We start from the raw sequence: 72,089 nt of genomic DNA, 5'->3' as shown, positions 1-72,089 counted from the left end.
ACCAGGAACTCCCCACACCTCTGAAATATACTTCCACTGCAAGATGCCTAAAGTCCAGTCCTTACAAGGATTCCTTTGGGTTAAGCATTGGATCTTCCTGCCTCTCCTAAAATAAATAATCTTAGCAGGTATCAAATTAGTTCACTAATGCCTAAGTTTAGTTTAAGAAGCACACACTTGCATCTGCCCTGTACTAGGTCTGAAGGGATGAAATGGATATGAAACGTGCATCTCCTTGAGAAGCTTACCGTCTAGTGGGGAGGCAGGCATATACACCAGTTGTTACTGAGCAGTGTAATCGGCGCAAGCAGTCACAGTGTGAAATAGTACAGAGTGGGCAGCGACTAGCTCTGTTGATGGGGGTAGGGAGGAGATTCAAGGTAGAATGAAAGTCAACCAGGATATTTTTTATTTTTATTTTATTTTATTAAATTTATTGGGGTGACAATTGTTAGTAAAATTACATAGATTTCAGGTGTACAATTCTGTATTACATCATCTATAGATCACATTGTGTGTTCACCACCCAGAGTCAGTTCTCCTTCCATCACCATATATTCGATCTCCCTTACCCTCATCTCCCACCCCCAACCAGGATATTTTTTGAAGGCAGAAGTCCAACAGGCAGACAAGGTGAGAAATGCCCTTCAGAGAGAGGGAGCAGCAGATGTTCCCACTCAGATGTGAAAATCTGCATCAGTATTAACAAACTGCAATTCATTTGAATTTGTCTGGGACTTAAATAGGGTAGGTTTGCTAGAGTTGTTTTTTCCTCTGCCTGGGTGGGATGTAGCAACATAGGATGTGAGCTGGGTGTGGGAGAAACTGCTGACAGAGGGTGACTAATCCCGAACAGGGGGTGGGACACCCACAGAGGAATGTCACACTGATTCCCCAACTTCACTGACAACTGACCCTCATGGTGGGGGTGGAGGGGTGGAGAGAGAGAGAGAATCACAAAAGCATAATAAAGTCAAGGTCAGAGGTGAATCCAACCCTCTTCCAGCAACATCACATGCCCACTTCTTAGCTGAGGGCTCGCCACCCAGGGACACACAGCCGCAGCCACACCGGAAGCTGAACCCCAGCTCTGAGTTGCCCTCGCCCTGGCCGCAGGTCTCTGTGGCTCAGTCCACCTGGTGCTCCCTCGCCATACACCCAGAGATCCACTGAAGCAAAGGATATCACACAAGTCCTGTCCTCCAGGCTGGGATGACAGAGCATGTCCCAGAACCTGAGGCTGATAAGATAAAGGGACAGAGACCGCCCTGAGAAGGACTTCCAGAAGCAGGACCTGGCAAGACTGGGAAATGAATAGTTTGCTTCTGGCCCTCCTGAGTGTCTGGCACAGCCCTGAGACTGAGGATTGAACCATAGCAGCCATCACCCAGAGGAGGTGAGCCCAGAAGCTGAGCAGGGCCTGGATGCCTGCGTCTCCAGCCTCTCTGACGTCACCAGTGCTGATGTTTGATGCCTGCTGGAATATGTCCCATCATCATCCCTGGCTTTTCCTGTTCCAGGCCACTGAAGGCCACTCCTCCCCTGGGCCAATCCCTGATCTCAGGGACCCCTAACAGGCTTGCCATGGTCCCCAGATGAGACAGAATATCCCTTCTACACCAGCCTTAACCCTGGGTTTTCTCCACAACTGTGATGTCTCAAACACGGTCCAATATGGTAGCCACTGGCCACATGTGGCTAGTCAGCATTTGATGTGCGACTGGTCCAAACAAGCATAAGATACATACCGGATTCAAGACTTAGTGAAAAAAAATGCAAAATACCTCATTAATAATTTTATATTAAGTCCATGTTGAAAACAATATTAGATTAAATTAAACTAGAAATTATAGTTAATTCTGACTGTTCCTTTTTAATCTTTTTAATTTGGCTAATAGACGCTTTCAGATTGCACACATGCCTCCCACTGTGTTTCTACTGGATGACACTGCTATGGGGCAACCAGTTCTCATTCCCCACCTCCTTATGCTTCTCTCCCAAAAATCTACGAGCACTTGCCCAGTGTGTGCTTCATGTTTGGCGGGGTATGAACACAGACGCCAACGTGCACAGATAACCTGATCACACCAGGGGCAGCAGGACGACACTGTCCCTCCTCCCAGCTCTCTGAGAAAGGAGGCAGCCTGCCTTTCTCTCCCCCTCACGGCTCTCTCCATGGAGTCCTCCTCCCCTAAGACCTGCTGAGGAGCAGAAGTCGATGTCCCAGCTCCTCCTTTCCTTGTCGCCCTGCAAACATCCAAATCTGAAGGAGGCCAAACTGTAGGTCTGAAGAACAGAGCTTTGGCCTCAGAGGCCAAGAAAGTGGGCTTTGGATAGAGCTCCCACCTTGTTAGCCGAGGGTCTTGGGCGAATGACAGCATCTCTGAGCTCCAGTCTCCGACACCATCAGAACTGGGGCTCTAATGAGAGGGTCCTGAAGACCTGGCATGACGCCTGCTTCTCAAGAAGCCCTGCGTTCTGGACCTCCTCCCTCCTCTCTGAAAGAGACATTTCAGACCTTTGCAGCCGAGAAATCACAGGAATACAGAGGAGCTGACTAGGTGAGAAATGTGTGAAGGATGGAGGGCTGCTGAGTTCAGTGAGGAAATGGAGAGCCCCACAATCTGCACTTGCTTATGAGACCCAGACACACTGCTTTGCTCAGTCAGCCTCATTGTCACCAGTTAGCTCAAACCAACACATGGGTTATCTCAATGGTAGAAGTGGAATTTTAAGGAGACACAGGGAAGATTCTTGTAAAGAGGGAAGGAGAGAGGAGAGCAGAGACTGGAGAGGCCAGGAGAGGCAAGGAGGCAAGGAATGAAAGAGCGTTTTTTTGCCTAAGGCTGGCCCCTGATGTCACAACTGTAACAACAACCTCACTGACATGAGGCCAGGAGCACTGATGTGTCCCAGCTCCTGATCCAAGTTTTATATGGAAAATATGGGGATGGGGGTCATACGTAAAGCCAACACACTGTTCATCCAGGACTCATGGGATACTATCAGATATCGAATGTTAATTTTGTCTCCGCCTGCCTCCTGTCAAATTCATGAACTGGGAGGAGTCCTTTCCCTGACCCTGGGCAAAAGTGTAGGCTATTTAAAGAATTTTCTGATCTCTCTTTGGTAATAAAACATTCTAGGACAGTGAAGTCTCAAATACAGTCACAGTGCAGAGAGTCAAATATAATAAGCAAAATGTGGAGCCTGGGTGAACCTTAATTCTTCCCCTGTCCCAGAGAGAATGTGCGGGGGGGGGGGGGGAGGGAGGAGCTGGGCTTTCTTTTCTGTCCCTCCTTTAAAGTCCACCTGCTATGCTCTCGGAGGCCAGGTTGGGAGCCCCATTCCTGCCCTCTGAGTGTAGAGCAAAGAGAAGTAAAGTGAACAGGAAGGATTTTCTGAGGCCATATTGTCATCGGATGGCTTTGTGTTCTCCGGCCTGCCAAGGTTTAGAGCTGTCTCCTCTGTCATGGGTGCTTTCCTGACTTCTTTGCTGGTAGTTCTTGTGGCCTTGCCAATGCCTTATCCTCCACCTGGGTGAGCCCACCTGGCTTCTGGATGTTCGTGGACCCCCACACTGACTCTGCCTGGTGGGATCCATCACTCCCCCACATGGTCCTTTTGGGCAGGTTATAAAATGGCTCTGGTCCAGCCTTGTCTTCAGGGGGCCCACCTTCTCCTAGTTCATGAGAAACAATCTCACTGTCTGTGTACTGAATATTCTGGAAGGCAAGATTGCCTAATGGCAGCCACATTCTTTAGACCCCATGTAGCAGCTGACCAGTTGACCAGCGGCCATATCTAGAGGGGTGGGAACGGAGTTACTATGCCCCTTGCTGCAGAGGACACAGGTCATACTTGCCAAATATCCCATTGAGCCCCTCTCTTGACTTGAAGTGAAGTGGGAAAGTAAAGCTCCCTGCCAATGAGGACAGAGATGTAGAGCCATCGCCAGAGAAATCCCTCTCCCCAGTCTTCTCACTGCCTCTGCTCTCTGGACACTTACATCTTTAACTTGGGTGCAGAGTTCAAGAATCAGGTAACCAGCTCTTCACCACCTACTTTAAAATTTTTTCAAATTGTTCTTTGTAGAATATGTCATCTATTGCTTTCAAGGCTCGAAAAGAAACTGAGATCACAAGAGATCCAGCTTCATAACCTGCTATTTATACTTATATTTCTCCCACCATCTCCATCAAGGATTTGTAGCACTTACTATATATACAAATTCAGTAAACTAGCATAGAAATACAATTTTTAAAAATCAGAATCAGAAAAATTGATAGACTAGTATAACAATACCAAGGGAAAGATAGTTTGTTGCCCTACTGTCTGCATATTAGTCTGCAAATTTGGTGCAGAGCTTCCTGGCAGTCAAAACAAAAATGCATAGTATATTCATTATTCAGTTTAAATTTCCATGTGAGAAAATTTTAGTGGTTGTTTGAGGATAAAATAAAGCAAATGTATATATATATATATATATTTTTTTTTTCTTTTTCAGATTCTTGGTTCTAAAGGAATGCCTCCCCCAGATCTTCTTAGAGTGGGCATCAAGAAATGCAAAGAATCTGTGAAAACATCTCTACAGTTAACACAAACCATCTCAGTGACAGCAACTCTTAGGAGGCCACAAAAATGTGGTCTGGCACTATGGCTCAGTATTGAGAATATTATATGAATGATTTCAAACAAGCATGCCAAAAAGGCAGAGTTCCTGCTATTGAGGAAAATAACTGCTTTGGCCCAAAATGAACCTACTTCATCCATCAATTATGATAGAATTCATTTCAGGATGCGTGTCTGAGAAAGGTCCTGGCAAGAGTTGGGGGTGGGAGAGATTTCTCACTGGTGAGAGAATGAAAATGGATTGCTGGATAACACAAAACTGGGCTCACGATTCCTCAGTCATGAAGGGAACAGCAAATGATTTACCAGTGTTTGGTCCTGGCAGCCCCCTCAAGATAAGAGTCTTCACATCTAACCTTTTCTCGATGAACAAAGAGACCACAGACAAACCCAACCACCAAATGTCACCAGGAGCCAGAAGCAGCCGCTGTCTGGGGAGATTTGATGGAAGGGGTGGGTACAGGAGGGGCTTGGTCTTGGGGGCTGTGCTGATGCTCTGTGGCAAGTGTCCGGACCCTACTCCTCACATCGCCATAGCACACACCCTTTGGTGCCCCCTGCTGCCTGGTATGCTGAGCAGATAGGCTCCAGCACTTGGTCCTGTCAGTTGCATTTAGACTTAATAGAAAGAGACAGACTGTACAGCCCCTGCCATGCAAACTAATTGCTCCAGTGCCCAGCACCTAGCTGAACCTCGTGGCAAAGAAGCTGGGCATCCTGAGGAAACTCAGCCACCTTCCCGAGCATTAGGAAAAAAGCTACAAAATCGCACATTCCAATTCCAGAGACTTCCAGAGACGGTCCCGCGTTCCGTTTTTGGGGGTGATGGCATCCCACAGCACAGCTGCACTTAAAGGTTGGGGCAAACATAGCCTTATAATTTGGTCAAGGCCCAGGGCCTTGCATGAGAGATGCCAGTGACTACGGGTTGATTGACTGTATCTGCCTCACAGGTCTGTTGTGAGGATGATTGAGAGGAGGCTTGTGAAGCACTCGGCATGTTTCTTGGCACACGGTAGGGGCTGAACCCCGTTCCTCTGACCAGTTTGCCTAACAAACAGGATTCTGGGTGTAATCAGAACCTTGCTTCCCTGTTTCTGCTTGTTCAAACCCCCTCAAAAAGTCAGTGCCCACACATGCTACCAGACACCCTCAGGTACACAGTCCCAAATACACTCTCAGTTCAGTAATAAATAGGTCCCGTTCCCTGAAATATCAAAACTCCATTCTTAATTAAAGTGGATCCTCCCCCTCTACCAGCTCAGGTATGTTGCAGGCCAGTGGCTGGAGGTGGTAAGGAGGGTGAGGAGTTGGATGGGCTTCCCTGGGTCTCCATCTTTCCCTTTCATAAGCCTATCTGCCATGCTAATTAAGGTATGTAACCAGTATGGGAGCTGGGGAAGGACAGAGAGGTAAAGGGGCAGGAAAATTCCCATTTCCACTAGTGTTCTTTTGATGGCCTAGATCAGAGCTCCCTACATTTGGCAGAGGTTTGGAGACAACTCACGGGGATTGTGTATGAATTCTTCAGAGATCCCTGTCCCATAGTGTAATCTTGTACCTCAAGTTCCCGTGATGGGAAAATGCATCTCTTTTCAGCACCTCCTCAGCCTTAGGCACCTGGAGGTTCCTGCAGCATCTTTCCCCACTGCCCCGTCCTAGGAAACTTCTTGGGCGTCTCGCCACAGTTCTTCTGCATGTGTGGCCAACACTTTAACCCATTAGAAACACCAAGTATCCCAACTGTCTCAACATACAAAGTGCAGGATGTCCCCGTGCAGCCACCCCACTCTACTCTTCCTTCAGAATGTTTTCTTCTTTCTCATTATGAAAGCATCTGTCCATCATATTAAGTTGAGAGTTTGCAAATGCATAATCTGCAGTGTGTTAAATCCTCCCAGGTACAATCATTTAAATGTTTGTGAATGTGAATTCCAGCCAAGCACGACATTCATTTCTCCACACAGCCAGTGGGAATGCGAAAACCCGGTGACAGCCTTTGGACAATGGCCATAACAGGTAAAAGAAAACAGCTTGCTTTATGGAGTTAAATTGGTTCAAGTTTTATAGCTGTTTGATTGCTTATGTTACTGAGTTTGTTCACACCAATTTGCATGTAAACGCAACTATTATGAAGAACAAGAGGCAAAAGAGTTTCAGCCAGGTGTCCCCGATGAAGAAAAACTTTTCAATGGACAAATTCCTAGTAAGAATAGACAAGCCTCTGGCAGAACTGTGGAGAAGGAACAGCATGACGGCAGACAAAACCAGCTACATAATTTGTGGGGACCCTTGTTCAGATTCTGGAGACAGTGACAGCAGAGCACTGCACCAGTGGACTGCAGGTCAGGACACTGGCTTGTCTGTAGGAGAGGGAGGAAAGTGACATTGGATGACCACTGGACTTGAAGAGCTCTTCCAGAGCTGGTAAATGTGACACTCACGAGAACCCCGGGAGGTCCTGATGTTTCAGTGAGGAAAGTCAAAGCTGTGAGAGGCTGGTGCTTATCTGGAGCACCCAGCCACCAAGTGGTGGGTCCGAAATCCAAATCCTGCTTTTCCACTGTAACTCACTGCTTCCTTTCCTGTCCTCTTCTCCATGCCTCCCCACCCTGGCCACTCTGAACCCTGCCAGCAGAAAAACAGGAACCAACCTGCTAGAAGTCATTGATAGAGCCGCCCACACACTCTGAAGAAATCGCCTTTTAAGCTGTATCTCATGGGAAAATGAAATGTTTGGTTCCCTGTGACAGAAAGTTCCCTCAGCTGTGAAGATACAGGAGCAAAGTTTGAGAGGCTGGCCCTTGGAGTGACTGCTCCCTTGGCCTGTGGTGGCCTGAACTTGCAGTTGGACGCTTTACTCCCACTGCCTCCTGACACCCCTGGCTGTCCCAGCCCCAAATGGCCACGTTCTGCTGTCCCTACTGGCAGCTCCAAAACCCCACTGAAATGCCAAAAAAAAAAAAAAAAAAAAAAAAAGTCCCGCACTCTTAAAAATAATCCCAGCTTTAACTTCAGTGGAAACATTAACTTGTCTCTTATAGTTCTTCAAATATAAACCTAATTGGAAAGCAATGTACTGCTCAACACTGGACTGAGGGCTTCGCTTTAGTATCTTCCCAGCCTCAGATTATATTAACTGCTAATTATTACTTTTCTGCTTCTTATTCATGCAGAAAAAATCGATACTTTAATTACAGACTGCTTAGTAATATTTCTTTATCTGTCCTTCAATGGCACTGCAGTTTGTTTAGATGGAAACATCTAAAGATTTTTATATCCCCTGGAGCAGTTTCTCTTTTAAATACTTTCAGTGCTACACAGTCACTTTAAAGCAATAAGCACACCAAGGAGATGTAGCATGAAATTACATTCTGTCTCCAGAGCTTTTGTAATTAAATAAAAATGTGTCACTTACAAGGTTATAATTTTTGATCAGTTCATTTTCTGGAAGAGATTGGTGACTTTATTAATTAATTACTATTGATACAGTGTTCTTTAAGAATCACCAGGTTGGAGAGATTGGGAATTCTTCTTTGCTAAAAGCATCGGTCATTCCATGTGATGATGTCAGGCAGTATAATGGCAGGAACTCATGACCTTGGAACCAGGTGAACCTGAGCTTGATGTCAGCTGACATTTCCCACCAGGGTGACCTTGAGCACTTTACTCAATTTCATTGAACCTCAATGATCTCTTCTGAGAAACAAGGATAGTAACATCTCATAAGGTGTTGTAGGGATTAAACAGGTTTACACAATGTCTAGCACGTTGATATTTTTATATTATTATTATCAGTGACACCAGAGAAATACGGAATGCTGACTTCTCTCTTGAATATGGTTCCTAACATGTTTCTCTTGGGGGAAATTATAGCAACTACCATGACTATAGACTACAAAAGTACCAGTGAATCACTAATCACAGGTGTTTGCATTTTTCCAGGATACGATATATATTTCTTCTTGTTTTTCAGCCTAAGCCACTTTTGGCAATAGAAAGAAATGCATCTGAGAGCAAAATTTTTTTTGCCAAAATGAGAGGGGGGATAAGAAATGGAGGTAAAGGAGCCCAGTCTGGACACTCTCTCCTCTCACATTCCCCAACCCTATGTAACGCAAGGTCCTACTGTGAGTGAGGCAATGCCTCTTGTTTTCTCTCCCTTCTGTGAGTTTTTTTGGGGGTACTCTAACCCAATGAGGCAAAGATGTTGTTGTTTTTAATCTCAACAACTGAATGTGACCTTCTCCCTCTAGACAGCAATAAGTGAGTTCAGTAAGGGAGGGCTGGAGAAGGCCCCATGCAGATGGCATGGTTCTCTGACTGTCTTCTTTGTCCTGCGATTGGTGCCGTGCTGCCGTGACAGCTTCATCCTCTTGAAGAAATAGGATCTGGAAAGGAGTGTAGCACTGTGACTGAAGCCTCCCTGATGGGTCTGTGTCGTGCGGGAGACCCTGCTCGCTGCGCCATTTGTCATGCGGGGCAGCCTGCGGGGTCTCTGCTCCCGCTCCCCATACAAGAACGCAGGATATGGTGAGGCCGAAAAGGAACACCCACGGAGCCATAGATGGGGGAGTCATACCACTATATTCTCTCTGGCGGCACTATACTCTCACTGGAGGCTGGATCCACACTGTCCGCAAACCGCCATCCGCGCCTGCCAGCCCAGCCGCCATCTTCTTGCTAGCCCCCATTCTTTCTCTCTTCTCTCCCCCTCTCTGCTAGCGTAGCCACAGCAGTTATATTAGTGGCCAATGGCTCACTGGTTACAGCTGACGGCCAACTAGCCACAGCTGATGGCCATGCAATCACAGTTGGCCATTTACTACCTGAGCCAACACCTGTCTATGTGAGGCCGAGAGCCTGGAAACTGCTTTCTGGGGCTCTGCCCCCACACTCCACCCCTACAGGCTCTCACCTCACAATCTATGCGACAAGCGTCTTCCGCGAGGGAACCTGTGCGAGGAGCCTGGGGGTGAATGCAATATCCTGGACATAGCCAGGCTCTCTGGGCACAGCCAGGGTTTCTCAGGGAACCACCAGTACTTCTGGGCACGGCCAGACTTCCTGGACTTCTTAGGGTACCACTAGTTTTCCCGGGCACAGCCAGGGTTTCTCAGGGCACCACCAGTACTTCTGGGCACGGCCAGACTTCCTGGACTTCTTAGGGTACCACTAGTTTTCCCGGGCACAGCCAGGGTTTCTCAGGGCACCACCAGTACTTCTGGGCACGGCCAGACTTCCTGGACTTCTTAGGGTACCACCACTCTCTCTCTGGGAACAGCCCGACTTCCTGGACTCAGCCAGGTCTCTCAGGGCACTGCCACTCTCTCTGGGATACAGCCCGACTTCCTGGGCACAGCCAGGGCATCTTCAGGGCACAGCCAGACTTCCTGGACTCAGCCAGGGCTCTCAGGGCACTGCCACTCTCTCTGGGATACAGCCCGACTTCCTGGGCACAGCCAGGGCATCTTCAGGGCACAGCCAGACTTCCTGGACTCAGCCAGGGCTCTCAGGGCACTGCCACTCTCTCTGGGAACAGCCCGACTTCCTTGGCACAGCCAGGGTATCTTCAGGGCTCAGCCAGACTTCCTGGACTCAGCCAGGGCTCTCAGGGCACTGCCACTCTCTCTGTGCCTCTCAGGGTACCCTGCTGGAACAACAGCGACTCACAATCAAGGTGCTTACATATTCTCAATGGCGGCCAGTCAAGAGACAAAAGCAAATATCCCCCAGTTCCACTAACAACAGTTCCCAAACAAACAGTCAAGTGGTCCATTAAATTAGGGATGGAAGGCAATTCCCCATAGTCCATAGTCATTCACCAGGGCTGTCCTGGGGGTGAAGGATGACCGTGACCTCACCCTCATCTCCCAAGGAGGACTCAGCAAGCGTTTCCTCCTGGGACAAGTCCCGCATCCGGGCTGCCTGACCAGGAACTTCCCGGCCCACAGGGCTGCAACGACCTTTGCTTTCTCTGGCCTGTGCTGGTTGGGGAACCGTCCACATCTTTCCACCTCTCCACGGGGCTCCATCTGTCCAGCAGCTGCATGGCTTTTCCTGTGCTGGTGGGAGAACCGTCCACGTCCTCCCACCCCTCCACGGGGGTCCAGCTCTCCGGCAGCTGCTCCTCCTGGTCTTCCAGAGACTGAGTGTTCATACACACAAACCGCTCCACCATCCTTTGGAGAGCTTTGGCTGGCACCATATCCTGCCGACTACGCCATGTGTCGGGAGGGAGACCCTGCTCGCTGCGCCATTTGTCGTGCGGGAGACCCTGCTCGCTGCCCCATTTGTCATGCGGGGCAGCCTGCGGGGTCTCTGCTCCCGCTCCCCATACAAGAACGCAGGATATGGTGAGGCCGAAAAGGAACACCCACGGAGCCATAGATGGGGGAGTCATACCACTATATTCTCTCTGGCGGCACTATAGTATACTCTCACTGGAGGCTGGATCCACACTGTCCGCAAACCGCCATCTACACTTGCCAGCCCAGCCGCCATCTTCTTGCTAGCCCCCATTCTTTCTCTCTTCTCTCCCCCTCTCTGCTAGCGTAGCCACAGCAGTTATATTAGTGGCCAATGGCTCACTGGTTACAGCTGACGGCCAACTAGCCACAGCTGATGGCCATGCAATCACAGTTGGCCATTTACTACCTGAGCCAATACCTTTCTATGTGAGGCCGAGAGCCTGGAAACTACTTTCTGGGGCTTTGCCCCCATAGTCTGTGTCATGGAGTCTCCATCCAGATACCACTCTTGTATTGGATGTGTGGTTATCTCTTCAGACCCTTCTCACCAGCCAGTCTGGGGTTATATGTCCTGTGGTGCCAAGAAGGGCTCAGAGGCAAGCTGGAGGTAAGGGACCAAGTCACCTAGGAACCTGCACAAGGGCCCCAAATGTGAATTCACAGCCCTATTTTCTCTGAGTCATACCTCTGCCTGCTGACTAGCACTTACGGTGGTTAAACTGAACTGCTCAGCACTACCACTGCCAGCTGTGTGATCTTTGGTTACTAAGTTCCAGTCCTGTCCCAATCTACCTTTTTAAACAGATCTACACGTTCATTGCAAACCCACTGCTCTCTCCACCATTCCGTCATCCATCACCAGACCATGCTTACATCTGCTTTACCAAGGCACATGGTTGCCATAGCTGAGACAATCTCATCCTCCTCTCCAAACAGTGAAATTCCACCCATTCTTTGAAATCTGTTAGTCCACCTCCTGCAGGAAGCCTACAGTTGCCCCTGCAACTTACAGAGCTCTGTCTCTGGGTGCCAGGTTCTGTTCAATGGTTTCATCTGTTTCCGTGGATGCCCTGCTGGCATGGTCACATGCAATCAGAAACCACTTCCTAAGATTCTCGGGGACCTGCTGTTTCAAAGGTTTCTGTTAGAAGCAATGTGCAGATAAATGACAGCTGCTAGGCTAGGGACCTCCTTGATTCCAGAATATTCCATCCTTGGCAAAGAAAGCAGGAATAGCACAGTGTCCTAACCGAAGAATTAGACATGGTCATGTTGACCCTCAATGACATTGCAGCAATATCCTGTTCTTGTCATAGCAATTGGGACAAAGTCCATTCCCACAAAAATGGATTTCCGCTTGAAAGGAAATTGATGGCCTAACCTAGAATCCTACTGAAGAAGCAAGATAGACCTTATTTGAAAACCAATTGGGGTAAAACCTGCCAATTCCCCCTTTAGAATTTGCCTCCTAACAAAAAAAAACAAAAACAACAACAACAACAAAATTACTCCCTGGCCTCAAAAGCATCCATCCACCTTTATCTTTCACTTCTATTTCACAAGCTTGGCATTCTCATTAAAATGTTCTTTCATTAAAATCCATTTTCACAGCAGATGGACAAGAGAGACACTGCTGATAGATGGTGCCATCCTCTGCAGCTGGAGCCATTTCTGGTGCTACTGCTACTATCGTCAACCATAGGAGGGCCCCATAATGTCACCCATCTCCCCTGTGCCTCATTCAGGCCACACACCTCGGGTTATAATCCCGTCCCTGACATCTGTTGACAGGGGTTGGCCCTGTGTATAATTCAGTCAACCAGCTAACAGACCAGAAAGCACGTGCTCAGACCTGGCTGGGAGTGGTCCAGTGTTGGAGGTGTAGCCATCCATTCCCAAATATCTACAGGAGACCCGTGATTTCTCCAGCACCAATTTTCTAGATACCAGGGCATAGGGTAGTAAATGTAACCAAAAGGTATAATCTAGTGGGAGAGACAGGTGATTCATAAATAACAATGAAGAGCCCACTTCAGGTAGCGATTAAGAGCTACGGAAAAAAATGCAAGCAGGTGACTAGGCGTGTGTGACAGAGAAAGTGGTATAAAAGTTAGTCGGTCCTCTCCCACATGGAATTAACATTCTAGTTGTGGAAAGCATTTGACTCAACAATAGTGACCCAAAGCATTCTGAGTGTGGTTGAGACAACCAGGGCTTTAAACTTCAGAGCAAGGGATGGGAGACAAAGAAGATCGCATTGTTAGAGATGGATCATGGAGGAGGAACACCTGGAACCAATCTTGAAATATGAGTAGCACGGAGAGTTACCAAACCAAGCACATTCCATGAGCCAGGCTATACCCATTTTATAGACAAGGAAACTGAGACTCACAGAAATTGACTTGTCCAAGGTTTTGTTGCTCATAAATATTGGTGCCAAGTCTTTATTCCCCAATAGTCATGTTTCACCATGTGAAAATATGGTGTCCTTGGGCCTCAGATGAGCAGTCAGCATCCACATGTGTGTTTCAGATGGCAGGTAAACAGGAGGTATTCTCCTAGAAAAGGGGAGTCTCTCTGGAAAATCTGTAGTCCAGTTCTGGAAGCCCCACTGTCTTCTGTCAGGCTCAGATGGCTGCAGCCTTCCCATGAGCTCACCTGAGTGACAGCTCTGTGGCTTTTCAGCTGGCAGCAGCAGTAGCAGCAGAGGCAGCTTTAGGTGATTAAACAGCCTAGGGCAGAGCTTGTCAAAGAACTCCCAGCTCTACTGTCACTAAACATATATAACTGTCACCCAGCCATCATACACCAACTCCCAAGGGAAGATGGTGGGCCAGAGACCACCATCGGCTGATGGAGGGAAAGAGGGCACTGAGACAGGTGGGGCTGCTGACTCGAGCAACGCAGGTATGGAATTCTAGGTGTTTAGGGCTTGGGGTATGTTTTTACTTCTTTTAAAATCAACTTTATTAAGTTATAATTTACACACAATAAATACAACTATTTTCAATAGTATTCAATGAATTTTGGCAAATGTACACACACACACAAACACACACACACACACACACACACACACACACGCACTCAAAGATGCTAGTGCTTCTGTCAGGCCCATCTGTAAAATGCACAGCGCTATCAACTAGAATCTCACCACTTGCGTAGTGGCCCAGGGAACTATCTCCGATGGCTTTATGAACAGTTTTCGGGATCTACACCTGATAGACACTATAAGGACTGGGCCATCAAAGGTCCCCAGAAACCACACAGCCAAAGGTCTCTATTCATCTACCAGTGGACAGAGAAGGTGCTCCGAGCCCGGCTGTCTGACACGCAGCAGAGTGTAGTGGGGAAGAGCACTGAGTCTGGAACCAGGCTATAAATCTCAGCCCACCTCTTACCCCCTGTAGTGGAGGTAATGTTCCCCCTCCCCCTATAATGGAGGTAATGATAGCGCTTATCTCATAAGGATATCGTGAGATCGCATAAGGATATCGTGAGGTCTCATGAGGTGTGTGAGGTGCTTGTAAGTGTGGCGATAGTAAGTTGTGAGTGTTACATAAGCACTACCATCATCTGTGGTCCCAAGGATGAACAGAGGAGGACTCAGTCATTGCACAGGCCTAAGGAGAGAAAAAAAAATGGGGGCAAGAAAGAATCATTACCTTAGTGTGTTGGGTCCTTAGCTTTCAATTTAATCTTCTTCAGAGAAGAAAATATGGGATGTTCTTTTTGGCCGTTGGTGTCCAAGATATTCAAAGTGTGTAGGTAGGAGGGGTGGGATCTCACCAGAAGCTGAATTTGCCAGTACCTTGGCCTTGGAAATCCCAGCCTCCAGAACTGTGAGAAAATTAATTTATATTGTTTAAGCCACCTAGTCTGTGGTATGCTGTTACAGCAGCCCGAGAAGACTGGTACTAGCTCCAGCACTTCTCCCTCTTCCATCTTGTTCCTCCCCAGGATCTCCTCTCCTCATCTTCTTCCTTATTTTTTCTTGTCACTTCAGCCACTGCATTTTGGTAGTTGAGAGTGAGGTTTCGCTGTCTATCCCAAGAGACTTTTCAAAGTCATTGTCCAATTGGATACGGCGCTCCCCCTGTAGGGAGTTCTGCTGCATACACTTGTGTCTGCTTCTTGACATCTCATTAGATAAACCGTGTTACTTCCTGTTGGACAAGAGTCCCAACTGGGAAGCCCAGCAAGCTCTCATTCCAGTCCGCAACTGGGCCACAGGTCTGAGTAAATCCACAGCATTTGACGTGTGTGAAGTCATGTGTGTGAGTTAGAACAGACTAACTAACGTGCAAAGATTGCTTAAAAACTGTTTTGACCCCAGCATCTACTTGTTGCTCTAAGAGCAGTGTGAACATATCACTTCATAGGATACAAAGTGATGGGACTATGTGGAAAGGGTGGACTACCAACAACAGATCATCCTTGGACAATGGGGCACACTTGGCACTGTGTGCAGGGAATTGCTCTTATTTTCCCACAGATTAGTGAAGAAATAAACATAATTAGTCTTTTATCCAACCTATGGCAAGTAATAGTGGTGGTAATAACCAATTCAAAATAAAAAGCCATGGCTAACTATTCACATGGGAAAATTTGACCCAGAATATTGGACTTTGTGGCTTTGTGGAATGACCACAAAAGGAAACTGACAATGTAACATTGGCAGAGGCCATAATCAGTAAGGTTTTTTTATTAATAATAAAGCTGTCCAACAAATTAAATCTCCAAAGCAAAATATGTGTGTGTGTGTGTGTGTGTGTGTGTGTGTGTGTGTGTATATATATGAAAAGAACTGATTTAGATAAACAGAATTTTAGAAAAATAAAAGTGGAAACAATTTGATGCAGTTTAACCGCACTTCATAAAATAATTGACAAAAAAAATTAAATTGGATAATAGAGTTTAATCTAAAAAATACATTTTCAATGAATATTCCTCAAAGCGGGTATAATTCTTACTCAAATATTTGTATTCAAAACACTCAGTGTAGGGACAGGAGGGTGGGGAATGGGGTTCCTGGAACCAGGTACAGACAAAGTAAACATTTTACATTAAGACCAAGCTGAAGCAACACAGCATATTCAATTAATAGTTGTAGGATGGACTATTAATTAGCTAAAAGCAGGTAGCTCTGCCTCTCTGGCCTGCCTAGTCAAAAGACTTCCCTTCAGAACACACTTTCAGTACATATGTGGCCACCACTACCAACATCAAGACTCCACACCCACCAAGCTCAACATCTCTGCCACACTCGGTAGCCCCACTCAGAACACGACATAGCCCAATTTTGTCAGCTAGGATTCTCTTGAACATAATCTAAATATCTTGATTTTGAAACTGTGGGGAGGGGACAACAGCTGATTTTGAGGCACCTGAGAATCACTTCATTGTTTCAAAATGTTTTACAGTTTTGCTGTAGTAAAAATGTGTTCAAAGGGGAGAAAAGACAAGTATTTCTCCTGTGCTCTTCATGTAGGCCTCACAAAAACCTCCCCCACGATAATCGGTATTATTCCTTGTTGAGATGTCTGTCTCCTCTGACTGTCAGCCTTTTGAAAAGTTGGGTAGGTCACCAGCCATGAGCCATGTCTGACACACAGTAAAATTTGACTATTTTTCTTGAGTGAACGGGTAAGTTCAAGGACTCCCCCCCAAAAAAAAAAAATTGACAGAAAAGTAAATAGATTAAAATTTCCTTTCAAAATAGAAAACGTACAGTTCTGGATGGTTTGATTACCGTGTTTCCCTGAAAATAAGACCTAGCCAGACAATCAGCTCCAATGCGTCTTTTGAAGCAAAAATTAATATAAGAACTGGTCTTATTTTACTAAAACATAAGACTGGGTCTTATATAATATAACAAAATATAATATAATATAATATAATATAATATAATATAATATAATATAATACAATATAATATTGGGTCTTATATTAATTTTTTGCTCCAAAAGACGCATTAGAGCTGACTGTCTGGCTAGGTATTATTTTCAGGGAAACACGGTAGCAGCAAGATGAGAGATCCATTAAGAGCCCATGTATAGAACAAGAAGAAAATATTCAGGTGAATTAAATCCACCAGCCAGAATCAGCTGGCCATTGAAGGCCGAAAATACCAGTAAGAGGACAGTTTGTTGAACACCCCCATTCATGAAGGTGTGCCAAGGACATAATGTGCATTATCAAGGTGAATGCCTGCAGCCCCACTCTGGGGCAGCCCATGTCACAGAAAAGGGACTGAATTTCAGAAAGGAAACTTTCCTGAGAAAGGTACAAAAATAAATCCAACTCATGGTTGTCGATCAGAGCTTTGCATAAGAACAACAGTGGAGCTTTCTATAAACACAGGTGCTGAAGTCCCATCCCACTAAAGGCTGTGACTTGTGGGTCTGCAGTGAGTCTGTGGCATCTGTGATGATTAGAAAGCTCCCAGAGTAACACTGATGCTCATAAGGTGGGCATCAGAATCACCTCGAGAGCATTAAAATGCTCGACCAGTCCAACCAGAATCTCCAGTTACATTTTAGTATCTTTCATCTGACCATCCATATCAAATGTCCCCATTCAAACAGTACCCAAAATCGTGATATATGATCAGAAACTCTGGTCTTTATGTCTAGTGGCTCTTTGAATCTCTTATGCTATAGTATTGTAGCAGTATTAACAGGATTTTATGTAAAATTGGGATAGACTCCATGACCACAGCTAAATATATAAAGCATAAGCAACCTACCTTCTGGGTTTTGAAATGGTTACTCTTTTTTTTTTAATTAAAGTTTATTGAGGTGACAATTGTTAGTAAAGTTGCATCGATTTCAGGTGTACAATTCTGTAATACACCATCTATATATCACATTGTGTGTTCACCACCCAGAGTCAGTTCTCTTTCCATCACCATATATTGGATCCACTTTACCTTCATCTACCACCCCCTTCCCCCCTACCCTCTGGTAACCACTAAACTATTGTCTGTGTCTATAAGTTTTTGTTTTTTCATTTGTTTTCTTGTTGTTTTGTTGTTTTTAGTTTTATATACCACATATCAATGAAATCATACGGTTTTTTACTTTTTCTGTCTGACTTACTTTGCTCAGCATAATAATCTTAAGATCCATGCGTGTTGTTGCAAATGGTACTATTTCATCTTTTCTTATGGCAGAATAGTATTCCATTGTGTATATATACCACAGCTTCTTTATCCAATCATCTATCAAAGGACACTTTTGTTGTTTCCATGTTTTGGCCACCATGAATAAAGCTGCAATGAACATTGGAGCACATATATCTTTATGAATAAATATATTCAAATTTTTGGGGTAGATATCCAGGAGAGGGATTGCTGGGTCATATGGTAATTCTATTCTTAATTTTTTGAGGAATCTCCACATTGCCTTCTACAGCGGCTGCACCAGTCTGCATTCCCACCAACAGTGTATGAGGGTTCCTTTTTCTCCACAGCCTCTCCAACACTTGTTACTATTTGTCTTGTTGATGATAGCCATTCTGACTGGGGTGAGGTGCTATCTCATTGTGGTTTTTATTTGTATTTCTCTGATGATTAGTGATGTTAAGCATTTTTTCATATGTCTATTTGCAATTTGTATGTCCTCTTTGGAGAAATGTCTATTCAGGTCCTCTGCCCACTTTTTTAATTGCATTCTTTGTTTTTGTTGTTGTTGAGTTGTATGAGTTCCTTATATATTTTGGATGTTATCCCCTTATCAGAGGCATTGTTCGCAAAAAATCTTCTCCCATTCTGTTGGTTGCCTCTTTCTTTTGTCGATGGTTTCTTTCACTGTGCAGAAGCTTTTTAGTTTGATATAGTCCCATTCATTTATTTTAGCTTTTACTTCCCTTGCCTTTGGGGTCAAATTCATAAAATGCTCTTTGAATCCAAGGTCTATAAGTTTAGTACCTATGTTTTCTTCTACGCGTTTTATTTTTTTAGGTCTTATGTTTAGGTGTTTGATCCATGTTGCATTAATTTTGGTACATGGTGATAGACGCAGTCCAGTTTCATTCTTTTGCATGTGGCTTTCCAATTTTCCTAGCACCATTTGTTGAAGAGGATGTCTTTTCTCCATTGTATGTTTTTGGGTTGTTGTTTTTTTTTTTTTGTAGTCAAAAATGATCTGTCCATATTTATGTGGGTTTATTTCTGGGTTTTCAGTTCTATTCCATTGGTCTGTGTGTTTATTTTTCTGCCAATATCATACTGTTTTGATTATTGTAGCCCTATAGTGCAAGCTGAAGTCAGGAAATGTGTTACCTCCAGTATTGTTCTTTTTTCTTAGGATTGCTTTGGCTATTCAACATATTTTGCGGTTGCATACAAATCTGATGATTTTTTGTTCTATTTCTTTAAAACATGCCATTGGGATTTTGATGGGGATTGCATTAAATCTATATATTGCTTTGGGAAATAAGGCCAATTTAACTATGTTGATTCTTCCGATCCATGAACACGGAATATCTTTCCATTTCTTTGTGTCTTCCTCAATTTCTTTTAAATATGTCATAGTTTTCAGTATATAGGTCTTTCACATCTTTGGTTTAGTTTATTCCTAGGTATTTTGTTCTTTTTGTTGCAATTGCAAAAGGAATTGTTTTGTGTGTGTTTTTTTCTTTTTATGAGATTTCATTGTTAGTGTATAGGAATGCAATGGACTTTTGTACATTGATTTTGTAGCTGGCAACTTTACTGTATTCGTTTATTGTTTCTAATAGCTTTTTGGTGGAGTCTTTAGGGTTTTCTATATACAACATCATGTCATCTGCAAAGAGTGACAATTTAACTTCTTCATTCCCAGTTTGGATGCCTTTTATTTCTATCTTTTGCCTGATTGCTTTGCTAGGACTTTCAATATAATGTTGAAAAGAAGAGGTGACAGAGCCCTGTGGAGTTCCTGAACCTAGAGCAAAGGGCTTCAGTTTTTTACCATTAATTATGATAGTAGCTGAGGGTTTGTAATATATGACCTTTATTATGTTGAGGTATTTTCCTTCTATAACTATTTTATTAAGTGTTTTAATTATAAATGGATGTTGTATCTTGTCAAATGCTTTTTCTGCATTTATTGATATAATCATATGATTTTTGTCCTTTATTTTGTTTATGTGACATATCACATTGATCGATTTGCATATGTTTACTCATCCTTGTGCCCCGGGGATGAACCCCACTTGGTCGTGATGAATAATCTTTTTAATGCATTGTTGCATTTGATTTGCTAAATTTTTGTTAAGGATTTTTGCATCTGTATTCATCACAGATATTGGTCTGTAATTTTTTTTGTTTGTTTTGTTTTGTTTTGTTATCCTTACCAGGTTTTGGTATCAGGGTAATGTTGGCCTCCTAAAATGAGTTAGGGAGTATTGTTTCTTCTTCAATTTTTTGAAGAGTTTGAGTAGGACAGGTATTAGATACTCTCTGAATGTTTGGTAGAATTCACTAGTGAAGCCATCTGGTCCCAGACTTGTGCTTTGGGGAAGGTTTCAACTGACTGATTCTATTTCCTTACTGTTGATCGGTCTATTAGATTTTCACGTTCTTCTTGATTCAGCCTAGGAAGCCTATATGTTTCTAAGAACACATCTATTTCTTCTATGTTACTGAATTTGGTGACATATGATTCTGCATAGTACTTTTGGCTGATCCTTTGTATTCCTGTGGCATCTGTGGTAATTTCCCCTCTTTCATTTCTGATTCTTTTTGTTTGTGTCTTTTCTCTTTTTATCTTAGTGAGTCTAGCCAAGGGTTTATCAATTTTAATAATCTTTTCAAAGAACCAGCTCTTTGTTGCATTATTTTTTTCTATTGTCTTTTTGTTCTCTATTTCATTTAGTTCTTCTCCGATTTTTATTATTTCCTTTCTTCTGCTGAACTTGTGTTTCATTTGTTCTTCTTTTTCTAGTTCTTTAAGGTTTAATGTGAGGTTATTTACCTGGGATTTTTCTTGTTTCTTGAAAACTGCTTTCACTGCATCCCAAAATTTTGGTAGGATGTATTTTCATTGTCATTTGTTTCTATGTATCTTTTGATCTCTCCTCTAATTTTTTCTTTGACCCAGTCATTCTTTAAAATTATGCTGTTTAATCTCCACATATTTCTGGGTTTTCCTGCTTTATTTTTTTTTATTTTTTTTTTTATTAAATTTATTGGGGTGACAATTGTTAGTAAAATTACATAGATTTCAGGTGTACAATTCTGTATTACATCATCTATAAATCCCATTGTGTGTTCATCACCCAGAATCAGTTCTTCCATCACCATATATTCGATCCCCCTTACCCTCATCTCCCACCCCCCACCCCCCGCCCCCCTTACCCTCTGGCAACCACTAAACTATTGTCTGTGTCTATGAGTTTCTGTTTCTCATTTGTTTGTCTTGTTCTTTTGTTGTTTTTGGTTTATATACCACATATCAGTGAAATCACATGGTTCTCTGCTTTTTCTGTCTGACTTGTTTCGCTCAGCATTACTCTTTGCAGTTGATATCCAATTTCAAAGACTTGTGATCAGAGAATATGGTTGGTATGATTACAATCTTAAATTTGGTGAGGCTAGTTTTATGTCCCAATATATGGTCTATCCTTGAGAATGTTCCATGTACACTAGAAAAAAATGTATAGTCCGATACTCTAGGATGAAGTGCTCTATAAATGTCAATTATATCTATTGCATCTAATGTGTCCTTTAGGGCTGGTATTTCATTATTTATTTTCTGTTTGGATGATCTATCTATAGCTGTCAATGATATATTTAGGTCCCCTACTATAATTGTGCTTTGGTCAATTTCTCCCTTTAGTTCTGTTAGTATTTGTTTAGTATATTTTGGTGCTCCCTGATTGGGGGCATAAATATTGATGACTGTTATGTCTTCTTGTTGTATAGTCCCCTTTATCATTATGAAATGTCCATCTTTGTCTCTTGTCACCTTTTTATCCTGAAATCTGTTTCATCTGATATTAGTATGACTACATCTCTTTTTCTCTGAATACCATTTGCATAGAGTGTCAGTTTCAACCCTTTCACTTTGAGTCTATATTTGTCATTGTAGCTGAGATGTGTCTCTTGGAGACAGCATATGATTGGGTTTCGTTTTTTGATCCAAACTGCTACTTTGTGACTTTTTATTGGTGAATGCAGTCCATTTACGTTTAGAGTGATTGTTGATATGTGAGAATTTCCTATCATTCTATCCATGGTTTTCTGGTAAGATGGTGTCTCCCTTGTTTCTTTTCCTTTTTGTTGCTCTCTATTATTTCAGTGTGGTTGTATTCCATGATTTTTCCCTCTATTTCTTCATTTTTTATGTTATGTATTTCAGTTCTGGATTTTTTTTTTTTTTTTTTTTTTTGGAGTGGTTACCATTAAGTCAATGTAAAAGAAAGTTTCATATTCAGAGTATTCCATTTTCTTCAGCATGCTTGCTTTCTCCATTCCCTTGTGTGGGTTCAGACTTTTAGTCTCTCCCCTTTTATGTTTTTATTGTCACATATTATCCCTATTTATGCTGTGAGTATATTTCTGCACTACAGTAGCAAGTTGCCTTTTTCTTCTTTTTTTAAGAGTTTGTTTCTTCTTCTTCTTCTTTACCTTGTATGTTATGTTTAAGTGTATTGTGTCCCATTGGGTATAGGAGTTGCCATTTCCTGCTTCTGTCTGTTCAAAATAGTTCACATGGATTTGTATTCTTTTGCTTTTTTATTTCAAGTAGAATAGCTTCCTTCAGTATTTCTTGTAGTGCAAGTCATGTGTTAGAAAATTCCTTCATCTTCTATATGTCTGGAAATGTCTTTATTCCTCCTTCATATCTAAAGGATATCTTTCCTGGATATATTATTCTTGGCTCATAATTTCTCTCTTTAATAGTTTGAATATTTTATTCTACTCCCTCCTGGCTTATAGAGTTTCTGGTGAAAAATATGATGATAATCTAATGGGCTTTCCTTTGTAGATTACCATCTTCTTTCCCCTGGCCGCTTTAAGGATTGTTTCTTTGTCATTAATTTTTGAGAGCTTCAGTACAATGCACCTTGGAGAAGGCCTGTTGGGATTGAGGTAATTAGATGTTCTATTTACTTCTTGGTTTCAAGGACCCGGTTCTGTCCACAAGTTTGGAAGCTCTTGTCGACTATTTTTTTGAATATATTATCCGTTCCCTTCTCTGTTTCTTCTCCTTCTGGTATGCCTATTATTCTTATATTACTCTTTCTGATGGAGTCAGAAAGTTCTTGTAGAGTTCTTTCATTTCTTTTAACTCTCAAGTCTCCCTCTTCTTCCATCTGTGTCATTTCCAGGTTTCTATCTTTGATGTCACTGATTCTTTCCTCCATCTGGTCAACTCTGTTACCTAAGCTGGCTATTTCATTCTTCATTTCTTTTATTGAGTTCTTAATCTCCAGAAATTCTATTTGGTTCTTTTTAAAATCTTCAATCTCTTTGGCAAAATGTTCATATTGTTCTTTGATTGTGTTTCTGAGTTCATTAAACTACCTGTCTGTGTTTTCTTACATCTCGTTGAGTTTTTCTAGAACTGCAATCTTGAATTCTGTCATTTAACTCACATATTTCCATGTCTTTAAGTTCATTTTCTGGAGACTTTTCACTTTCTTTCTGAGCTGTCTTGTTACCTTGGTTACTCATGGCAATTATTGAACTATTATTTCTCTTCCTAGGCATCTACAGGAGTGGGCTCTGCAACAGGTTAATAGGAATAGGTCTTTCTATTGTTTTCCAATAGGTGTTGGTGGAATGTTGTATTTTCTCTCTGACTGCAGCCTTTTATTCTCTCTCACGTTGTAGTGTTATATTTTTTCTGTACTATTCCAGCTTCTCACACAATGGGAGCATTCCCTGGAAGTTGCACTTTTCCTCTGTGAGCAGGTTGCCTGGGTCTCAGGGCACCACCTCCATTCAGGAATGTGGAAAGCTTCTGAAGTTCCAAAGCTCTTCATGCACCAGATTCAGAGCCCGTATGTTTCAGCAGCTCTCTTTACCCCTGCAGGAATCCACCCAGATAAGTGGGGATAGGGGAGGGGTGGGGTGTGAGAGGTGGCCCAGAGCAATGGCGGTGACCACCAGCACAGCCAGTCCTGCACCCAAGGCTCCTTCCCCTTCACTGGAACTAGTTGAACTGTGAGTCTGGGGATGCCGGCCACCGTTCTCAGAACTGCAAATATTCTGTTCTTCTGATCTGACACTGCTACCTTTCTGCTTCTAGCACTGGGAGGGTTGGCATGGGGTGAGCTCTGGGAGGGTGGGGAGGGGACGGCTGGGCTGAGGGCCTACTCCTTCTGTCCTCTGCTTGGCAGTGAGGGTTTAACCCCCTCCATTTTCACCTTTCTTCCTTCAGTCTTTGCTCCGAGGTCTCTGCTGTGAGCGTTGGGTTCAATTGTGTTATATGCTGATCCCTCAGGCAGGACTGTGGGCCATAAGCAGAGCACTAGAAGTCTGACTTCTTCCCTCTCCCACAGCTGCAGTAGTTCCAGAATGCAGCGAGCTCAGAGCACCAAGCTAGGTCTGCATCCTGCACTCTCCCAGCCTGGATCTCCACACTTCCACCTTCCCTCCTCCCAGCTCACCCAATTTGCCTATCTTTAGATGATTTCAGTTGCATGACTCTTAGTCTTACCTGTCTGCTGCACAGGGAGTCCTTTGTGGAATTATAGTTGTTCAATTTGTTGTAAATTCTAGGGGAGATTTCAAGAGGCTCACCTCACGCTGCCATTTTTATGATGTAATCCTGAAGAGGTTATTCTTGATCTCTCTTTTTTTTTCTTTTTTTTTTTTTTTCTGCCCAGGGACTTTCTGGCAGTATCACTGTTACCTCACTTGTAAAAGCAATACTCAAATGCTCTATATTAAATAGATTCACATTAACAACATAAAGTTTTAGATTCTTTAGGGTTAGTGTAAGTTTCTAAGTTTCTAAGTCAGCTTTCTGTTGTGTTTCATCTCCTTCACTTGCATTTTATTTGGTGTTTATCTAAAGAAAGGAAAGGGGAAAGCAAATATGAATTGTACTATTTGTACTAAATTTTGGGGATTTACTGGTAAATTTATTTCAAGGTAGGGTGTTAGGAAAAGGAAAACTTTGTATCTTAGGCTGAAAGTCTGAATGATTAACACATTTGTCTTAATGATGGTAGTTTGTTCACTCCTCCAAATGGATTTGCTTTGAAAACAAATGAAGGGCAGCTCTCCTCCTTTCCTCCACTATGGCTCAGGTGTGGCATGCTCGGTTGACCCTGTTGGATCCCAGCTGGAGCAGTATGCTACCCTCATGTTCCAGAACTTGGTTCATTCCTTTCTTGTATCCACCAAAGTTGACGCAAAAAACTACATGATCCCAAAGAGATACCTAGTTAATTCCAGCTGATGGGAAACCAGAAACTGTAAATCAATGGCTTGATATTACAGCAAATAAAAAAGGGGCTTGTGAATTTTGATTAAAAAGAAAAAAAAAAAAAGAAAAAAGAAAAAGCATCTCCAGGAGGAGACCAAGTGCTGAGAGCTTAGGGATTTCTAACAGCTAGGGTCAGAACCCCTGCAAACCAAAGTCTGCCATCCTTCCTTTTCACCACAGGAACAATCATTGGCAATGATTGAACCACAGCTCTATTAAAAATGCGGTATTTAGTAATAAATGCTATTGTCAGTGTCTCCGAAGAGAAACCTGCAGACTCTGACCAATAAGGACCTAGAAGGCAGGAACTACATTGCATGCATCTCTGTGACCCATCACTTAATACTGAGCTGATGCTAATTGTTGTTAAACACTACCATCCACTGAGGACATCCCATCACAAGCCTAATAGTGGCATTGCCACAAAGCAAAGTCTGCTACCCTAGAGGGATGGGAGAACACTAGGCCCTGCTCCTCCTCCAGGCAGCCCCATCTGGCTCTAAGGGTCCTGGAAGAACTCGGCTTCTGAAAACATCGTGATGCCTTGAACCAACGTGGAGCCATGCCTGAAGGTGGTGCTGACCCATCCTCACAGCCAGCATTTGCCAAGCACACTGCAAGGCAACAGCCTGGTGCCAAATGCCTGGCCCACCACCTGCCAGGAGGAGACAGGAAAATATCGGGTCTGCCCAACCTCACAGAGGAGGGTTAATGTGGTACAGATGGCTAATGGCCCTGCTGGGCCCTGGAACATGGGAGCCTCACGCTGACAGTGTGCTCAGGTTTCTCAACTCTCTGGAAATTCAGCACTCTCTCTTCTAAGCCTCTTTTGGAGAGGCACGGAAGTTTGTGAGTGATGATGGAGAACTGATGAGCCAGGCGGGCTTTCCTCACAGTCATCCCATCGTCATGAGGGAGGAGTCATTCAGTGCTAGCACCATCAGGAGTGCTTGGGGCCTGGTCATTGCCAGCTGCTGACAGGTGCAGGTCAAGAGGAGCAGGCCCCAGGCGTGGTTCTGTCCCTGGCACACTGAGAGGTGAGACGTGCATGGAGCACGTGAAAGGTTACATTAGGGACACAAAAAGAGCAGCAGATCGCAGGCTTGGTTCAGACCCCAGCACTGCTGTCTACTAGCCATGACTTTGGGCAAATTACCTTCTCAGCAACTCTGCTTCTTCCTTTATACAAGGGAGATTAGAATACCTACCTCATTTCTGGAATAATTAGGGGGAGGTGGCAAAGGGCCTAGTACATAACAGGTGCTCAACAAGCAATAGCTGTTATCATCACCCAGCTATGCTCTCTGCTGAGCACCGACTTACTAAATATTTGCGACTTAAGTGAATGAATAGATGGGTGAATCGATAAAAAGAAACTTTATAGGGAGACAACTATTCTAGGAAAGAGCAAATGCCTTCACACAATTTGTAAGCAGAGGTCAACATCCAGAATTTCAAAATAACTGCAGCTGCCACAAAGCACTAACTGTCTGTGAGGCACGGAGCTGAACAGCGCCCCCTGCAACCGCTGGATAGAGCACTTGGTATATAGTGTTTATTGATTCCTCAGACAGAGAAAACAAAGCTCAGAGAGGTTTTTGTTTTTCATCTTACATGCTTCATCAAGCATGGTCTACAGAGCTCAGCAGGAGTGACAGTGCCCACAGGACCCCATCAGTGCCCTAAGAGGCATGGCTTACCTCCTATATATATGCGTGCTTTATGGGACACAAGGTTGGTTATTTAGGTCCTGTTAGGTGCCTAGTGCACAGTCAACACTCAAACACCATCCAACAGCTAATTGGTTGGGTTGCAGATAACTCAATCATTTATTCACAATCACAAATACTTTTTACATTTATGCTATATGCCAGGTTTTATTATCTATGCTGCAAATTTAGCATTTAACAAAACAAATCAATTGCCTATCTTCATGGAGTTACACTGTAATGAGAGGAGGCAGATAATAAGCAAATAAACAAATAAGTCTAAAATGTGTCAGGTACTGACAAGTGCCATTTTTTAAAAATGTAGGTTAAGGAGGCAGAGAGTGACAAATTGGCAGAGCTAGTTTCTGCAGAGTGGTTAACAAAGGCCTCTCTGATGAATAGTGTTGGAGCAGAGATTTCCTCACAGTGGGGGAGTGAGCCAGGTGGATATAGCTAAGAAAAATGTCTAGGAGAGGATCTGGACTGGAATTGTCCTGTGGAGAGAAAGGAGTCAAGTGGAATTAGAAAGAAGACAGCAAGGGGCTGGAAGTAGAAATGAGGATAGCAGAGGCACCCAAGGGGACAGCATGCAGGCCCAGTGAGGACTTGAGATTTCCTCCTCAGTTCAGGGGAGACCCTGTAGGGCTTGACCAGAGGAATGGACCAACCTGACTCGAAGATTTGATCAGACTCCTCTGTCTGCTATTTTGAGGACAGACTGTGAGGGTGCAAGAAGGCAAATTAGTAAGCTATTACCAAGAACTGTTTATCAGGATTTGAACATATTAATTTATTTAATCCTTGCAACAAGACGATGAGGGGCTATTGTTATCTTCATTTTATAAATGAGAAAACTTAGGCACAGAGAGGTTAAGTAGCTTGTTCAGAATCACACAGCCAGTAAGCAGTTGACCCAGGATTTAAAACATGCAACATGGCTCCTGAGTCCATGCTGCTAAATATTGTGCTGTACGGACCCATTCAGTGTAACCCTCTGGGGAGCAGGAAACAGAGAGCTGTCTTCCTAACACAGGCAAGGGAACTCACTCATTTAGAAATCCTGGGGTGAACATGTAAACCAAAAGGAGTCTATTACTTATTTATCTCTTAAAATATATTTTGAAAAGACTCAACTAAGAAAAGAGTACATTAACAGTACTTAAGCTTATGATATCTTATTCCTATCACATCCCTAGGAAACAGATATTATCATCTCCATTTCACGGATGAAGAAACTGAGGCTCAGCAAGATGAACTAACATGCACAGGGTCCTACAGCAGGGATTCAGCTCTCACCCTTATTCTAAAGACACTCTCTTACCATCCATCTTCCAAACAGTCCTTGAAGGAAAACACACACTGTGCTGTCAGCATCAGGGGTGGAGGGGGGGAATGCTTTGTCCACACTAGACAACCAGACTAGTGGCTTGAGACACAAGAATAAAAGGGAAAATTTTTGTAATCTATTCTGGAAGCTAGAGCATTGGCAAAACCTTCCAAGACTGGGAAACTGATATTGCCCCTATGGAACCAAGCTGACAGCTGCCACCAAGCTCTTCCTGGTAGTGAAATCCACTGGGAGGACGAATGGTGGCACTCTCAATGCTAAGTGAGAGGGTGAGAGGGTTCCAATGAGGAAACATCATCCTCGCTGGTTTGCCAGAGAGGAGACATCATCCCTCCTGCCTGTAAAACTGCAATGGATTTGCACCTGGAGGAGCATATGTAATTCCAACCTTAATTGCAATAGAACAAAGCTACAGAAGGGCTACTGCCCTGAGCAGAGAAACCCAAATCTGGTTCAATCACAGTCAGCATGTACTGAGCCCCGAAAATGAGCCAAGAACAACCTAAGAGCTTTTCATGTCATTCAATCTTAAACTAGATTAAGTATGTTTTCTCTCCATCTGACGTATGCTGAATCTGAGGCAAAAGAAAGCTAACGATGTCCCCCAGAGCCACATACTGTGTTTCCCCGAAAATAAGACCTAACCGGAAAATAAGCCGTAGCATGATTTTTCAGAATGCTCGTAATATAAAATAAGCCCTAATGCGTCTTTTGGAGCAAAAATTAATATAAGACCCAGTCTTATTTTCAGGAAAATATGGTAGGGCTAATTTCATATTACGAGCATCCTGAAAAATCATGCTGGGGCATATTTTCCAGTTAGGTCTTATTTTCGGGGAAACACGGTAGCTGGTAAGTGGCCTATTTGAGATCTGAAGTCCAGCTTCTTAGAAAGCCATACTCAATTCACTTTGCCAGAGGTCAGACCAAACCCACAGATCAGCCTTTCCCACACATCCTGTTCATATGGGCACATTTACCTGCCTATGGGGGCTCCTCACCACTCCCCAGCAGGCCCAGCAGTGCGGGCAGATGGTGCAGTGACTGCCTCTTTCCCAAACCCTCTAGGCTCCCTTCCACATTCCAGACCTTGCTCTTCCTGTTGCTGACCATCCCACTCATTACCATGCCTCCCTCAGGCCCCATAAGCTGCCATTCCCGGAGCATTAATCCCAGTTATTTGTCCACAAGTTTCTGACAGCTAAACCTTGAGCAACAATTGACTGCAACAATCAATAACACAGTTAATAATTTTCTTCCTTGTACTGTCTTCCCATAATTTTGCTTCCCCAATTAGGTTATGACATCTCTGACCTCTGCCAGCAAATGGTGGGAAGGGAGAGGAAGAAGTGAAAGTGTCAGCTGACAACTATCACACGTGCCCAGACTCCGGTACTTCTAGGAGGTGAGCAAACCAAGAGGAAATACAATACGTAAGTATAGAGTGTTGGTGGTTTACAGCCAACAGTTGGGACTGGGCAAGCCTATAATGCAACAAGAAAGGGAGCTGTGGGGCATATATGGCACCTATGGCCTCAGAAGGATGAGTTAGCCATGATGTTGTACCCTCGGACTCATCCACCAACCAGGTCAAGTTGTAAATAAAACCTACCAGATATATCTGAAAATATTTCACATTTGTGTTACTCCAGTGACCCCATGGAAGGTACAACCACTTGAAGAGGTAATCCTTGGGCTAACAGAATTACAGAGTAAACTGGAAAGAGACTAACACGATGGCAGGGTGGACAGGAGCCCAAGCTGCTGCCTCTGACTCCTGACTGTCATGTCCACTAACTGTGAAAATGAGGGCACCTGCTCTGTGCTTCACTTTCCTCATCTCGAAAGTGAGTTTAATAAGTTATAGGTTAACACTTATTAACCTTTTCTAAAAATTCCTTTCATATAGTTAGGGCTCAATAAATACTCTCTATTGCCATTTTTTTCTGTATTTTCTATGCATGGAAAAGAAAAGGATGACTGTGATTATTTAAAATCATTATTACCAAAGTTGAAGAAAATTATTCATAAGTTTGACCTGATTTCTTATATTTCAAAACTGTTTACTCACTTTTAACTGGTGCAAATGTATGATTAATCAATCCCAAAATTCCTGTACAAATAGACATCTACCCATATTGTTGTTCCCATCTCATCTATGGGGAGCCAAATGTAAATTTGCTAACAATTTCCACCTCAATGTCTGAGCAATCGCTGTCATCTCCCACACACATTCATTGTATACATTCCCATGTGCAAGTGTTTGTCAGCAGAATGGAAAATAAGAAAAATAAAAGCATGTTTGTTCACATTACTCGAGTCCATTAAAAACACAAGAATATTCTGCAAAATTTTCAATGGATAATAATATTAGCGTTGGCCCCATGATTTGCTGCTAATGCCAAAGTTGCCATTCAGGAAGGGGACATTAATTTATTTCTGGGAACATGTTACAGTGACAATCTAAGAACAAAGTACCAAAGAGCTGTATCAGTGAGAACTGTCCCCTTTATAAAAACTAAAGCACTAGTTTTTATAAAATAATAAGAAAAACTAAGGCTCAGAGAAATCTACGCTCAGAAAGATTAACTAATCTGCATAAAGTCACACAGTGAATTTCTGTTTCCAACAAGAGCAAGCTAGATATCTCAGACAAATCTTTCAATTAAAGACAATTTTGGGAGACGTCATCAAAATGGCAGCATGAGGTGAGACTCTCTAAAGCTACCCTGGAATTTACAACAAATCAAACAACAATAACTCCACAAAGGACTCCCTGCACAGTAGACAGGCAAGACGAACAGGCCCACTACTGAATTCACCTAAAGGTGGGTGAATCGAGCGAGCAGGGAAGAAAGGAAGGGAGAAGGAGAAGTATGAAGACAGAGACTCGCAGGCGCAGGACGCAGACCTAGCTCAGTGCTCAGAGCTTGCTGTATCCCAGAACTACCGCAGCTGCTGGAGAGGGAAGAACTCAAACTGCTAGGGCTCCGCTTATCGCCCACAGGGCTGAGGGGGCAGCATATAACACGGCTGAACCCAACGCTCACGGCAGAGGCCTCAGAGAAAAGACTGAGGGAAGAAGGCTGAAAACGGTGGTTTAAGCCCTCACTGCCAAGCAGAGAACGGAGCCTTAGGCACTGAGACTAGCCGCCCCATCCCTACCATCCCAGAGTTCACCCCACCCCATCTGCCTGGTGCTGGAAGCGGAGCAGTAGCAGTGTCAGATCAAAAGAACAGAATATTTGCTGTTCTGAGAACTGTGGACGCCAGACACAGATTCATTAGCAGCCAAACTAGCTCCGGCAAAGGGGAGGGAGCTATGGAAGCAGGACAGGCTGTGGTGGTGGTCGGCGCCATCACTCTGGGCCACCTCTCACAGCTCACCCCGCCCCTGGCCCCACCTATCTGGGTGGATCCCTGCAGGAGTAAATAAAACTGCTGAAAAATACGGGCTCTGAATCTGGTGCAGGAAGAGCTTTGGAATTTCAAAAGCTCTCCACGTACCCACACAGACACTGCACCCTGTGACCCAGGAAAACTATTAACAGAGGAGAAGCCCATCTCCCAGGGAATCCCCCCATTGTGTGAGAAGCTGGAATAGTGCAGAGAAAACATAGCACTACCATCTGAGAGGGGGGAAAAAGTCTGCAGTCGGAGAGAAAATAAAACATTCTACCAACAAGTACTGGAAAACAAAAGAAAGACTTCTTCCTATCAACCTGTTGCAGAAGAGACTCCTGTAGATGTCTAGCAAGAGAAATAATAAATCAGTAATTGCCATGAATAACCAAGGCAACAAAACAGCTCACAAAGAAAGTAAAAAGTCTCCAGAAAAAGAACTTAAAGATATGGAAATATGTGACTTAAATGACAGAGAATTCAAGATTGCAGTTTTGAAAAATCTCAACGAGATTCAAGAAAACACAGAACGGCAGTTTAATGAACTCAGAAACACAATCAAAGAACAATATGAACATTTTGCCAAAGAGATTGAAATTTTCAAAAAGAACGAAACAGAATTAATGGAGATTAAGAACTCAATAAAAGAAATGAAGAATGAAATAGCCAGCTTAGGAAACAGAGTTGACCAGATGGAGGAAAGAATTAGTGACATCGAACATAGAAACCTGGAAATGACACAGATGGAAGAAAAGAGAGACTTGAGAGTTAAAAGAAATGAAAGAACTCTACAAGAACTTTCTGACTCCATCAGAAAGAGCAATATAAGAATAATGGGCATGCCAGAAGGAGAAGAAAGAGAGAAGGAAACAGAGAATATATTCAAACAAATTGTTGAAGAGAACTTCCCAAACTTGTGGACGGAACTGGGTCCTCGAATCCAAGAAGCAAATAGAACATCTAATTACCTCAATCCCAACAGGCCTTCTCCAAGACACATTGTATTGAAGCTGTCTAAAATCAACGACAAAGAAAGAATCCTCAAGGCAGTCAGGGAAAAGAAGATGATAACCTACAAAGGAAAGCCCATTAGATTATCATCAGATTTTTCAGCAGAAACTCCACAAGCCAGAAAAGAGTGGAACCAAACGTTCAAACTATTGAAAGAGAGAAATTATGAGTCAAGAATAATATATCCAGCAAAGATATCCTTTAGATATGAAGGAGGAATAAAGACATTTCCAGACATACAGAAGCTGAGGGAATTTTCTAATACACGACCTGCACTACAAGAAATACTAAAGGAGGCTATTCAACCACCATCAACAGGGACAATTTGTGGAACCCAAAGCATAAAAAGGGAGAGAGTAAAGACCTGAACTGGAATATGGGAATGGAGAAAGTAAACATGCTGAAGAAAATGGAATACTCTAAACATCAAACTTTCTTTTACATAAACTTAAGGGTAACCACACAAAAATAATCCAGAACTGAAACATATACTGTAATAAAAGAAGAAACAGAGGGAAACATCATAGAATACCACCACACAAAAATAATAAACAACAAAAAGGCAAAGAAACAATGGCGACACAGCCTTACGAGAAAACTAAAGACAGAATGACAGGAAATCCTCACATATCAATAACCACCATAAATGTAAATGGACTGAACTCACCAATAAAAAGGCACAGAGTAGCAGATTGGATCAAAAAACATGGAAACAACCAAAATGTCCTTCGATAGATGAATGGATAAAGAAGTTGTGGTACATATACACAATGGAATACTATTCGGCAGTGAGAAAAGATGATATAGGAACATTTGTGACAACATGGATGGATCTTGAGCGAGTAATGCTGAGCGAAACAAGTCAGACAGAAAAAGCAGAGAACCATGTGATTTCACTGATATGTGGTATATAAACCCAAAACAACAAAAGAACAAGACAAACAAATGAGAAACAGAAACTCATAGACACGGACAATAGTTTAGTGGTTGCCAGAGGGTAAGGGGGGGGGAGGTGAGGGTAAGGGGGATCGAATATATGGTGATGGAAGGAGAGCTGACTCTGGGTGGTGAACACACAATGGGATTTATAGATGATGTAATACAGAATTGTACACCTGAAATCTATGTAATTTTACTAACAATTGTCACCCCAATAAATTTAATTAAAAAAAAAAAAAAAAAAAAACTAAACCCAACCATATGCTGTCTCCAAGAGACACATCTCAGCTACAAGGACACGCATAGACTCAAAGTGAAAGGGTGGAAATTGACACTCCAAGCAAATGATACCCAGAGAAAATCAGGTGTAGCCATAATGATATCAGATGAAACAGACTTCAAGGTGAAAAAGATAACAAGAGACAAAGATGGACATTTCATAATGGTGAAGGGGACTGTACAACAAGAAGACATAACAGTCATCAATATTTATGTCCCCAACCAGGGAGCACCAAAACATACCAAGCAACTACTAACAGAACTAAAGGGAGAAATTGAACAAAACACAATTATGCAAGGGGACTAAAACACATCATTGACAACTATGGATAGATCATCCAAACAGAAAATAAATAACGAAATAGCAGCCCTAAATGACACATTAGATGAAATGGACATAATTGACATATATAGAGCACTTCATGCCAAAACATCAGACTGTACATTCTTTTCTAGAGTACACGGAACATTCTCAAGGATAGACCATATATTGGGATATAAAATCAGCCTCAGCAAACTTAAGAAGATTGCAATCATATCAAGCATATTCTCTGATCACAAGGCTTTGAAATTAGATATCAACTGCAAAAAGAAAGCAGGAGAAAACACAAATACATGGAGATTAAACAACATGCTACTAAAGAACGACTATGTCAAAGAAGAAATTAGAGGAGAGATCAAAAGACACATAGAAACAAATGACAATGAAAATACATCCTACCAAAATTTTTGGGATGCAGTGAAAACAGTTTTAAGAGGGAAATTTATATCATTAGAGCCCTACCTCAAGAAACAAGAAAACTCCCAAATAAATAGCCTCATGTTACACCTTAAAGAACTAGAAAAAGAAGAACAAATGAACCCCAAGATCAGCAGAAGAAAGGAAATAACAAAAATCAGAACAGAACTAAATGAAATAGAGAAAAAAAGACAATAGAAAAAAATTAATGTGACAAAGAGCTGGTTCTTTGAAAAGATTAAAAAAATTGACAAACCCTTGGCTAGACTCACTAAGATAAAAAGAGAGAGACACTAATTAACAAAATCAGAAATGAAAAAGGGGACATTATCATGGACACCACAGAAATACAAAGGATCATCCAAGAATACTATGAAGGACTATATGCCAACAAATTCAATAACGTAGAAGAAATAGACAAGTTCTTAGAAACATATAGCCTTGCAAGGCTGAACCATGAAGAACTGGAAAATCTAAACAGACGGATCACCAGTAACGAAATTGAATCAGTCATCCAAAACCTTCCCAAAAGCAAAAGTCCGGGACCAGATGGCTTCACTGGTAAATTCTACCAAACCATCAAAGAGGATCTAATACCAATCCTGCTCAAACTCTTCCAAAAAATTGAAGAAGAGACAGTACTCCCTAACTCATTTTATGAGGCCAACATTATCCTGATACCAAAACCTGGTAAGGACAACACATAAAAAGAAAACTGCAGACCAATATCTCTGATGAATACAGACACAAAAATCCTAAACAAAATTCTAGTAAATCGAATGCAACAATGCATTAAAAAGATTATTCATCACGACCAAGTGGGGTTCATCCCCGGGGCACAAGGATGTTTCAACATCCGCAAATCCATCAAGGTGAAACATCACATAAATAAAATCAAGTACAAAAATCATATGATTATATCAATTGATGCAGAAAAACATTTGACAAGATACAACATCCATTTATGATTAAAACACTTAATAAAATAGGTAAAGAAGGAAAATACCTTAAAATAATAAAGGTCGTATTTGACAAGCCGTCAGCTAATCTCATAATTAATGGTGAAAAACTGAAGCCTTTTTCTCTACGTTCAGGAACACGACAGGGCTCTCCCCTATCACCTCTGCTTTTCAACATAGTGTTGGAAGTCCTCGCCAGAGCAATCAGCAAAAGAAACAAATAAAAGGCATCTAAATTGGGAAAGAAGAAGTTAAATTATCACTCTTTTCAGGTGACATGATGCTATATATAGAAAACCCTAAAGACTCCACCAAAAAAACTATTAGAAACAATCAACGAATACAGTAAAGTTGCTGGCTACAAAATCAACATACAAAAGTCCATTGCATTCCTATATGCTAACAATGAAATCTCAGAAGAAGAAATACAAAAAACAATTCCTTTTGCAATTGCAGCAAAAAAATAAAATACCTAGGAATAAACTTAACCAAGGATGTGAAGGACCTATATGCTGAAAACTATAAGACATTTTTGAAAGAAATTAAAGAAGACACAAAGAAATGGAAAGATATTCCGTGCTCATGGATTGGAAGAATCAACATAGTTGAAATGGCCATATTACCCAAAACAATATACAGATTTAATGCAATCCCCATCAAAATCCCAATGGCATTTTTTAAAGAAATAGAAGAAAAAATCATCAGATTTGTTTGGAACCACAAAAGACCCCGAATAGCCAAAGCAATCTTAAGAAAAATGAACAATACTGGAGGTATCACACTCCCTGACTTTAGCTTGTATTACAGGACAACAATAATCAAAACAGTGTGGTATTGGCAGAAAAACAGACACATAGACCAATGGAATAGAATTGAGAACCCAGAAATAAAACCACATAAATATGGACAGATAATTTTTGACAAAGAAGCTAAAAACATACAATGAAGGAAAGACAGCCTCTTCAATAAATGGTGCTGGGAGAATTGGATAGCCACGTGCAAAAGAATGAAACTGGACTGCTATCTGTCACAATGTATCAAAATTAATTCAAAATGGATCAAAGAGTTAAGCATAAGACCTGACACAATAAAGTGCATAGAAGAAAACATAGGTACTAAACTTATGGACCTTGGGTTCAAAGAGCATTTTATGAATTTGACTCCAAAGGCAAGGGAAGTAATAGCTAAAATAGACGAATGGGACTATATGAAACTTAAAAGCTTCTGCACAGGAAAAGAAACCATCGACAAAATAAAAAGGCAACAAACTGAATGGGAGATTCTGCAAACAGTGCCTCTGATAAGGGGCTAATATCCAAAATATACAAGGAGCTCATGAAACTCAACAACCAAAAAACAAACAACCCAATTGAAAAATGGGCAGAGGACCTGAAGAGACATTTCTCCAAAGAGGACATACAAATGGCAAATAGACATATGAAAAACTGCTCAACATCACTAATCATCAGAGAAATGCAAACCAAAACCACAATGAGATATCACCTCACCCCAGTCAGAATGGCTATCATCAACAAGACAAATAGTAACAAATGTTGGAGAGGCTGTGGAGAAAAAGGAACCCTCATACACTGTTGTTGGGAATGCAGATTGGTGCAGCCGTTATGGAAGGCAGTGTGGAGGTTCCTCAAAAAATTAAGGATAGAATTACCATATGACCCAGCAATCCCTCTCCTGGGTATCTACCCAAAAATTCTGAAAACATTTATACATAAAGACACGTGTGCTCCAATGTTCATTGCAGCTTTGTTTATGGTGGCCAAGACATGGAAACAACCAAAATGTCCTTCGATAGATGAATGGATAAAGAAGTTGTGGTATATATACACAATGGAATACTATTCAGCGGTAAGAAAAGATGATATAGGACCATTTGTGACAACATGGCTGGATCTTGAGAGTATAATGCTAAGCGAAATAAGTCAGATAAAAAAAGCAGAGAACCATATGATTTCACTGATATGTGGTATATGAACCAAAAACTACAAAAGAACAAGACAAACACATGGGAAACAAAAACTCATAGACACAGACAATAGTTTAGTGGTTACCAGAGGGTAAAGTGGGTGGGGGGTGGGGGATGAGGGTAAGGGGGATCAAATATATGGTGATGGAAGGAGAGCTGACTCTGGGTGGTGAACACACAATGGGATTTATAAACAATGTAATACAGAATGGTACACCTGAAATCGATGTAATTTTATTAACAATTACCCCAATAAATTCTTAAAAAATTATAAAAATAAAAATTAATAAAAAGCCAATTTTAAAAGCTGGACAACAGGCAAAGAAGAAAACAGAAAAATCCAGGATGGCAGAGTAGATACTTGCTGTGCTTGTCTCATCCCACAAACACATCAGAATTACAATTAAATTATAGAGCAATCAACCTGGAGAACCACCTGAAGTCCAGCTGAACAGATGTTTTATAACTAAGGATATAAAGAAGAAGCCATGTCAAGACTGGTAGGAGGGGTGGAGGCATGTAACAAGCTGGCCCCAAAACTCCATGTAGCAGATGAAAATTAGTAGGGATATCTCAGCCATGGAGGCTCCGCACATAGGAGCAAGGGACCTAGCCTCACACCAGGCTCCCCATCCAAAAGTACTGGTGCCAGGAAAAAAGCCCACACAACATCTGGCTGTGGAAAAACAGTGGGGATTCTGACTGTCCAGGTGGAATGGACAGTCAGAATCAGGAAACCCAGACATCCTCTTAAAGGGCCACCAAACAGACTCACTAGCAGGTCTCACCTTGGGCTCTGGCAGAGGAATGGTGACTTGTGGGGTGTCAGAGGCATACAGGGCAGACTCAGGTATGTGGCCATGTGGGTGGCCTAGAGGACAGTTGGCAATTTCCCTGTGTGGCGTCCTTCTCCCATGCAGTTGACAGGCAGGTGTCATCTTTCCTGGGTTGAGCCCTCACCCTAGGCTAACAGCCAAATCTGAATCTGATTGGCCTGGTGAGATCCACAGCTCTGCTCTGCTGACTCAATGAGACCCCACCACACCCAACTCCCTACTGTAGGAGGCATTCTCAGATGCTGAACATTATCAAAGCTGGTGCCTTGCAGCAGGCAGCAGCAGGCCTCGGTGTGTCCTAGCTTTTTGCAGAGCTACCCCAAACACAGTAATAGTGGAAGCCATCCTCAGGTCATAGCGTGGCCCCTACCACACACCTCAGTTCAACACAGGCAGTGACCAACCCTGGATTGCTCTATAGCTCCTACGAGGTATTCCCCAACTGATCACAGGAACTGGCTGACCTGGACCTCTTCTGGAGACCCTCTTAAGAGGCCTCAGAACCAAAATATTTGGAGATTGGCTTCATACCACAGCACAGCCCTGCCCAATTAGCCCCACAAGTGCCACACCCAAAAGGCAGTCTCAACAGGCACCAGGGCCCACTGGGGCAAATCCTGGTCCATGTGGTAAGCCCTCAGCATAGCACCCTGTAAGCTGTGGATGTAGCCAAACCCCACAGCCAGTCATCCTGAGGATCAATCTGACCCACTAACATGCCAATATCAAGCAGGGCTCAAATATAATAGGAGGGCTCACACAACCCACACAAGTGACACTCCTGGAGCACCTGGAGCAGGTGACCAGGCAGACTGTGCCAGGTCCCCAAAGGGCACCTACTACACAAGACCAACCAGCCATAGACATAGCAGATCTACCTAATACATAGAAACGAACAGAAAGGCAGCCAAAATGAAGAAACAAAGAGATATGTCCCAAATGAAAGAACAGGAGTAAACTTCAGAAGAAAAACTAAATGAAATGGAGGCAAGCAATTTACAAGAGACAGCATTCAAAACACTTGTTAAAAGGATGTTCAAAGAAGTTAGTGAGAACTTCAAGAATGAGATAACAAGCATAATAAAAGACACAGAAACCATAAAAAATAAAACAGTCAGAATTGAAGAATATAGTAACTGAAATGAAGAATGCACTAGAAGGAATCACCAGCAGACTAGATGAAGGAGAGGACTGAATCAATGATTTGGAAGACAAGGTAGCAGAAAACACCCTATTGGAACAGCAAAACATAAAAATGAATTTAAAAAGAAATGAGGATAATTTAAGAGACCTCTGGGACAACATCAAGCATAACAATATCCACAACTTATGGATACCAGAAGGAGAAGAGAGAAAGCAAGGAATTGAGAACACATTTGAAGAAATAATAACTGAAACTTCCCCAACAAGGCAAATGAAGTAAATATACAAACCCAGGAAGTGAAGAGAGTCCCAAACAAGATGAACCCAAAGAGACCCACACCAAGACATATCATAATTAAAATGCCAAAGGTTAAAGACAAAGAGGGAATCTTAAAAGCAGCAAGAGAAAAGCAATTAGTTATCTATAGTGGAGCTCCCATAGATTGTCAGTGGATTTCTCAACAGAAACTTTGTAGGACAGCAGGGATTGTCAGAAAATATTCAAAGTGATGAAAAGTTAAGGAACTACAACCAAGATTACTCTACTCAGCAAAGCTATCATTTAGAGTTAAAGGACAGATAAAGAACTTCCCAGACAAGAAAAAGCTAAATGAGTTAATCACCAGCAAACCAGTATAACAAGGAATTATAGAGGGACTTCTTTTTTTTATTTATTTTATTTTATTAAATTTATTGGGGTGCCAATTGTTAGTAAAATTACATAGATTTCAGGTGTACAATTCTGTATTACATCATCTATAAATCCCATTGTGTGTTCATCACCCAGAGTCAGTTCTCCTTCCATCACCATATATTCGATCCCCCTTACCCTCATCTCCCACCCCCCACTTTAAGAAGAGGAAGAAGAAAAAGATTAGAAAATATGCGTAACAAAATGGCAATAACTACATATCTATCAACAATTACTTTCAACATAAATGGATTAAATGCTCCAATCAAAAAACATCGGGTAACTGAATGGACAAGAAAACAAGATACTTACATATGAGGTTGGACAATTAAGCTCACGAACTCATCCTAGAAAAAGTGCTACATACCCCATTGCTAAATATCACTACAATCACCTTCGAAGTACTCCCCTTGGGAAGCTATGCACCAATGCCAGCGCCTAGTCCACCCTTCAAAGCAATTTTGGAACTCTTTTTCTGGAATGGTCATTAGAGCTGTCATCATATTACCCTTGATGTCCTGAATGTCATCAAAATGTCTTCTTATCAATATTTCTTTTATCTTTGGGTAAAGAAAGAAGACATTGGGGGCCAGATCAGGTGAGTAGGGAGGGTGTTCCAATACAGTTATTTGTTTACTAGTTAAAAACTCCCTTACAAACAGTGCTGTGTGAGCTGGTGCATTGTCGTGATGCAACAGCCATGAATTGTTGGTGAAAAGTTCAGGCCATTTTCATCTGACTTTTTCACGCGGACTTTTCAGCACTTCCAAATAGTAAACTTGGTTTGTCTAGTTGGTACAAATTCATAATGAATAATCCCTCTGATATCAAAAAAACTTAGCAACATCATTGCAACAAGTTCTTAATTGCCAGATGGTGCCTACAAGAGACTCACTTTAGATAAAAGACACACACAGACTAAAAGTAAAGGGATAGAAAAAGATATTTCATGAAAATAGAAACAAAAACAGAAAATGCTTGGGTTGTAATACTTATACCAGAAAAAAATACTTTAAAACATAAGCTATAACAAGAGACAGGACCTTGTAATTCTACTTCTGAGTATTTATCTAAAGAAACCCAAAACACTACTTCGAAAGGACATGTGCATCCATATATTCGTTGCAGCTTTATTTACAATTGCCATGATACGGAGGCAGTCTGGGTGTCCATCAGTGGAAAAATGGATAAAGAGGTGGTACATATATACAATAGAATATTATTCAGTCATAAAAAAGAATGAAATTTTGCCATCTGCAACAATATGGATGGACCTAGAAGGGATTATGCTGAGTGGGATAAGTCAGACAGAGAAAGGCAAATGCCATATGATTTCACTAATATGTGGAATCTAAGGAACAAAATAAGCAAACAAAACAGAAACAAGCTCATAGATACAGAGAACATTTTGATGTTTGTCAGATGGGAGCGTTCTTGGGGGATGGCTGAAAAGGGGGAAGGGATTAAGAATTACAAATTTTTAGATATAAAGTAGTCATGGGAATGTAAAGTATAGCATAAAGAATATAGTCAATAATATTGTAATAACTATGTGTGGTGTCAGATGGGTACTAGATTTAGTGAAGTGATCACCTCATAAGTTATATAAATATTGAGTGAATATGTTGTACATCTAAAATTAATAGTGTATATCAAATGTAATTGAAAAAATAAAATAAATAAAAAATTAAGTGGATTAAAATTAAATAAAGTTTAAAATTCAGTTCGTCAGTCACACTAACCACATTTTAAATGGTTAGTAAGAACATGAAGCTAGTGACTCCTTTATTTATAATTCTCAACTGCTTTTTAGTTTTCTCTGCAATATGTATACCATATGAGCATTTTATTTCTCTGCATTTTTACTAACAAACTTAGTTTAAACTAATATGTGTTTTGTGTTTCTTTCCACCTAGAAGAATATTATGTGAGGTCAAGAACCGTATTTGGCATTTTTGCCCTGAGGCTTACTTAGTAAAAGTTTAATTGATTCCCTAATTAATTAATTAAAGGTTCTAACTTTATTATTTTTTTTCCATTTCAGGTGTACAAAACAACATAGTGATTAGACATTTATATAACTCACAAGATGATAACCCCAATAAGTCTGTTACCCATATGACACTGTACATAGGTTTTACAATATTATTGACTATATTCCCTATGCTGTACTTTACCTCCCTGTAATTATTTTTTATACTTGACATTCAATATTATTTTATATTAGTTTCAGGTGTACAGCATATTGATTAGACATTTATATAATTCATGAAGTGATCCGTCCAATAAATCTAGTACTCATCTAATACTACACATATTTTTATAATATTATTGACTATATTCCTCCTAATACACTTTACATTGACTATTTTGTAACTACCAATTTGTACTTCTTAATCCCATCACCTTTCTCACCCAGCCGCTCAATCCCTCTCCCATTTCGTAACCATCAGTTTGTTCTCTGTATCTAAGTCTGTTTCTGTTTTGTTCATTCATTTATTTTGTTCTTTAGATTCCACATATAAGTGAGATCATATAGTATTTGTATTTCTCAGTCTGAGAAATACTTAGCATAATACCCTCTAGGTCCTTCCATGTTGTCACAAATGGTAAGATTTCATTCTTTTTTATGGCACGGTAATACTACATTTTATATAGGTGCCACAATTTCTTTATTCAATGAACTACTGATGGGCATTTGAGTTGTTTCCTTATCTTGGCTATTGTAAGTAGTGCTACAGTGAACATAGAGGTGTATATCTTTTTTGAAATTAATATATTAGATTTCTATGGTAAATACCCAGGAGTGGAAATGCTGGGTTATAGGGTTGTTCCATTTTTAATTTTTTGAGGAAACCCCATACTGTTTTCCATAGTGGAAATTTGCAATTCCACTCACAGTGTACAAGGGTTTCCTTTTCTACACGTCCTTTCCAACACTTGTTGTTTGTTCATTTATTGATGATGGACATTCTGACAGGTGTGAGATGGTATCTCATTATGGTTTTGATTTGCATTTCTTTGATGATTAGTGACATTGAGCATCTTTTCAAATGTCTGTTGGACATACAGATGTATGTCCTTTTTGGAGAAATACCTATTCAAGTCAACTAACCGTTTGTTAATTAGATTGTTTTTTTAGTGTTGAGTTGTGTCAGTTCTTTACAAATTTTGGATACAGAGATATAATTGGTGAATATCTTCTCCCAATCAAAAAGATGTCTTTTGCTGAGCAACAACTTTTTAGTTTGATGTAATTCTATTTGTTTATTTTCTGTGTTTTTTTTCCGTTGCCCAAGGAGATGTTTCAGTAAACATACTACTAAGGGTAATGTCTGAGAGCTTACTGCCTATGTTTTCATCTAGGACTTATGGATCTTACATTTAATTCTTTAATCCATTTTGAGTTTATTCTTGTATATGGAGTAAGAAGATGGTCTAGTTTTATTTTTGGGCATGTATCTGTCCAGTTTTCCCAACACCATTTATTTCATAGGCTGTCTTTACTCCAATGTATATTCTTGCTTCCTTTGTCACAGGTTAAATGACAATACAAGCATGGATTTATTTCTGGGCTCACTATTCTGTTTCATTGATCTATGTGTCTGTTGTCATGCCAATACCATGCTGTTTTGATTACTATGGCCTTGTAGTATAGTTTGATATCAGTTAGTGAGATGTCTCCAGCTTTGTTCTTCTTTCTCAAGATTTCTGTGGCTAGAACAGAGGGTCCAAGATGGTGGATTTGTAAAACAAATAAATAAATAAAATTTTCAACAACAACAAAAATAATTCCTGTGGCTATCTGGGATTTTTTTGTTTCTTATAAATTTACTATTATTTGTTCTAGTTCTGTGAAAAATATCACTGGTATTTTGACAGGGATTGCACTGAATCTATAGATTCCTTTCGGTAGAATGGACATTTTAACAATATCAATTACTAGTGACGTCATTGGAATGGCAGCAGTGAGGTGGTCTTCTTGAGTTCTCCTCCAGAACTCACCACAAATTGAACATCTATAACACATCAAAGGACTCTCTGCTCATCACACAGAACAGCTAAGAGACTCGTATGAGATTTACTTGAAGGTGGGCAAACTGGGCGAGCAGAAGAAGAGGGAAAGGAGTGGAGCCGAGACAAGGCTCACATATACGGCTGCAGAGATGCAGGAGGCCCCAGGACAGAATAGAGATCACAAGAGCCAGGAAGTGGGCTCTTTCCCTCTGTCCCACAGCTGATCTCTCCTGCTGAGAGAGCAGCATATCCAGCATTTGAGGCAGTAACCTCAGCTGAGACCTCCAGCTGGGCCCTAGGTCAGACAAATGAAGTAAATACTATAGGTGGGCCACTCCCCCCACTACACAATACTACCCCTGCCCTTCCAGAGACTCAAGCTGGCCCCTGAACTGAGTAGTGTCACATTACAGAGAGGCAGTAGCACTCAGGATCTAGGAAGATCTGGTTTGCAGCTGTGACCCAGGGAAGAGGCTGGGAGAGTGTGACACTGCTGGGCTGGGAGAGAGAAGACTTCTTCATCCCCAGCCCCTGCCTTTTCTGGCCTACCTAGGCCAGGGCGATTACAACTGTAGAGACATACCTAGGGGTCCCCAGCAAGTGGCAGAGGCAGCCCGGGGCTTTCAGCAGCTCAGAAATCTCACGCCACACACACACACACACACACACACACACACAAACTTGCACAGAAGAAGTGCCCTAAGACTCAGGAGACCTGGGCACAGGGCTGGTTGTGTTACTCTCAGTGCGCATATTTGCAGGTAAGAGCAGAAACTGCACTGACTTTGTAAAAACTACCATCCAGACCCCATAGCCCAACTCATCTAGAACTGCAGTCCCAGGGCCACTGTGGGCACCAGTTGGCCAGCTCTGCCTACACAAGATGCAGAGGACTCTTTGGTACGACAGAGGACAACCTGGAGATTACTTGGTGGGCTTAAGCCAAGACTGGTGCTGCTTTTTTTTTTTTTTTTTTGCTTTTTTTTTTTTTGGGGGGGGTGCTTTGTTTTTTTGTTTTGTTTTGTTTTTGTATTTTTGATAGTTTTGCCTGTGTTGAGTGTGGGTTATTGGTTGTTTTTACATGTGAGTGTATTTGTGTGTTTTTTCTTTTTTATTGTTGCGATTTGCTTTGTTCTGAAATTGCCCTACATCAGGGCCCAGCCCAAGAGGCACAGATTCAGCACACCCAGAGACCAACTCCAGACAGAACCAGAGTATTACCAGGTTTGATCTACAAGTGACACACCCACAGGGAATTCTCTACAGGAGCAAGAGCCCATAGGGGCCAAATCTCATTTGAGCGATCAACCCTCACGCAGCAGATCATCCACTGTGAGCAGAGCCAAGTCTCACAACTAGTCAGCCTAGGGGTCAATCTCACCTACTGACAAGCCAAAAGCAATTAAAGTTCAACTTTAACAGGACAATATACACAACACAAGGGTCACTTTTGAAGCACATGCACAGGAGAACAGGGAAGTGGTTACAACTCAAATATAACGGAAACATACGACATAAGATCAGCCAGCAAAAACCAAGAACCCTAGGGGATCTACCTAATACATTGAAGCAAACACAGTGAGTCAGTCAGAATGGGGAAACAAGAAACACCTACCAAATAAAGAACAGTGGAAACCTCCAGAATTGGAACCAAATGAAATAGAGGTAACCAGCCTATCAGAGACAGAGTTCAGAAAACTGATGATAAGAATGTTTAAGGAGTTAGTGACGACATAAAGAAGGATAGAGAAATCATAATGAACAACCAATTAGAATTAAGAATACAATAACTGAAATAAAGAACACATGTGAAGGAATTACCAGCAGGTTACATGAGGCACAGGATCGAATCAGCAAGTTAGAAGACAAGTTAGCAGAGATCACCCAAGCAGAACAACAAAAAGAAAAAAGAATAAGAAACAATGAAAATGGTTTAATGGGCCAGCCCGGTGGCTCAGGCGGTTAGAGCTCCATGCTCCTAACTCCGAAGACTGCCGGTTCGATACCCACATGGGCCAGTGGGCTCTCAACCACAAGGTTGCCAGTTCAAGTCCTCAAGTCCTGCAAGGGATGGTGGACTGCGCTCCCTGCAACTAGAAAACAGCAACTGGACCTGGAGCTGAGCTGCGCCCTCCACAACTAAGACTGAAAGGACAACAACTTGAAGCTGAACGGCACCCTCCACAACTAAGATTCAAAGGACAGTAACTTGACTTGGAAAAAAGGCCTGGAAGTACACACTGTTCCCCAATAAAGTCCTGTTCCCCTTCCCCAACACACTGTTCCCCAATAAAGTCCTGTTCCCCTCCCCCAATAAAATCTTAAAAAGAAAATGGTTTAAGAGATCTCTGGGATAACATCAAGCACAACAACATGTACATCATAGGAATACCAGAAATTGAAGGGAGGGAACAAGGGATCAAGAACATATTTTAAATAATAATGACTGAAAACTCTAACCTGATGAAGGAAACTGACATACAAGCCCAAGAAGTGCAGAGAGTTCCAACCAGGATAAACCAAACAGGTCCACACCAAGATACATTATAGTTAAAATGGCAAAGGTTAAATACAAAGAAAGAATCCTAAAAGCAGCAAGAGAAAGACAGCAGGTTACATACAGGGGAACTCCTATAAGACTATCAGCTGACTTTTCTACAGAAACTTTGCAGGCCAGGAGGGAGTAGCAGGAAATACTCAAAGTGATGAAAAACAAAGGCCTACAACCTATATTGCTTTATCCAACAAGGCTGTCATTTAAAATTGAAGGAGAGAAAAAGAGCTTGTGAGAAAAGAATAAGCTAAAGGAATTCATTACCACCAAGCCAGCATTGCAGAAAACATTAAAAGGGCTTCTGTAAGGAGAAGAAGGATGAAAACAAACTAACAACAAATAAAATTTAAAAAATGGCAATAACTATGTACCTATCAGTAATCACTTTAAATGTAAATGGATTAAGTGCTATAATCAAAAGACATAGGGTGACTGAGTGGATAAGAAAACCAGACCCTTGCATATGCTGTATGCAAGAGACTCACCTCAGCTCAAAAGACACAAACAAGTTGAAAGTGAAGGTTGGAGTAAGATATTTCATGCAAATGGAAATGAGAAAAAGTTGGAGTAGCAATACTTATATCTGACAAAATAAACTTTAAAATGAAGAATATATTAAAAGACAAAGATGGGAACTACATAATAATAAAGGGATCGATGCAACAAGAGGATCGATTCAACACGACCCTAGTAAATATCTGTGCACCAAACATAGGAGCACCTAAATATATAAAACAGATATTGACTGACATAAAGACAGAGATCAATAGTAACATTATCATAGTATATCAACATAAAGACATAGATCAACAGTAACTGACATAAAGACATAGATCAACAATAACATTATCAAACCTCAACACACCTCTGACAACAAGGGACAGGTCTTCCAGACAGAAAAAAATACGGAAACAGCGGTATTAAATGACACATTGGACCAGTTGGATTTGATCGATATTTTCAGAGCATTTTACCCCAAAGGTGCAGAATACATGTTCTTCTCAAGTGCACATGGAACATTTTCCAAGATAGACCACATGTTAGGCCACAAAACAAATCTTGATAAATTTAAGAAAATTGAAATCATACCAATTGTCTTCTCTGACCACAGTGTTATGAAATTAGAAACAAACCACAGGGAAAAAATTAGAAGACACACAAATTCATGGAAGCTGAATGTGTTACTAAATTATGAATGGGTCAACAATGAGATCAAGGAAGAAATCAAAAGATATCTCGTGACAAACAAAAATGAAAACACGATGACCCCAAATCTATGGGATGCAGCGAAAGCAGTCCTAAGAGGGAAATTCATAGCATTGCAGGCCTACTAAAGAAACAAGAAAAATCATAAATCAACAGTTTATCTTTACATTTAAGGGATCCAGAAAAAGAACAATACATAAGCCCAAAGAGAGTCCAAAGAAGGAGATGATAAAGATCCAAGCAGAAATAAATGAAATAAGGACAAAAAAAAAAAAAAAAAAAAAAAGATCAACGAATCCAAGAATTGGTTTTTAGAGAAGATAAACAAAATCGACAAAACTTCAGCTAGACTCATAAAAAAAAAAAAAAAAGAGGGGACCTAAATTAATAAAATCAGAAATGAAAGCGGAGAAATGACAACAGAAACCACAGAAATACAAAAAGTTTTAAGAAATTACTATGAGCAACTATATGCCAACAAATTAGACAATTTGGAAGAAATGGACAATTTTCTAGAAGCATAGAAACTTCCAAGGCTAACTCAAGAAGAAACAGAAAACCTGAATAAACTGATTACTACCAGGGAAATTGAATCGGTAATCAACACGCTCCCAACAAACAAAAGCCCTGGACCAGATGGCTTAACAGGTGAATCTTACAAAACATTCAAAAACGAATTATCACCTATTCTCCTCAAGCTATTCCAAAAAATCCAGAAAGAGGGAAGCCTCCCAAACACTTTTTACGAGGCCGTTATCACCCTGATCCCCAAATCAGACAAAAACATTAGAAAAAAAGAAAACTACAGGTCAATAGTCCTAATGAACATAGATGCAAAAATCCTCAACAAAATATTAGTGAATAGAATTTAGCAATACATAAAAAAGATCATACACCATGATCAAGTGGGATTCATTTCAGGTATGCAAGGGTGGTTCAACATCCGCAAATCAATCAATGTGATACACCACATTAACAAAAAGAAAAAGAAAAATAATATGATCTTATCAATAGATGCAGGAAAAACAGTTGACAAAATTCAACAGCCATTTATGATAAAAACTCTTAAGACAGTGGGAATAGAAGAACCGTATCTCAACATAATAAAGACAATATATGACAAACCCACAGCTAACATCATACTCAATGGGGAAAAGCTGAAACCATTCCCCCTAAGACCAGGAACAAGGCAAGGTTGCCCACTTTCTCCATTTCTATTCAACATAGTTCTGAAAGTTCTAGCCACAACAATCAGACAAGAAAAAGAAATAAAAGGCATCCAAATTGGTAAGGAGGAAGTAAAATTACCATTATATGCAGATGACATGATATTATATAGAAAGAACCCTAAAGACTCCACCAAAAACTAGTAGACCTGATAAATGAATTTAGTAAAGTAGCAGGATACAAAATTACTATTCAGAAATCAGTTGCATTTGTATATACCAATAATAAAATATTAGAAGGAAAAATTAAGCAAACAATCCCATTTACAATTGCTTCAAAGACTATAAAATACCTGAGAATAAATTTAACCAAAGAAGTAAAAGATCTGTACTCAGAAAATTATGAGACACTGAAGATAGAAATTAATGAAGATACAAATAGATGGAAACACATACCATCCTCATGAATAGGAAGAATTAATATAGTTAAAATGTCCACACTGCCTAAGGCAGTATACAGATTCAACACAGTTCCTATCAAACTACCAAGGACATTTTCCACAGAAATAGAACATAGAATCCTAAAATTTGTATGGAACCATAAAAGACCACAGATAGCCACAGCAATCTTGAGAAATAAGAACAAAATGGGAGGTATCACAATACTGACATCAAATTATACTACAAGTGTACAGTAATCAAAACAGCATGGTAGTGGCATAAACACTGACACATAGATCAATGGAACAGAATAGAGAGCCCAGAAATAAATCAATGCCTGTATGGTCACTTAATCTACGACAATGAAAACAAGAATTTATAATGGGGAAAGACAATCTATTCAATAAATGGTGCTGGGAAACCTGGACAGACACATGCCAAAAAATGAAGCTGATCTACTTCCTTACACCATATACAAGTGTAAATTCAAAATGGATTAAAGATTTAAATGTGAGACCTGAAACCATAAAACTCCTAGAAGAAAATATAGGACCAAAAAAAATAAAAAAGAAAATATAGGACGAAACTTTACAGACATTACCCGGAGTAAGATTTTTACTGACATATCCCCTCAGGCAAGGGAAGTAAGAGAGAAAAATAAGCATGTGGGATTACATCAAACTAAAAAGTTTTTTCACAGCAAAGGAAACCATCAATAAAACAAAAAGGGATCCTACTGAATGGGAGAAGATATTTGCCAATGATGTATCTGATAAGGGGTTAGAATCCAAAATTTATAAAAAACTCACTCAACTCGGCTCCAAAAAAACAAACAACCTAATTAAAAAATGGGCAGAGGACATGAAGAGACATGTTTCTAAAGAGGATATACAGATGGCAAAACAGACATGAAAAAATGCTCAACCTCACTAATCATTAGAGAAATGCAAATAAAAACCACAATGAGATACCACCTCACCCCAGTCAAAATGGCTATCATCAATAAATCAAAAGTCCTGGCAAGGATGTGGAGAAAAGGGAACCCTTGTGCACTGCTAGTGGGATTGCAGATTGCTGTAGCCACAGTTGAAATCGGTATGGAGGTATCTCAAAAAACTGAAAATGGAACTACCTTATGACCCAGCAATTCCACTCCTAGGTATCTGTCCAGAGAAATTCAAAACTCTAATTTGAAAAAATGTATGCACCTCTATGTTTATTGCTATACACAATAGCCAAGACATGGAAACAACTGAAATGCCCATCGGTAGACAACTGGATTAAGAAACTGGTACATTTATATAATGGATTATTATGCAGCCATAGAGAAGAATGAAATCTTACCATTTGCAACAATATGGATGGTCCTAGAGAACATAATGCTAAGGGAAATAAGTCAGACAGAGAAAGAGAAATACCATATGATCTCACTTATATGTGGAATCTAAAGAAAAGAATAAATGAAAGAATTAATCAGAAACAGCCTCAGAGACATAGAGGAAAAATTGAGGGTTGCTAGATGAGAAGGAGGGTGGGGATGAGGGAGAAGGTGAGGAGATTAGAAAGCACAATCGGTAACCACGAGATTGCCAAGGGATATGAAAGTCCGTTGAGGAATACAATTGATATTGTTGTAAAGATTTTGTAGTGTATCCGATGGATACTTCTCTTATTGGGGGACCACTTCTGGGATGGCATAGATGCCTGATCACTGCACTGTACACCTGAAGCTGAAGCTGAACAATAATGTCAACTATAATTTTATGTGTGTGTGTGTGTGTGTGTATGTGTGTGTGTGTGTGTATTCACAAGACGTGGAGTACGGCATTAGGAATAGAGATAGTGGAAATGTAATGGGTGTACATGATGTCAGAGGGGTAGTAGATTGGGGGAGGGTGGTTATAACTTTGTGAGGGCTATAAATGATAAAATATCTAAATATTACATTGTTTTGTACACCTGAAACTAATGAAAAATAAAATTAAAAAAAAAACACAATATTAATTTTTACCCATGAGAATGATCTATGCTTCCATTTATTTGTATCTTTTTTAATTTCTTTCTCTAATGTGTTATAATTTCCTGAGTACATGTTATTTATTTCCCTGGTTAAATTTATTCCTAGGTATTTTTTAATGCAATTGTAAGTGAGATTTTTCTCTTAACTTATTTTTGTGATAGTTTATTATTGGTGTATGAAAATGCAACCAATTTCTGAATATTAATTTTTCATCCTGGTAGTTTGTTAAATTCATTTATCAATATTAATAGCTTTTTGATGGAATATTTGGGGTTCTCTTTATATAGTATCATGTCATCTGCAAATAATGACAGTTTCAGTTACTCCATTCCAGTTTGGATGCCTTTTATTTATTTTTCTTATCTAATTACTGTGGCTAGAACTTCCACTACTATGTTGAATAAAAGTGGAGAAAATGAGCATTCTTGTCTTGTTGTAGATCTTAAGGAGAATGCTTTTACATTTTCACCATTGAGTGTGATGTTAGCTGTTGGTTTGTCATTTGCAGCCTTTATTGTGTTAAGACATGTTCCCTCTATTCCCACTTTGTTGAGAGCTTTCATCATTAATAGAGGCTGGATTTTTGTCAAATGCTTTTACTGCATCTATTGACATGATCATATTATTTTTTTTTTAATTTATTGGGGTGACAATTGTTAGTAAAATTACATAGATTTCAGGTGTACAATTCTGTATTACATCATCTATAAATCTCATCGTGTGTTCACCACCCAGAGTCAGTTCTCCTTCCATTACCATATATTTGATCCCCCTTACCCTCATCTCCCACCCCCCAACCCCCTTCCCCTCTGGTAAGCACTAAACTATTATCTATGTCTATGAGTTTCTGTTTCTCATTTGTTTGTCTTGTTCTTTTGTTGTTTTTGGTTTATATACCACTGATCACATGATTTTTATTTTTCATTCTATTTATGTGGTGTATCACGTGGCTTGATTTCCAGGTATTGAACCAACCTTGCATTCCAGGGGAAAAAACCCTTCTTGGTAGTAGTGTATGACCTTTTTAATGTCATGCTAAATTTGGTTTGCTAATATCTTGTTGAGGAATTTTGCATCCATGTTCATGAGGAATATCGACTTATAATTTTCTTTTTTTGTAAAGTCTTTGTCTGGGTTTGGAATCAGGGTAATGGTGTCCTTGTAGAATGAGGTTGGGATCTTCCCCTCCTCTTGAAATTTGTTGGATAGTTTGAGAAGAATAGGTGTTAATTCTTTATTAAATGTTTAGTAAAAATCAACTGTGAAGCCATCTTGTCCAGAACTTTTGTTTACTCGTCCAGGAGCTTCTTGATTACTAATTTGATTTCATTAGTAGTAATTGGTCAGTTAAGATTTTCTGTTTCTTCTTGATTCAGTCTTGGAAGAGTGTATGCTTCTAGGAATTTATCCGTTTCTTCCCAAGTGTCTAATTTTTTCACATATAATTGCTTGCAGTATTTTCTTAATTATTATTATTGTTGTTGTTGTTGTTGTTGTTGTATTTCTGTGGTTCTGGTTGTGACTTCTCTTCTTTCATTTCTGATTTAATTTATTTGTGTCGTCTGTCTTTTTTTTTTTTTTTTTTTTTTTTTTTTAAGAGTCTGGGTAAAGGTTTATCCGTTTTGTTTACTTTTTTCAAAGAACAACATGGATGGACCTAGAGAACATTATGTTAAGTGAAATAAGTCAGAAAGAGAAAGACAAATACCATATGATCTCACTTATATGCGGAATCTAAAGAAAAGAATAAGTGAATGAACTAATCAGAAACAGTTTTGGAAACATGGAGGAAAAACAGAGGGTTGCTAGAGGGGTGGGGGGGTGGGGATAAGGGGAAGGTGAGAGGTTTTGGGAACGTACAGAGGGATAGTGGATGGGGGGAGGGGGGTTCACACAGTGTGAGGGATATAAATGATAAACGTCTAAGTTTTGCTTTGTCTTGTGCACCTGAAACTAATTAAAAAAATAAATAAATAAATAAAAATTAAAAAAAAAAAAAGAACAATCTCTTGGTTTCATTGATCTTTTGTATTGTTTTTAGCTTCTATTTCATTTGTTTCCACTTTTGATCTTTATTATTTTTTTCATGCACTCACTTTGGGCTTTATTTTCTGTTCTTTTTCCAGTTCTCTAAGATGTTAAATCAGATTGCTTATTTGAATTTTTTTGTTTTTGTTTTTTGAAGTAGGCCTACATTGCTATGAATTTCCCACTGAGGATTGCTTTCGCTGTGTCCCATAGATTTGGGACCATCGTACTTTCATTTCTGTTTGTGTCAAGGTATTTTTTGAGGTCTTCCTTGATCTCATTGTTGACCTATTCATTATTTAGTAGCATGTTATTTAGCCTCCATGTGTTTCTGTGTTTTTCAGGGGTTTTTCCTTGTAGTTGATTTCATACCACTGTGTTCAGAGAAGATGCTTAATATGATTTCAGTCTTCTTAAATTTACTGAGACTTGTTTTGTGGCCTAACATGTAGTCTATCTTGGGAAATAGTCACTGTGCACTTGGAAAGAATGTATATTCTGCTGCTGTGAGGTGAAATGCTCAAAATATCAATTAAATCCATCTGGTCTAGAGTGTCATTTAAAGCCACTGTTTCATTGTTTATTTTCTGTCTGGAAGGCCTATGCATTGGTGTCAATGGGATGTTAGTATTCCCTGCTATGATTGTGTTACTGTAGACCTCTCCCTTTATCTTACTCAATATGTGTGATATATATTTAGGTATTCCTATGTTGGGTGCATTACTAGGGCTATGACCTCTTTTTGGATTGATCCCTTTATCATTATGTAATGTCCTTCTTTGTTGCTTATTATAGTCTTCATTTTGAAGTCTATTTTGTCTGATATAGTTATTGCTACTCCTGTTCTTTATTTGTTTGTTTGTTTGTTTTCATTTGTGTGAAATATATTTTTTCTTCCCTTTACTTTCAGTCTATGTTTGTCTTTTGTTCTAAGGTGAGTCTTTTGTAGACAGTATGTGTATGGGTCTTGATTTTTTATCCATTCAGCTACCCTATGTCTTTTGATTGGAGTATTTAATCCAGTTACACTTAAAGTGATTATTGATAGGTACATAGTTATTACCATTTTATTATTCATAATTTTTTGTCTTCTTTTGTTTGTTTTTCCCCTTTTCTTCTTAAAGAAGTCCCTTTAACATTTCTTGTAACACTGGCTTGGTGGCAATCAATTTCTTTAGTTTTTTCTTGTCTGGAAAGCTCTTTATCTCTCCTTCAACTTTAAATGATAACCTTGCTGGATAGAGTCTTCGTTGTAGGCCTTTTCTTTTCATCATTTTGCATATTTCCTGCCTTTCCTTTCTGGCCTGCAAAGTTTCTGTTGAGAAATCATCTGACAGTCTAATGGGAGCTCCCTTATAAGTAACTAGTTGTCTTTCTCTTGCTTCTTTTAGGAATCTCTCTTTGTCTTTAACCTTTGCCATTTTAATTACGATATGTGTTTGTATGGGACTGTTTGGGTTCATCTTATTTGGGACTCTCTCCACTTCTTGGGCTTGTATGTCTATATCCTTCACCAGATTAGGGAAGTTTTCTGTCATTATTTCTTCAAATAGGTTCCGATTTTTTTTTTTTAATTGGGAAATATTGGTGAACAGTGTGTTTCTCCAGGGCCCATCAGCTCCAAATCGTTAGCCTTCAATCTAGCTGTGGAGGGCGCAGCTCAGCTCCAAGTCCAGTTGCCGTTTTCAACCTTTAGTTGCAGGTGGTGCAGCCCACCATCCCATAGGGGAATTGAACTGATAACGCTGCTGTTTCAGAGCTCACGCTCTAACCAACTGAACCATACGGCCACCCCTAGGTTCTTGATTCTTGGTCCATCTCTTTTCCTTATGATACTCCTATGATGCAAATGTTGTTACCCTTGATGTTGTCCTAGATATCCCTGAGACTATTTTCACTTAAATTTTTTTTCTTATTGTTGTTCTGATTGCATGTTTTCTGCTACCTTGTCTACTAAATCACTGATTTGATTGTCTGCTTTATCTAATCTGCTGTTGATTTCTTTTAGTGTATTCTTCATTTCAGTTATTGTTTTCTTTATTTCGGACTGGTTCTTTTTTGTGATTTCTATGCCCATCTTTATGCTTAGTATCTCTTTGTTGAAGTTTTCACTAAGTTCCTTAAGCATTCTTAAAATCGGTGATTTAAAACTCTGTCTCTGGTAGGTCTGTTGCTTCCATTTGATTTAGTTCTTTTTCTTTCTTTTTTCGTTTCTCCTGTTCTTTTATTTGGGACATAATTTTTGGTTCCTCGTTCTGGTTGCCTCTCTGTATTTGCTTGTATGTATTAAATAGATTTCTTATTTCTCTCAGTCTTTGCCAGGTAGACTTATGTAGTAGGTGTCTTGTGTCGTCCAGTGGTGCAGTCTCCCTAACTACCTGTGTGTGTGTTCCAGGAGTGTCCGTTGTGTGTGTTGTTGTATTCTCTTATTGTAGCTGAATCTCAATTGCTTTTGGCACTTCAGTGGGTGGAATTGACTCTCAAGCTGACTGGTTGTGAGGATTGGCTATGCCTGTATTGTATGAGCTGCTGTGGGGGGACTGACCCTTCAGAGGGAAATTTGCCCCTGTGGGCTCTTGTCCCTGTTGAGACAACCCTTCAAGTCTGCCACCTGTGGGGCTAATTGGGTAGTGCTACAGTGTGGTCTGCAACAGGCTTTTTGGCATGTTATTTCTGGTGTCTCTTAGTAGGGACTCCCATGCAGGCCAATTTCAGTCTTGGTTGTGACTGTTCTGGGGCTGCCTGGTAGGAGATACAAAGTTATATGCAGTAGGTTACTGCCTTTGCTGAATCTAGAGTCATGTGGGGGTTGCCCTGCTGTGAACCAAGGCCAGCTGCCAATATATTAGGCCTGGGAGAGCTTATCAAAAGGCCCAGCCCCTCCTTAGGCCCATTGCTACCTGCCAGTTGCCCATAAGGCTCAGATGCTAGAAGAGCCTCCTTCAGTATGAAGCTGGTTGACCTGGTGCTGACAGTGTCCCTGGCAATGCCACCCGAGTTGGACAGGACAGGGCCCCAGGGAGTCAAGAGATGTGTACAATGGTTTTTACATAGTTAATGCATATTTTGTTTTTGTGACAGTGCTAAGCCTGTGGCCATCCTGAAAAATGCCCAGAGAACACTTCAGCCAGCCATCACTCACCTTGAGCCTGCAGAACTCCAGAGCCATCCATGAAAGGTTGCAGCACAAGCACAAGGTGCCCACCACAGAAAATTTCCCAGGCCTTTGTGGGCCCCCTGATGCTATACAAGCATCCAGCAGCTGGTGGGATAGGACCAGTAGCCCAGGAGCTGAGAGTGCCCCTATAAATGCCACAGTAGCTGGGTGGGGCAGGGTTCCAGGGAGTCACCAAGGTGGTGTGTGCAGATTTTACCAGACCAATGCAGTCTCAGATTTGGTCCTTTGGAGAAGTGTTCAACACAGGAAAGATGGTGTCCTCTTATAGGCTACACATGAGGTGGGGTCAACACAGTGATAATGGCAGCTGTCCCTCTAGCCTCACCCAGAAGTCACACAACTCAGTCTTTCCCCATATGTCTCTGGCGCCTCTCAAGTTGCCACCCCTCTGCTGGTGCCCAGGGTAAGTGCTTGCAGATGAGTGAGTCTGTGCATGGGCCCTTTAAGAGGATGTCTGGGTTTCCAGCTGCCTTCTGTCTCATCAGGATGGACAGATGGAATCGTCACTGATTTTCACTGTCAGATGTTATGGGAACTCCTCTTCCCAGGACAGGACCTCTGGGCTGAGAAGCCCAGTGTGGGGTGGAGACACATCACACTTCAGGGGGGCACCTCTAGTGCTGAAGTGTGCCTCCCAGTGTTCACCAACTACCTATGGGTTTGGGGTCAGCCCGTTTCATGTCTCTGCCCCTTCTGCCAATCTTGATATGGCCACTTGTTTATATCCTTAGTTATAGGGGTTCAGTTCAGCTGGTCTTCAGATGATTCTTGAGGTTGATTGTCCTATACTTTAGTTGTAATTTTAATGCAATCCTGGGAGGTGGCAAGCATAGCATTTACTTATTCTGTCATCTTGGAACTGATCCTATTCTGTTGTCTAATAATATAAAATTGAGTTGGCAGATTGAATGGCAGAACCATCAATGTCAAATGTAAATTTCAAGTAAAAATTCTTAGAGAGAGAGAGAGAGAGAGAGTGGAAAGATATTTCACTTTCTCTACTTGTGGCACATCCTTGAAATGGTTAATGTGGAGGGGTGCTTCAATTTCAAGTTTAAGAAGCTATACAAATGCTTGAATTAGAGGATTGAGAATCTGGAATTACACCTACTTTGATGAGCTAAAATCCCTATCTTTGTTATAAAGTTGTTAATAATAATCTTGTACTATGCTTTTGCCCCAGAATAAGGTATGGACTCTGTCCACCAAGATCTTTAACAATTATCCAGAGTCACCCATAAAAACATGCGTTCCATCAGTCTGAAATGTCATGTTGTTCATGGCATGGTTAGAAACAAGGAAGAAACAAAATCAGAAATGCCTTATGTATCATGCTTTATCTTGAAGCATTAGAATACCACCCAGAAAATTTTAAATAAGGATGGGATAAAAGAGAGAAAGGGTGCCCAGGATGCCTCAAAAGTGAAGAGATGCTTTAGCTAATGTTTGAATTTTGGAGGTCCTTCTAAATTCTCTGAATTAGGTGCAAAATCACATTGTTGCTTGTCTGTCCACAGTTTTCATGAAATGTTGATTCCTATGGAAAAGGGTTTAACCCATATATAAATGTATGTAAAAAAATGTACACCTTTTTGAGCTAGGCTTAGAAATTGGCATTGCCTGCTTCCATGATAACAATGGGAATTGTTGCTTCAACAAAATCATCTAAAATTTGCAAACCGGAGCAATCTCTCTCTTCTCTATAACAGTCATTCATTCAACAAAGAATTAATAAACTCTTACCATGTGGCAGACACTGCTATGGGTACAGAGTTTTCAGCTATAACTAGACAGACAGCATCCCTGTTTTCATGGAATTTGCATTCTAGGAGGAAAGATAGCCAATGAAGACACACACAATAAATATACAGAATAATTTCAGTTCTACAAAGAAAATAAACCAGCTTACTTGGAACAGGGAAGTTAAGGAAGATGAGTTGGGGAGACAGTTAGCTATTTGAAAAAAGGTGATTCTTGAACAACAAGAGAAAGCTAGCCCCAGGAAACCTAGAGCAACACCACTTTCCAATAGAAATTTCTATGAGGATAAAAATGTTTGATGTCTGTGTTGTCCAATATCCTGGCTTCATGTGGATATAGAGTACTTGAAATGTAGTTATGGCAAATGAGGGACTGGATTTTTAATTTATTTCACTTTATTCAATTTATGTTTCAATACACGTGACAAGTGGCTTTCAGATCTTGAAGAAAAGAATATTAGCAAGAAGAGGGCAAGTGCAAAAACATTTGTGGTGTGCTTGAGAGAGAAGCTAGCATAGTTGGAGCACAGAGAATAAGTTGGAGAGAGGTAGGCAGCATCTGTATTATATAGTACCTTATGTCCTGTGAGGAGATGGTTTTCAGTCTGTGTAGAATTGGAAGCCATTGGAAAGGTTTAAATGGAGGCATAAACTTAGATCTTATTACCTAAGACAAGAGTTGGCAAACTTTTTGTAAAGGGCTAGGACAGTAAATATTTTAGTCTTTGCAGAACACATAGTCTCAGTCACTAAATACTGACATTGTAGCACAAAAATGGTCATAGATGACATAGAAGCACATGAGTACGGTTGTGTTCTGATGGCCTTTTTGTACAACAACAGCCAGCTGGTGGGCTGTAATTTGCCAAACCCTACCTAAGATCCTGTGGCAAACACTGCTGGCTGCCTACTCCATACTCTATTTTGCCTTCATTATTTATAACAAAATCCCAAATTTGCTAAGGGTAACAATACGCTCACTATCCTAGATCCCCTCAAACTAGAATTGGCAATTAGACTCAATTATGACCAATGATATGTAAGTGGGTATCTCTAGATAGGGCTTGTAGAAGAACTTTTTAAGATGGGCAGCCTCAGCCAGCATGCTTTCATTCAACCTTTTGCCCTTCTCTTTTATTCTTCCTGTCTTGACCTCAGATGGATTTAGAATAGCCATCTTGTATATATGAGTCAACATAAATAAGGATAGAGGCTACATGCTAAGGATAGCAGAGAGTAGTAGAAAAAGTGTCCAGTCTCTCCTGAATTATTTAGTAGTCGTACCAGCTATGGACTCACTTCCTCTGTAAACTCAGACTTTTCTAAATGAATACACTACAGCAACTGAATGCCTTTCTAGCTGATACACACAGATCTTTAAGAAAATATGATTGTTGACGTGATGGGACTGATGTGGGGGTAGAGGATTGTCATGATATTAATAAAATATAATGCATCATAAGATACTGCTGCCTAGCAAACAAAAAACCTCTTGGCTTATAACAGTAAGTATCTAGCTCTTAAGCATCTGTGGTCAGCTGGGGTGATTCTGTTATATTGGCTGTGCTCAAGTTGAGTCCATGTCTGCTGCACATGGCGCTCATACACCTTGGATCAGCTGGCTAGCCAGGGCAGGTTCTTCTCATAGCAATGGCAGAGGAGTAGGACAAACAAAATATGCAAGGCTTCTTAAGGCCTGGGCTTGGAACTAGCAGACTGTCACTTTTGTCCACATTCCATTGGCCAAAGTAAGTCATATGACTGAGTCCAAAGTCTGGGACCAGGAAAGAACATGCGTGCTACATTGAGTGAAAGAAACACAAATTACAGGGAAAATGGCATGGATAAAGTGAGGGTGAAGAACTGGGGCCGATAATTTGATATACCACAGATAGAGAACATGAAGAAGGCAAAGCCAACTGGAGCAGATGCTTTGGTCACTTTGTGAAATCTTGCTAAGTCCTAAGGATTCTCAAGACTCTCGATTCTTCTCTTAGAAGAAGGAATAGGAATTATGACTTTCCCTTTCAATTATTAACACGTTGCGTACGGATCACGAGAATCTTCATTTTTTTCTGAGCCATGCGTTAAGGACGGATAACGAGAATTCTCGTTTTTACTGTTGACTCGTTTTACTTTGCACATTTTATTGAATTTTTTGTGTTTCGTTAATATCTAACGGGCAAATGTCATTAATGAATAAAGTCTGCATCATATGTACACTTTTTAGAATTCATATTTTTTTTTTCTAAAAAAGTAGTGATTTTGAATCGGATACATTTTTTCACCCATGAGTCATTTCACGTGTTACATTCACAACAGTGGATGTACAAATAAACAGAGTTTTCCAGAACTGTAATGATTTGTTTATAACATTTGGAACCTTAGTATCCCTTAGGCAATTTTGAATTATGTTATTTTTGGAAAAACACCGAATTATTTTATTTAACTCTTCAGTGATACCTCATGAAATACATATTGTAACCTCGTCAATGCAAAGTTATAGGAAGTTGAACGGAATTATTTTCGTATTATTGGCCATAGTTACACAACAATGCTACCATGCATTGCTATGTTCAACATGTCATGCATTGCTATGCAACAATGCTACTCGGTACATATGAAATTCGGTACAGATGCAATTTTTGCCGTGTCCCACTGCACAAAGGAAGCTGCTTTCTGCAGTATCACACCAGGAGGGATTACTGACATCATAGGTGAGTAAATCCTAAAAAATTCCATAGAAAAATAATAAATGACATAGAAGCATTTACGCTTTAAAGAGAGGAGTGCATTTTAAAGTAGTTTCTTTTAAAAACCTGCCAGAATAGAGGGGTATGAGGGATTTAAACCCCGCCGTACGCAACATGTTAACATGTTCTACCAAAAATCATCCACAAACTCCAGAAATCTTAAGCTATTCTATATAGTCTGATATTATTTCCAGACCCTAAAATAATACATGTGGCATAGGAGTGCTCAGGAAGCAGTTGTACTTTCCATAAGCATCCTTTTCATTAAAAATAATAACCCTACAATACCCTCAACAATAACCTTTAGCAATACAGACGCTTGCTTGTGTTTGGTCTTTGACAAGCCCTGATATAGGCAACATTACTATGTAAGAACTATGTATGTGCATACTGCTATATAGTACTACCTGCTAAGAATTCTTCTAGGCATTTATAGATTTAACAGATTCAGTACTGTAGTAGGTACTATTATTGCCACCATTTTTCAGATGGACCCTGAGGCACAGAGGTTACCTACCTTGCCCATATCACAGAGCAAGTGGCAGAAGTAAGATTTATACCAAGGCAGTCTGGCTCTAGAGCCTGTGCATGTAACCACCATTTAAACTCCTCATAAAATAAGAAAACAACACTAAGATCCATGTTACTGGAATGTGGAATGTGATCCACATTGACACCCATTACTTATTCAAAGCAACTGAGCTCCTTTAAATCAACAGGTCTGTCCAAAACCAGAAACACCACCTGGTGAAAACTATTGTCTTTTCCTTCCTTTTCAGGGAGATTAGAATCATTAAATTATAGAGACAATGATAGTTTAATTAAAAGACAATTGTGGTATGGGAAAGTTTCATTTGAAAGAGTGAAGTACTGGTTATTAGAACCTCCCAAGAGGGACCAGCTTAGCGATGGCTGATCAGATCTTGGAAGGATGTCACTGTTGGAGGCTTTAATTCTTGGACATGAAAACATGTGCTATCTCTCAGTGCATCATTAACTGAATCACCTGGGGACACTTAAAGTGGCAGTGGATGACAAGCTTTTGCTCCTGCAGAATTGCTGATTTATAAGGCAGTTGGTAATATGTTTCTGCAGTGGAAAGGATGTAAGAGTGGGAGATGAAAGAACAGTTAACTGGACTCTGAGGTCAGGCACTTTCCCAAGGTCACAAGCCCTCCCTTGGGTAGGCACTAGGGAAGCAGGGCTGGAATGGCACCTGCCCCCAGGGAGCCCCACCAAGTGGAGGAGGCAAGGATGAAACTATTACATCCACACTGCTTGACAGACAACATGGAGGGTCTTACAGAACAGAGAAGAGAAAATACCTCACTTGGAAGGGGGAAGAGTAGGTATGGCTCTGAAGGTTAGCATGGCCCTGCTTTCCTCAAACAGAAGCATGGCACTAAGGTGGCAATAGCTGTAAAAAATATAAATATAAACAGAGCCACTTTAAAATGGAGCTGGAGCTGCCATTCCAGAGGAACTGCCTTGCACATCTTATGCCCCAAATCTTTGGAATGTTACAGCAGAGTGAAATAACCTTTGGATTGAGATGAAAGCAACCTTGTGTCTCAAAGAACTGTTGGCAAGGATAACAAAAAAGCAGATATCATTTCTACCGCACTTACAACTATGGGACTGAAAATTAAAAACATTGTTTAGAATTAACAACACTATGTTATCTTATCTCTACCTATAAAAATGCCTTCCTTCTATTGATGTAATTGCTCCCTGTCCCTTTCTCATAAATAACCCTTGCATCTTGTCTCCTAATTGGAACACTATTTGAGTTTCTGCCTGAATCCAGGCTTCACGCATAGCTATTCCTTTTGATCTCAAATAAATGCTTGTTGCTTCTGACTTTGGCCTTTTATTTTTAGGTTAACACATCTTAAGGGCAGAGCTTTTTCTATAAACACGTGTTATTATCATTATTCATTTTGCTAGTCTTCACTCAGCAAAATCAAATGACTTCGAATACAAGAGAACTGCAATCATGGGAGCCCAGCCCTTGGTTTGCAAGTGAAAAAAATCAAGATTTGGGGAGGTCAAATTCCCAAGGTAAGAATAAGAAACTAGACTTAAACCCGTTCTCTAAACTACTGAGCCCCTTAGCTATTGATTAACATTCAGGTGTACTGACTTGTGAGTTAGCCTGAAACCAACCTAATATAACCCTGCCTTCCCATATATGCAGCCTTAAAGCACGGTATTTACAAGTGTGGGAACAGAGCCAGGAGTGCAGTGCCCAGGCTCTCGACCTCACGTGGAAAGTTGCTGGCTCAGGTAGTAAATGGCCATCAACTGTGATCAAATGGCCATCAGCTACGGCTAGTTGGCCACTGAGCCATTGGCCACTAATATAACTGCTGTGGCTATGCTAGCAGCAAATGGGGGCTAGCAAGAAGATGGTGGCTGAGTTAGCAAGAGCAGATTGCAGTTAGCAGGGCGGATTGCAGCTAGCAAGTGAGGTTGGTTGGTTGGCAGAGAAGCAGTTGCAGATCATGTGGCTCCTGCTTCCTGTGTCCCTAACCAAGCCGCCAGCGAGACTATAGTGGTATGACTCCCCTAGCTACAGCTCCGTGGGTGTTCCTTTTTGGCCTCACCATGTCCTGCATTCTTGTGTGGGGAGCAGGACCAGAGACCCTGCGTGACTCCCTGCACGACACTATGCAGCATAATCTCAGCTGCTGTGAGTGTGTGTGTACACATGAGCACGCAAATGTGCACAAAACCAACATATGATTTTGATGGAAGGCAAGGAATTGTATAAACAAAAGGTAGAGGAATGTTTTGGATTGGTAGAGACATGTGAACCAAAGTACTGATGCAGAAATGAGCCGGACATACACAGAGCAATGGCAACAACGGCTGGAGAGTGTAGAGAAGCCGATGGAGTGAAACAGGTGACCTGGGGTAAGGGCAGGGCTAGGACTCAGACACATGTGGGTTTAAATCCCAGTCAGCTGTGCCACCTGGAATAACTTCTTAACAGCTAAGTCTCATTTATTTATTGATTTCTTCAGCAATATTTATCAAACACCTGCAATGAGTGAAAATAAGTACTGGAGTACTAGACTCTATGGAATTGACTCAGTGTTCCTACTAATCAAAATGAAGACAATAGTACCTACCTAGCAGGGTTATTATACAAATTTAGGTAACATGCTGTTGTATGGCCCATCATACATGCTTGATAAATGGTACCAATTCTCATAAGCTGGAGCCATAGGTGGGGGACCAATATAAGAATTTATATTCAGGAATTTGGGTGGATTCCTACAACTCAGAAAAGGCTCAGTACAAAGCAGAAATGAGAAGAGTCTCTCCTCACTATCTGGCTGTCCCCCCCAGTCCAATCCCCATCACTTACGCAGCTCATAATCTTACAGCATGTGATTTTCAGTACATGTTGGGAGCTTGTGAGCAGTAGGCAAAAACACAAAGCTGCCTATTAGCCTAAGCCATTTCCCATCCTGAATGGTTTGGTGCTATCAGTGGGAGCAACATCTCTGTGCCATGCAGCCATGAGTTTTTTCTAGATGGTCAGGCTTTATTTAGTAAAACCAAATGAAGGAGAGTCAGAACTTTTTTTAAAAGAAAAACAAAATATTGTCAGTAAGAAATATGAGCCTCACAATAAACATCAATGTCTTAGTGCTAAAGCCAAGATTTAAAAGAATGCTGCCTTTTGTTTAAAAAAATGTGACATAATTGTGTCCTATGCAGAGCAGAAGAGAAGGTCTCCAAGGAGGGTTGATGCTTGCCATCATTCCAGAGCACCCTGGAGTACAAAGAGGCTCATCTGGAATTTAAGAACCAGCCAATTGGGGTGTCAAAAGTTTGGCTTATGAATGAATGGGGAAGACAAAGATGTCCCCAGAAAGGAAGAAACATCCAAACAGAACTATGGACTTTCAGAGGTGTAAGAGACTTCAGTAATCAATAGTCTGCAGAGAGTTGGGGCAACTGGGAGAGACCAGAAGAGCGAAGGAAATTACCCAAAGGAACCCAACCAGAAAGCACCATATCTTAGCTTGGGTTTCCCCAGAGAGCAGAGCCTGAGACAAAGGCTTGGGTGCAGGCAATTTATGCGAGGGGTGGTCCCAGGAAACACAGGTTAGGGAGACTGAGACAGGGAAAAAGGAAAGCCAACCTAAAGGGCATTTGCCATGGTCACTGCTATGGGCAATGGGAGCTCATATTCCAATAGGACCGCCTGAGAACTGCCCTGAAGGAGTATCTGCCGGAGAATGAAAGGCAGAAGCATTTGTCCATCAGGTCCTGTCTGCCAGTGGTAGAGGACTGTCCCTGGAACTTTTAATTCTTCTGCACTCTGCACACACATTGACTGAGCAAGCTCCTGCTAGCTCCATTAATGAAAGTGCCCCAGTGCAGAAACCCAATACAAGGGACACATGCTTAAACCCAGACACTACCAGCAGAAAGTTCTATCAAAGCCTGCATTGAACTGTCCACCCTGGCCATGGCTGGACTCAGAGGCGAGCTCAAAAGAATGCAATCTGGGGCACCAGAGGTGTCTACTACAAACAATTGATTTTGAGTTGATCCCCTAAGGATAAACCATATTCTGTGAAGTCACAGGGGTTTGAAATGACCTAGAAAATTCCTGAAACACTTAGGGAGCCCTTTTTTCTATCACCACCATCTAACCAGGTACTCAAAGCTCTAACCAGAAACTCATTTACATATTGCCTTGAAGACCAAAAATGTAAAATTCCGCCATGTAATATTTTGACTCTACTTAGGGGTCACAAGGTGATTTTGAACCCTAATGTTAACAGGCAACTCTGAGCTACTTGATGGCACAGCCAATACCGTGTCCTAAGAGTATGTTGAGAGAGGAATTTTTCACCCACCAAAGCATCCTTAAAGCCAGCTTTGATGTCAATATATAATAGAGATCTAAAAGAAAATAGGTCAATTCTAAAGGAACATTTAAGCAGCAGAAGCCCAGAATCAATGTTATCCTTTTTTTTGTTAGGCTGTTCCTTAAGTTTGTAAAGGAATCTCAGATTATGAATTAGATGTAGAACCAGTGAGGTGTCTGAAAATGTCAAAAACGTGACAGGCAATGCCAAAATTCTGTCATATCTATTTGCAAGGTGCACATGAGCAACCAAACCCACCCTGTCATTCAATTTTATTGTTCCAGGAAGGCTGCTTGGTGCAATGCCATCCCTCCTAAACTGAGCTGGGCAAGCTTCCCAGGGAATGAAGCTGCACGCCAGAGGTGCTGCAAAATGCTTGATAAACATGCATATATTCCAGGACCATCCATTCTCTTTAAACATATCAGGGGGTTATATTTCAAAAGATATATTATGGAGTGGAATGCCAAACTGATATTAATTTTTAAAATAAAACCGTAACTTTAAAGAATTTTCATGCTATTATGGGCAATTTGAGCAGCAGCCTTCAAACCCCCTGGGAGTATGAACTCACTGTCCTCTGCCCATAGACTAATTCTGAGGGAAAGGGTTAAAAAGACTGGGGAGGGAAAAAGCTCTCTGGAGTCAGAGAGAGTTGAATTCAAAAGATTCTAACAGATTCATTTTTGGTGAGATATTTAACTTTTCTGAGCCTCAGTTTTCTCATCTGTTAAAATGTGGGTAAAAATGCCTACTTCTTAGGGTTGCTGGGAGAATTAAATGGTATACTATAATAAAATATATAGCGTATAATTGGAAATGATAAATACCTGTTTGCTCTCTCATTTTTATAAGGTGAAAACAAATGGAAAAACAGGTTCAAGGAGGCCTTAATTAGAAGGACAATGCTAGGTCAGTGAGCTAAGGATCTATGGCATCCTGACTGCATTAGTGGACAATTTTTCACCCTCCTGCCCCCACCTCCTCACCCTTTGCTGTGTGAATTTGCAGTGCCCTCCTACTCTGACACTGACCTTGGCCATATGACTGGGGTCTTCGTCTGTTTGGGCTGCTACAACAGAATGGTTTATAAACAACAGACATTTATTCCTCACAATTCTAGAGGTGGGGGGAGTCAAGGCACTGGCAGAGTCAGTATCTCGTGTGGACTCACTTTCTTGTTCACAGATGGCTGTCTTCTCCTTGTGTCCTCACGTGGCAAAAGGGGCAAGGGAGCTCTCTGAAGTCTCCTTCACCTGGGCACTAGTCCCATTTATGAGGGCTCCATCCTCATGACCTAATCACCTCCCAAACACTTCGTCTCCTAATACTATCACACTGGGGGTTAGGGTTTCAATGTATTCATTTGGTGGATAAGACATAAACATTCAGTCTATGGCAACTGGCTATGGATAATGGGATGTTAAAGGACATGACAAAAATAGAGATTTTAAAGGTGTTTTCGCTCTCGGTTTGCTCTGCTTTTGTCTTCTGTCATCACCTTGAGACGGACATAGTTGGGCTTGCCTGCTGGAAGAGAAGACACAAGGGCCGTAGAGCCCAATTGTCTCAGTTGTCCCAGCCAAGGCCATTCTAGGTAAGCCAACATCCAGCTGATCCATGGAAACATGGACGAGCCAAGTCAGGGTCACCTCAGCAGCCTGTAGCTGACCCTTGACACAAGAGGAAGCCCAACCAGAAAGCTGAATAACTGTTTCTTGTAGAGTGCCCCTGTGCTGTTCTGGGTATTTGTTACACACAGGTATTATGGTGATAGATAGCTGAACCAATGTTACAGGATGAACTATGTCCCTCCAAAATTCATGTTGAGGCCTTAACCACTTTTACCTCAAAATGTGACTGTATTTTGAGAGAGGGCCTTTCAAGAGGTAATCAATTTATTATGAGGTCATTAGGGTGGATCCTAGTCCAATCTGACTGGTGTCCTGATACGAGGAAATTTGTACACACTAAGGGACACCAGGGGCCTGCATGCCTAGGGCAGAGCCCATGTGCGGACACAGTGAGAAGGAGGCAAGCCAAGGAGAAAAGCCTGGGACACATGCGTCATGGTGGCCCTCAGAGAACACCAGCACTGATGGAAGCTCCATCATGGACATCCAGGCTCCAGAACTGTTAGAAAATAACATTTTGTTCTTTAAAGCACCTAACCTGTGGCGTTTTGTCATGGCAACCTGAGTTGAGTGATCACTGGGATCCCTGCAGTTTGGTCAAGAGGCCGGCTCTCTGCTGGGCACTTCACATGCATCGCTCATCCAGTCCTCACGACAGCCGTGCGTGACTTGCCTAAGAACCCCGTGTACAAGTATGGGTGAGACCACTCAGTCTGGGACATTAGACGTGGTGCAGTGCCACACAGCCGAGTGGCAGGCCCTGCCCTCTCACAGGGGTCTCCACAGCTGATGCTCCTTCCAACGTGCATAACCAGGAACTGAGGAGCAATAGACAGTTCTACCGACATTTTACGTTTTCCCATGTCCAAATGAAATTCTCAGAATGTTTAAAAAACAAACAACACCATAATTTTCATGGTAATGCTAAGCACATGTCAAAGTATTACTTAACTGATCAATGAAGAATCCAGCAGATAGACTCCCCAAAGAGAGCTTTGCTAATGTGAGTTACAGCTATCAATGTTTGCCATAGTAAAAATTAAAACTAAGAACTTTTTAAATAGTTATAAATTATTTTTAAATAAGAATAATAAACCCATTATATGTTAATGTAAATAACATATTTTTATGAGAAATGTATTTTCCAACAAGAATATTTAGTGAAAAAAGCGGGAATGTTTCACATCTTTGTACATCTCTTTATTTTCTGGTTTTAGTAGAAGACATCTGGACTCTCACATCTGCTTCTGCACCCAATCTGTTACTGGATGATGGTAAGAGAGGCCATGGCCCTTCCAACCCTTGGCTGGACCATCGCTGGACTCTTGCCAAGGGGACTTCTTTTTCTAAGGCAATCCTGCATAGAACTGATAGCAGAGGATTTTCTGCAGGCATCATTCCCAGGAGCTGGCTGTTAAATCCTGTGTGGCTAGAGGGGGATTGGATAGTACAACACAGTGCCTACCACAAACAGCAGTTATAACAGAAGAAAAGGAGGAAAGGATGGGTACAGGTATGAACAGGTGTGGATGTTAGGTGATGGGGAAGTCTGATGAATTCACTTTTTTCTGTGAAGAGGCAGATCCTCCACTAAAAGCATGGGGTGTATGTGTGTGTTTGTGGTAGAGTGTATGGTCCTGAGAAACTTAGTGATGTCTTCGAGATTAGTAATCAAGTGTTTATAGTAATATGACTTTTGCTCTATTGGGGACACACGTCTATTCAGTTACAGGTAGGGTGAAAACAGTTTGCAACTTTCATGCAGGCTTAAGTTTTGCCTGGTAAGGTTAGAGTGTTAGAAAGATGTGCCGTGGAATCCAAGCTCTGTAAGAGAGCTGATGGTAGCAGAGGCTGAAATCGTCAATGGCCAAGAAGCCTTGATAAGACTGAAGAACTGGCATAAAGGAAGTAATTCAATGAGCAATCAGAAGGCCAGAAAGTTGCAATCTGATAGTGGGATACTGGAATTAGCAACTCTGGATATGGAAAAATTTAGGGTGAGCTCTATTGCATAACCAGTCAGTAGGTACTGGAGGTGGAATAGGGGAATAATTATAAGAGGTGAGGGAGTGACAGAACTAAGAGATCAGTTTATTGGAAGGTTCATCTGAGTAGATGGGGGACTCCCCCAGTATCTTGGCAGGCTGGGAGTCACGAAGGCAGACAAGAGCCCTACATAGAAAACTTCTATATGAAGAAAGAGTGGAGTAGCCATAGGTATGTCTGATCACTTCCATGAAACCTTAACATTAAAATAATTACAACAAATCATTTCACATGAGTTATTTAATTTGACTTTCACAAAAGCTCTGTGGGATAGGCAGGGAAAATACTTTCTTCCTCCATTTACTACCAAGAAATTGAAGTTCTACAAGCTTGAATGAGCTTCCAAGGACTGGGCCTGGAAACCTAACCAGAGGTCTCTGTCTCCTCCAGAGACCCTCCCAACACACCCCGAGTGGAAAGACCATCCCTCATGGGCCTTTCTTCTTGTTGCCCTCAGGCTCCTATTCCCTTATATGTCCTCTCTCCTATCAGCGGTGAGGTTGGTAGCAGTAGGAATTGTATTTCACATGGTACCATAAGTGTCAGTGAAGGAATTCTGATGCCTCCGTTTATGCTTTTTACCCTAGGGAGAGAGAATCTGCCTCTTTCTTCATTCACATTAGGGCCAACTTACAATAATTATTTCCACTGAAAATATGGATGTTGGCAGATTTAGGGGAGAAGGAATATCAAGACAAAAGTTTATATTTTCTACATTTGTGTGCTTTGTACCACACACTGCCATTGATACTGAGGAATACCGAGGACAACCAAAGTCCTGCTTGTCGTCTAGACCAAAATGACATGCTAACACATTGGGTTAGAAGGAGAACAGAGAGTTCATAAAAGATAGAGGAAGAAGCTCCAGACTTTCCTATAAGGAAAACACAAAACTTACAGTTATCAATAAAAGAACAATTAAATACCCCAAACCCATGTGTTCCACCCATGTGGTGGCTGATTTCCCAAACAGAAGAGGCACTCTGATGGTCAGACAACGTCTGTAAGAGTCCGGTGAGTCTGGAAAAACCTAAGATGCTCAAGGAAAATAATGTAAAAGCAAGAGATAAAAGAAAAACAAATAAATTAAAGGGAGACAAGGACAAGACAGCAGTGGCTGTTGGAGCTGCACTGACTCCAGGAGCGGATTATTGGAAGTGAAGCCGCCATGTGTCTGGTGGGGAACACACACTGCAGAAGCTCCTCAGCAGCTGAGCATTCTCCATGCCAGCTGTCCAGCACTGCTTCCCACGAGCAGCCAGATGGCCTCACTCCCTGCTCACGATCCTCAGTGTCTCCTTGCCTTTAGGATAAATCCACACAGGAGTCTTCTGATCTGGCTCTTGCCTCAACACAGCCTCTTCCAGTCTCATCTTAGGATACTCTGCCCTTCACTTACATGTTTCAGTCACACTGACTCAACTTTTCTGCTTCAGGACCCTTGCACATGCTACTCCACCTACCTAGAAGGTTCTTCATCCCACCCACCCCTGCCACACTGGTTATCTCCTACTCATTTTGCAGCTCTCAAATAAAATGTCCCTTCTTTGGCAAAGTCTCACCTAATATTCAATGTGATGAAATCATTCTATTGTAATCACTTATTACACCCTGAAGTTTTCTTGCATAACTCATATCGAAATATGTAAAGGTACACTTATTTTTGTGATTGTTAGTTTAATGTCTGTCTCCCCAACTAGACTACAATTGCCACGAGGCAGGAAACATGGACATTGGTGACAGCTGTACCCCAAGCAGGCAACACAATGCCTGTCACCAAGCAGGTATTTATAGAACATTTCGTGAAGAAATAATGGTAAAAGAATTGTTCTGGCAGCAGAAAAGGCCAATGTAAGGAAGAGCCTGGAAGAGGAATGGCTTCAGGGACAGATAGTCATCTAAACCTCAGAGGATCTGAAGAGCCCAAACTTAAGACAGTCTCAGCTGTGGGCTTGAGGGGCGATGAGGAAAATCAACATCTCAACAGCTTATGATATCTCCTGTTTAAAAGTCAAAACCTCAGCGACTCTGGGTGGTACATTCTT

The sequence above is a fragment of the Rhinolophus sinicus genome, chromosome 17 (assembly GCF_057876585.1).
Source record: "Rhinolophus sinicus isolate RSI-liver-muscle chromosome 17, RSI-T2T, whole genome shotgun sequence".
NCBI lineage: Eukaryota > Metazoa > Chordata > Mammalia > Chiroptera > Rhinolophidae > Rhinolophus > Rhinolophus sinicus.
The sequence above is the reverse complement of the archived record's forward strand: the minus strand, read 5'-3'. Positions refer to the sequence as shown.